This window comes from Hyla sarda, chromosome 3, assembly GCF_029499605.1.
Source record: "Hyla sarda isolate aHylSar1 chromosome 3, aHylSar1.hap1, whole genome shotgun sequence".
Lineage (NCBI taxonomy): Eukaryota > Metazoa > Chordata > Amphibia > Anura > Hylidae > Hyla > Hyla sarda.
Window position 1 is genome coordinate 208,689,930 of NC_079191.1, and position 72,089 is coordinate 208,762,018.

General features: G+C 42.2%; 1 protein-coding gene and 2 long non-coding RNA genes across 3 annotated transcripts; 1 reads left to right on the forward strand and 2 right to left on the reverse strand.

Moving 5' to 3' along the window:
• Positions 1-7,385: 7,385 nt before the first annotated feature.
• LOC130360695 (protein spinster homolog 1-like) lies at positions 7,386-10,806 on the reverse strand. Its single transcript, XM_056563249.1, has 2 exons — positions 10,672-10,806; positions 7,386-8,976 (listed from the first exon to the last, which is right to left on the reverse strand). Exon 2 carries the CDS (start codon positions 8,949-8,951, stop codon positions 7,437-7,439), a length of 1,515 nt encoding a protein of 504 aa, XP_056419224.1. The 5' UTR covers positions 8,952-8,976; positions 10,672-10,806; the 3' UTR covers positions 7,386-7,436.
• A 15,794-nt stretch (positions 10,807-26,600) lies between these two features.
• LOC130360696 (uncharacterized) lies at positions 26,601-47,775 on the reverse strand. The gene is made up of 6 exons (XR_008890764.1): positions 47,673-47,775; positions 46,791-46,848; positions 45,747-45,839; positions 43,470-43,616; positions 39,730-39,809; positions 26,601-26,853 (listed from the first exon to the last, which is right to left on the reverse strand). It is a non-coding gene; the product is annotated as an uncharacterized LOC130360696 (long non-coding RNA).
• On the forward strand, positions 26,934-28,779 carry LOC130360697 (uncharacterized). The gene is made up of 3 exons (XR_008890765.1): positions 26,934-27,051; positions 27,681-27,788; positions 28,461-28,779. It is a non-coding gene; the product is annotated as an uncharacterized LOC130360697 (long non-coding RNA).
• Positions 47,776-72,089: the final 24,314 nt, after the last annotated feature.

Here is a 72,089-nt window from a genome sequence, read left to right on the forward strand (position 1 = left end):
TTAAGTAGTGTTTAATAGTTTACATTTGTAGGGTTGTTATTGTAGTGTGTGCTTGGTGCCAGGGCTAATGTTAATCCAAAGAAAAGGAAACCAGAAATTCAGGCACAAATAAAAAGACTTATGGCTTAAATCCATGCCTTGGAGGAGAGGAAAGAAGAGTTAAGGGAGATGAGTGGACCATTTAAAGAGAAAATGGAAAATGAAGACCGCTTCAGGGAAATGGCTGACAACAAAGAGAGAAGGTTGATGGGGCTGCAACCTGAGAGCCAGGTGGATGATGCGGAGGAGATGGATGGAGACCAACAGCCAGATCCATCTGGTAGCCTGCAGAAAGACCAGCAGGCCCTGAACAGTGGGTCCCCTGCACAGCAGCCAGCAGTGTCACCTGCCGACTCAGGGGAGGACAGTGGCAGCAGTGGCCAGGGAGGATCGCTGATGGCCCAGATCGGAATGCTGGAATCCCCAGTGTGTCCTCAGAACCTGGTATTCAGAGATGAGCTTCCAGACGAGGCACCTGGGGGTAAGAAGAAAAAGAAGAAGACCAAGCCAAAGCAGCAAGAAGTGGTGAGTTACATCTACACCACCCTTCCTGTAAATCCTGAGCCGGCCGCAGGGTCAGCTCATTGTGCGAGCCCCGTTACCCAGCCCAGCCCATGTTCTGTGGTGGACTTGGTGCAAAGGTGCGGGGAGAGTACAGTTACAAAAAGGGTGCAGAGCTCCATGCCTGTTTGCAGTAGCAGGGATGGAGCAGAGAAGGCATCGGCCGAAAGGCCGGACAGTGAGGGAAAAATATTGACAGGACTGGAGAAATTGCTGATGAGGTGGAGGGCACTAATAATAACAGGGCTGGGGCCTCCTCTAGACTGGGTAAGTATGCTGCCCCGTCCCTTAAAGGGCCAGCGGAGGTTGTCCCAGCCCTAGTGGCCCATGATGCCGAGGCAAAACTGACTGAAACTTCATCATCTGCTGCTGCCGGTTTATCTGTTTCTGGTCCAGCCTGTGTGAATGAGAAGGTAAATGGGGGTGCGGGGTGTATGACTGGGGAGAGGATGGAAGTTGATGTTACCAGGGAAAGTGTTATTGGGGAGGTGGGGGTGATGGGGCTAGGAAAAATGTCTTTAGGGACCATATTATTGGGGTTGGTGCTGATGTTGTTGTTGGGGGTGGTGGGGATGTAAATAGTGGTGCACGGTCTTGTCTGGTTGCCCCCCCCCCCCAGTGGTGACAGACCCTAGGAGTTATGCAAATGTCACTGCTGGGGGTAGTAGGATACTTTCCACTTCTCCTGATTGATCAATGTAGAAGGGAGAGCAGTTGATCTGTCATTCTGGGTAGAGAGGCATGGTCTCTCTGCCTTCCGAGAGGAAAGAGGGGGGGATACTGTGTGGTCCCTCCCAACAGCCGGGCCAGGTAGTAACCGTAGGAATGGGGTTCGTCTTTGGTGGCAGGGCAAAGATATGTGTCCATCAAGGACCAAAGTGGTTGAGCTCTTGCTAAAGATGGGCTTCAAGGCAGTTGATATCCATGCCTTGATACATCCCTATGGTTCTCATGAATTCGATATAAGTTTTGTTCGGCCGGAGGGGCTTGAGCTTTTCTGGTCGAACAATGAATTAGTAAAGAATGAGCCCGGCTGACGAGACTTTGCTGAGCAGGCATTGTCTCGTCAAAACGAAATCAAGAGAGTGACCGCTATGACCCATAACAAATCACTCCGTTGTGTAGACATCATCACCTGGTTAGGACGGTATGGCGAGGTCATGGGAGATCCCCAGAAGAACAGGGACGAGTTTGGCATCTGGTCAGGAGCCTGGATGTTTTTGGTAAAACTTAAGCGCTTAGGTAATACAGTTACCAATATTCCATCCTCTGCCTTTCTCAGTAGGGATCGTATCCAGATTTTCTACCAGGGTCAGCCGAAGCTTTGTCACAGGTGTGGTGCCCCACACACTTCAGTGCAAACTGTATGGTACAGAAATGTGCCTTGTGTGGGGGTGTAGGCCATCTTGCCACATCTTGTGCAGAGATTTGGTTTCACCTGTGTGGGGACTTAAGTCACCCATTCAGTCGTTGTCCTCGTTCTTTCGCTAATGCGGTCTTGGCCCCAGCGGATGAAGATCACGCGCCAGAATCTGTTGGGGAGGGGACTAGCAGAGGTGAGGGAACCGAGGGGTCAGTGAGGAACAGCAAGAAAAAGACACCAGCCCAACTAAGACGTCTTGATAAATGCCAAAGGGATAGGGTGATGGGGAAAGCCCGGGTTATCGGGACAACCTCTAATCCTGTCCCAGAGGCTATCCTTGCTGCTGAGACCCTGAGGAATGACGAGCTGGATAAGGAGGTCAGGAGGATCCAGAATGACGAAGGTGCCATCTCCTCAGATATGGTGGAGGAGGATGATGAGGGATGGCAGAAAGAGACACAAAAGCGGGGTACAAGTAGAAAAAGGGGAGATTTAAGATCTTCTCCCACCCTGGTTCAGGTCCCAAAGGAAGGCAAAACTGATTCCCCTCTAATTGGCCTTTCCAATCGATTCCGACTCCTCAAGGACATCTCTTCCTCTTCTTCGGAAGGGGAGGCTGAGGGTGAGGTTCTGAAGGTGACGGTGGGGCTTCCAGGGGTCGCCAAGTCCTCTTCTCCTGGGGAGGTTATGTCCTCAAGGAAAGGGACGGGCCTGAAATCCGGAGATGAGGAAAGCAAAAATTTGTTTGGTGTGATGGATACTTCAGTATTTCTTAAGAGGGTGAAGAGTTCTTCTGATGTGGAGGGTGAGAAGGGAAGTGGGAAAAAGAAAGCTGTCTAAGTCAATCACCCTCAATGGCGGCACCCATTTAAAGCGGCAGCCCCAGCACTTAAGGTGGCAGCCTCGGGCTGCAGCTCCACAGTATATAAGATAGGCAGGGGGACAGAGCGGCCCTCGAATGGCCTGGCCCAATGGGAAAATGCCCAGTATGCCCGATGGCCAGTCCGGCCCTGGCACTTGTATCACAGAGCTTAAAGGGGTACTCCGGCGTTTAGACATCATATCCTCTATCCAAAGCATAGCGGATAAGATGCCTGATCGCTGGGGTCCCGCCGCTGGGGACCCCCGTGATCTTGCATGCCGCCCTCGTTAAAATCAGTCCCCGGAGCGTGTGACGTCACGCACCGCCCCCTCAATGCAAGCCTATGGGAGGGGGTGTGACAGATGTCATGCCCTCTCCCGTAGACTTGCATTGAGGGGTAGGGCGTGAATTCACACGGGGGCGGAGTCGTGACGTCTCAATCTCACGTCACCGTGGTCGGGAGCCGAAGCTTCCAGCGTTTCCAGAAGCCACAACAGGTGGGTCCTGCAGCTGAGATCCCGGGGGTCCCCAGCGGCGGGACCCCCGCGATCTGACATCTTATCCCCTATCCTTTGGATAGGGGATAAGATGTCTAGGGGCGGAGTACCCCTTTAACTATAGATGATGGCTTCATGCATATTGGATGAAAGCTGAAGGTTTATGGTAGACTGAATTGTGTATACATTTGAATTGTATTGTTTTGATGTATATCAGGGGTCTCAAACTGGTGGCCCTCCAGATGTTGGAAAGGCAGCATTCCTGACAGCCATTAGCTGCAGCAAATGGCTATCTGGGCATGTCCAGGCATGCTGGGAGTTAAAGTTTTGCAACATCTGGAGGACCGCCAGTTTGAGACCCCTGATGTATATGGTCTTGTCCAGAAAATGCATCTAAGAATGTAAGTAGTTAAAAGTAAGCAACATCTTTAATATAAGAAGACGACAAACCTAACACAGCTTTAAATTAGTGCACCTGTAACCGCATGATGGCGTCTTCTCAATGGAACACAGTCAGTCTGTGGTGCTCTACCCCATACCTAGTCAGTAAATTCACATCAGGTATAAAGAAAAAATGTGGCATTCACCAAAGTGTTAGTAGTTCAATTCTTGTTATTCCATAGTGCATTACCAGACAGCAGGGACGTGCACAGACATTTTGGAGGGCAGGGGCTCAAATAAAAAAAGGGCACTATAAAAAAATAGTGTATTTTTTATACCGTAACATTTTTTTTATAAAAAGCGATCAAAACAAAAATGGTACCAATAAAAACTTCAGATCACGGTGCAAAAAATTAGCTCTCATACCGCCCTGTATGCAGAAAAATAAAAAAGTTATAGGGGTCAGAAGATGACAATTTTAAACACAAATTTTGGTGCATATAGATATAATTTTTTCAAAGTAGAAAAATAAAATAAAACCTATATAAATTAGGTATCATTGTAACCATATGGACCTAGAGAATAAAGATGAGGTGTCATTTTTACTGAAAAGTGCACTGTGTAGAATCAGAAGCCCCCCAAAAGTTACAGAATTGCTGTTTTGTTGTTTCAATTTTCCCCCACAAATATTTTTCTGGTTTTGCCATAGAGTTTGTGGTGAAATGATTGAAGTCATTACAAAGTACGATTTCTGATGCAAAAAACAAGCCCTTATATGGGTATATAGGTAGAAAATTGAAAACGTTATGATTTTTAGAATGTGAGGAGGAAAACACGAACGTGAAAAAAACAACTTCTGTAGTTCTATTCTTCTTTTATTTTCTTCTGGGAATGTTTGATTCAGAGTTTCCCAACCAGGGTGCCTTCAGCTGTTGCAAAACTCCCAGCATGCCCAAACAGCCAATGGTTGTCTGGGCATGCTGGGAGTTGTAGTTTTGCAACAGCTGGAGACACCCTGGTTGGGAAACACTGGTTTGGTTATTGGCAATTATATGCTTGATCTCCTCAAAATCAACCCCCTCCCTCCCCGGCTCCACCCAAAAGTAGCTCAACTACAACCACCAGTATGTAAAGGAACATAGCACTACTACAACCACCAGTATGTAAAGGAACATAGCTCTATTACAACCACCAGTATGTAAAGGAACATAGCTCTACTACAACCACCAGTATGTAAAGTAACATAGCACTACTACAACCACCAGTATGTAAAGGAACATAGCTCTACTACAATCACCAGTATGTAAAGGAACATAGCTCTACTACAACCACCAGTATGCAAAGGAACATAGCTCTACTACAACCACCAGTATGTAAAGGAACATAGCTCTACTACAACCACCAGTATGTAAAGGAACATAGCACGACTACAACCACCAGTATGTAAAGGAACATAGCACTACTACAACCACCAGTATGTAAAGGAAGATAGCTCTATTACAACCACCAGTATGTAAAGGAACATCGCTCTACTACAACCACCAGTATGTAAAGAAACATAGCACTACTACAACCACCAGTATGTAAAGGAACATAGCACTACTACAACCACCAGTATGTAAAGGAACATAGCTCTACTACAACCACCAGTATGTAAAGAAACATAGCTCTACTACAACCACCAGTATGTAAAGGAACATAGCACTACTACAACCACCAGTATGTAAAGGAACATAGCTCTACTACAACCACCAGTATGTAAAGGAACATAGCTCTACTACAACCACCAGTATGTAAAGGAACATAGCACTACTACAACCACCAGTATGTAAAGGAACATAGCACTACTACAACCACCAGTATGTAAAGGAACATAGCTCTACTACAACCACCAGTATGTAAAGGAACATAGCACTACTACAACCACCAGAATGTAAAGGAACATAGCACAACTACAACCACCAGTATGTAAAGGAACATAGCTCTACTACAACCACCAGTATGTAAAGAAACATAGCACTACTACAACCACCAGTATGTAAAGGAACATAGCTCTACTACAACCACCAATATGTAAAGGAACATAGCACTACTACAACCACCAGTATGTAAAGGAACATAGCTCTACTACAACCACCAGTATGTAAAGGAACATAGCACGACTACAACCACCAGTATGTAAAGGAACATAGCTCTACTACAACCACCAATATGTAAAGGAACATAGCACTACTACAACCACCAGTATGTAAAGGAACATAGCACTACTACAACCACCAGTATGTAAAGGAACATAGCACGACTACAACCACCAGTATGTAAAGGAACATAGCTCTACTACAACCACCAATATGTAAAGGAACATAGCACGACTACAACCACCAGTATGTAATGGAACATAGCTCTACTACAACCACCAGTATGTAAAGGAACATAGCTCTACTACAACCACCAGTATGTAAAGGAACATAGCACGACTACAACCACCAGTATGTAAAGGAACATAGCTCTACTACAACCACCAGTATGTAAAGGAACATAGCACTACTACAACCACCAGTATGTAAAGGAACATAGAACTACTTCAACCACCAGTATGTAAAGGAACATAGAACTACTACAACCACCAGGATGTAAAGGAACATAGCACTACTACAACCACCAGTATGTAAAGGAAAATAGCACTACTACAACCACCAGTATGTAAAGGAACATAGCTCTACTACAACCACCAGTATGTAAAGGAACATAGCACTACTACAACCACCAGTATGTAAAGGAACATAGCACGACTACAACCACCAGTATGTAAAGGAACATAGAACTACTACAACCACCAGTATGTAAAGGAACATAGAACTACTACAATCACCAGGATGTAAAGGAACATAGCTCTACTATAACCACCAGTAGTATGTCCCGGGTGTCGGGTGATAGGAGTCCCACATCCCTGAATATAAATATATATGTGTATGTGTGTGTGTTTCCCGACCAGAGTGCTTTCAGCAGTTGCAACAGCTGGAGGCACTCTGGTTGTGAGACAATGATAAATACACATACATGCATAAATCAGTGTTTCACAACCAGGGTGACTCTAGCTGTTGCAAAACTACAACTCCCAGCATGCCCGGACAGCCTAAACAGCTTGCCGCACCCTGATTGGGAAACACTGATTACAGACAAATATAAAAACGTATATACAAACATAAGTGTACTTCAGGGGCGCCATGCGATTTGCCATCACCACTGCGATAAGTGCTGTATCAATCCTGAATATCAATTCCTATAGATCCAAAAAAAAAAAAAAAAAATTCCCATATGTCCCAAAGCTTTATTATTAATTATTAACATTATGTGTGTTAATAATTAATAATAAAGCTTTGGGATATATGGGAAATTGTTTTTTTTTTTTGGATCACCCAGGTGATCTATAGGAATTGATATTGAGCATTAACCCGCCATATATTGGTCTTTGTATGGCTGTATCACTCCTGGGCCTTGTTGGCCTAGTGACAGATACAGCACTGCATATAACATACATAAAATACTATACATATACACACTTACATACACATACTCACACATATACCATACATGTGTATATACATGCAGTACATACACACCACACTATAGAGAATAAGGGGTAAAGTGGAACATAGAACAAATGCAGTTATTATTTTCTTAATTTTTTTTTAATGAAGTAAACGAGATAAAGGTAAGCAATGACTTTTCCTCAGTCTGAAGCGCGGTCCTCATCGGCAGGAAGCAGTGAGGAGGAGGAGGATGACGGAGGTTCTGATTCCATCTCTGCTTCTTTTTCGTCCCTCTCTATATATAGGGCCGTGGCCATGAAGAAGGCCCCTCCGATGACTGCCATTATGGTGCAGGTCATGAGGGCATACTCCAGGCTGCGGTATTTCAGAAGAGGGGATTTGGCGTATCCTCGTTCGTAGGTGTCAGATATCAGGCCGATGAGGTACGGGCTGCCGGCGTCACCTAGGAGGTGATAGATTGTCATCTGCACGGCCAGGGCTGAAGATCTCCTCCACGGAGTTACTACTTTTAGTATAATGTCAGATATGAGGGTGAAATTTACTGACAGAAGCGTCTCTCCGATGAAGATGAAGATGTTTGTGGCAACGAGGCTGATGTTGCCAAAAGTCAATGCCAACAGAAGAAAAGGGGCGGAGAGCATCATCGCGCATCCACACACAAGCGGGTCCGCCCGTGGGTTGGATTTGCGATATCTTTTACTTATCTCCGTCCCTGCTACAACTCCCAGAATTCCGGAAACAACTGTAACCACACCAAATATTAGGATGTCGTGATAGTCACACGGTTCAGCACGGCAAGGGTCCTTCTCTTGTAGGAGTGTTCGTGCGTGGGTCAGGTATGACGGACCCCATACACCTATGGCTCCCACTATGAAGGATACCGCCGTCGATCCCATGGTGGTTAACATGAAGCTTCGATTTTTAAATAGTTTTTTCAGATCTGTCGCCCATTTGGCAAACTTCTGGGATTTGTTGTTCTTCTTCCCGTTTGTAGTCGTTCTTGGAAGCTCCTTTGTGACCAAAATCATCAAAGCCACAGCTATGAGGCCCAGGCCAGGGGTGACCCGAAATGCCCAGTGCCAATCGCCGCTTGCTGCATCAGTCACTTTGGGCCCGATGATGTATCCTAGTCCGCAGCCCACAGGTATGACGGAGTAAAACACGTTCAGCATGCGGGTCCGCTGGTCACTTGTAAAAAGGTCTGCAATGATGGAGGGGGCGATGGTGCAGAAAGTCGCCTCTCCGGCTCCAACCAGTCCACTCGTCAGCAGGAAGAGCAGGAAGTACCCGTCAGGGATGAATGACAGGGTAAGTGTCATGCTCAGCCAAACGATGACTCCTGCGCAAACAGTATATTTCTTATTACAGTGGTCGCCCAAATATCCGGCAATTGGTGCGACCAGCACGTAGCTTCCAATGAACAATGTATTCAATAAGCCGGACAGACTAGCATTGGTGTCATATGCTTTCTGTATATAAGGCAGCACCCCCGCCACGCTGGAGCGATTTGCATAGATGAGCAAATTAACAAAGGCGAGGATCACTACGGTGATGATGGAACGTGCGGTGGACATCACGCTTAGAGATGGCAGGTTCTGCCTCTCAGGGATATCGCCCTTTTCTACATCCATATCACTATGGTCCTCCATTGCTTCTTCCTCCTCCTTCAGCAATGGGTCTTGTGGAGAGGCCATGGTCACAGGTCAGAGCCTGAGAACACTAGAGAGAGAGAGAGAGAGATAAGTGAACACATTAGACAACATGTCATCATTCCTGTCATTATACAATAGATCCTTCATACAGAGCAGAAATGTCCAGCACAGAACCACAAGATAACACTAAGACCATCGCAGCCTCAGAAGAAGATGCTTCTCTATAAGTGTTTTATATGGAGACGTCTTCCCTGAGGTTACCAATGTCTGATAACCCTGAACCTGTCCGGTCCTAGTAATATCTTATAACTCTGAACCTGTCCGGTCCTAGTAATATCTGATAACCCTAAACCTGTCCGGTCCTAGTAATATTTGATAATCCTGAACCTGTCCAGTCCTTGTAATATCTGATAACCCTGAACCTGTCTGGTCCTAGTAATATCTGATAACCCTGAACCTGTCCGGTCCTAGTAATATCTGATAACCCTGAAGCTGTCCGGTCCTAGTAATATCTGATAACCCTGAACCTGTCCGGTCCTAGTAATATCTGACAACCCTGATTCTGTCCGGTCCTAGTAATATCTGATAACCCTGAACCTGTCCGGTCCTAGTAATATCTGATAACCCTGAACCTGTCCGGTCCTAGTAATATCTGATAACCCTGAACCTGTCCGGTCCTAGTAATATCTTATAACTCTGAACCTGTCCGGTCCTAGTAATATCTGATAACCCTAAACCTGTCCGGTCCTAGTAATATTTGATAATCCTGAACCTGTCCAGTCCTTGTAATATCTGATAACCCTGAACCTGTCTGGTCCTAGTAATATCTGATAACCCTGAACCTGTCCGGTCCTAGTAATATCTGATAACCCTGAAGCTGTCCGGTCCTAGTAATATCTGATAACCCTGAACCTGTCCGGTCCTAGTAATATCTGACAACCCTGATTCTGTCCGGTCCTAGTAATATCTGATAACCCTGAACCTGTCCGGTCCTAGTAATATCTGATAACCCTGAACCTGTCCGGTCCTAGTAATATCTGATAACCCTGAACCTGTCCGGTCCTAGTAATATCTGATAACCCTGAACCTGTCCGGTCCTAATAATATCTGATAAACCTGAACCTCTCCGGTCATAGTAATATCTGATAACCCTGAATCTGTCCCAGTAATGGTGGATTATAAGGGCTTGGCTGTATGGTCACTGGGCCATGTGAACTTCATACTGTAGATACAATTGGGCTATCCTGCTATATACATTTACTAATAATGAACCTACCCCACCTCATTGGGATCTTTCCGTCCCCTATATGACTTTCTGCCACTAGTTGATTTGAAAATTTTCCCTTTCGGAGTACCCGGAGTATTTCTATTGTTAGTACACACAGAATTCTATTATATAATATTATATTTCTGCCCTAATCTTTATGTTATTCTTTTACTACACCACCAAATCTTTCTCATAGACTTATATCTTTTAGAACTTCATGAATTAGGACTCTTTTTCTTGGGGGCTGTTTTGGGCATAATTGCATTTTAGCAGTTTTGCAAGAAAAAGCTCTGGTCATGATACTATCTGTGCGTTTTATTATGTTTAATGCCTAAGCCAAGTATTGTCACAATGCTATGAGAAATATAACTTTTGTTATTTCTTTTGGAAATTAATGTCTTGTTTTTTTTGCTAAAAAAAAAAGCAACAACAATAAAAAAAAACTGTCAAACAAAAAGCCCTGTGTATGTATGAATAGAAGAGGCTGAGACTTACCTTGTGGTTCTCTCTTCAGACAAGGAACGGTCAAAATCTTGAATTCTCTATCGCAAATAGAAACTCTCTAACAAACACTTTGCACCACAGGTTGTGAATGCAAAACACACTGAAGAGACTGCAGCCGGCGCGCACCTCCTTGTACAGCTTACGGTGACATCATCACAAGCATGTGTGACATCACAGGGTTCTAAACCATCTTCAGGTATGTGTATATCTGTATAGTAAATGTGAGTAGCCATATTAGTCCAGTGATGCAGATTGTAATACCTTTTTTATTGGACTAACAGAATTTTGTAGAGACAAACTTTTGGGATTCCTCCCTGATAATTTATAAAGTCCTTTGATCATTAGTCCTTGACTATTGGACTTCATAAAGGGAGGAATCCTGAAAGCTTGTCTCTACAAAATTCTGTTAGTCCAATAAAAAAGGTATTACAAGAGACTGCAACATATTTTTTGATTTGTGTATATGTATATATATATATATATATATATATATATATATATATTTATATATAGTTCCAAGCGTGAGTAGGTGCCTCCAGCTAGGGTCCGTGTGCCACTTGATAATGATGGTGTGAGACCATTGAAACGTTGCTCTTTGCACATTTGGGATGAATAAATAGTTTTCATTTTTTCACCATACCTTGAGTGCCACAGCATTTTCCTTGGAACTACGTATGCAGGATCCTGGACCCGGATCCTAGCTGGAGGCACCTACTCACGCTTTAGGAGTGCTGCTTTCTTCTTTGACATATATATATATATATATATATATATATATATATATATAAATATATATATATATATATATATATATATTAATATACACCTAGAAATACATCAAGTACATAAAAACATCTTTTCGAAAAATATTTCTCCAGGCCTGCCGAGTATATCCCCGTACTTCACAGTGTCTTCTTAGTTTATATATTTTAATCTTTTGACCTTTTAACCCCACTAGGACCAAGGGCATCCTGGGACTTAAAGGGGTATTCCAGGCCAAACCTTTTTTTTATATATCAACTGGCTCCAGAAATTTAAACAGATTTGTAAATTACTTCTCTTAAAAAATATTAATCCTTTCAGTACTTATGACCTTCTGAAGTTAAGGTTGTTTTTTTCTGTCTAAGTCCTCTCTGATGACACCTGTCTCGGGCAACGCCCAGTTTAGAAGCAAATCCCCATAGCAAACCTCTTCTAAACTGGGCGTTTCCCGAGACACATGTAATCAGAGAGCACTTAGACAGAAAATAACAACCTTAACTTCAGAAGCTCATAAGTACTGAAAGGGTTAAGATTTTTTAATAGAAGTAATTTACAAATCTGTTTAACTTTCTGGAGCCAGTTGATATATATAAAAAAGTTTTTGCCTGGAATACTCCTTTAACCCCTTAAGGACCGGGTTTTTTTCCTTTTTTGCATTTCCGTTTTTAGCTCCTTGCCTTTAAAAAAATCATAACTCTTTCAATTTTGCACCTAAAAATCCATATAATGGCTTATTTTTTGCGCCACCAATTCTACTTTGTAATGACGTCAGTCATTTTGCCCAAAAATCTACGGTGAAACAGAAAAAAAAATCATTGTGCGACAAAATTGAAAAAGAAACGCAGTTTTGTAACTTTTGGGGGCTTCCGTTTCTACGTAGTACATTTTTCGGTAAAAATGACACCTTATCTTTATTCTGTAGGTCCATACAATTAAAATGATACCCTACTTATATAGGTTTGATTTTGTGGGACATCTGGAAAAAATCATAACTACATGCAGGAAAATTAATACGTTTAAAATTGTCATCTTCTGACCCCTATAACTTTTTTATTGGGGGCGGTATGAGGGCTCATTTTTGCGCCGTGATCTGAAGTTTTTAACGGTACCATTTTTGCATTGATAGGACTTATTGATCGCTTTTTATTCATTTTTAAATTATATAAAAAGTTACCAAAAATGAACTATTTTGTACTTTGGAATTTTTTTGCGCGCACGCCATTGAACGAGCGGTTTAATTAATGATATATTTTTATAATTCGGACATTTCCAGTGATACCATATATGTTTATTTTTATTTACACGGTGTTTTTTTTTTTATTGGAAAAGTGGGGTGATTCAAACTTTTAATAGGGGAGGAGTTAAATGATCTTTATTCACTTATTTTTTTTCACTTTTTTTTGCAGTGTTATAGGTCCCATAGGGACCTATAACACTGCACACACTGATCTTCATCATTGATCACTGGTTTCTCATAAGAAACCAGTGATCAATGATTCTGCCGCATGACTGCTCATGCCTCTGGTATGGCTCTTACCGTTTGTTTGGAATGGCATGAATTCGCCCTTTCGGATGGTATTGCCTGATATCTTTTTTCTGTAAGGATCAACCTCAATTTTATTTGTATCAGAGTTGCCACGTAATATGACATCCAAAAAGGGGGTTTCCCTTTTACACCATGTGTGGGTAAACGTAAGATTGAACCGATTATTATTGATATATGTCATGAATGCATCAACGGTCAGATGGTCAGACGACCAAATGATGAACACATTGGATACATACCTCCCATACCATGCGAGGCAAGTGGAAAATGGATTGGTGTCAGAAAAAATTAACTGCTCCTCCCACCAAAAAACAAAAAGCTTAGCCCGAGCTGGTGATGACTTTGCTCCCATTGAAGCACCCGTGCGCTGCAAATAAAAATTGTTACCAAACATAAAATAATTGTGTTTTAACACAAAATCTACCACCTCAATAATGTAATGTCTCAAATCCACAGAATATTTAGAAAATCTCATCAGTATATCCGAGATAGCTGATAATGCCAGGTTTTTCGGAATACTGGAATAGAGCGATTCAATGTCGCAAGTAAGCCACGACAGAGAATCGCTCCATGTGAATTTAATTCTTCTGACCAGGAGTTTACTGAAAATTCAGATTGTTCAGATACCACGGACACTAGCGGGGACTCAGAACCGCAATATGTGGACACTCACAAGAATCGCAATGCGAGAAGACAGTCAAAAAACGAAGAAGGCGCGGTGGCAGAAAACATAGGAAGAAGAGCTTCGGAGCGTAACAAGGACAAATGGAAAAAGTAATAAAAGAGGATTTTCAAGTCATTAACTGCACAAATCATTACAGATGAAGAAACCTCGGTCCTGTGGAAAGGACTGGGTTTCTCTCCTACACAAAATTTTGATGTTTATCGGACAATTTTGGATAGAAATAAATTTGTGAGAACTTTAACAGTTAAGAAACATTTTTTTGTGGAAAATGCTGATTAACCATCGGACCCACCTCAACTTTCTATAAACCCTGATTTACCACTAATGCATACATTAGCAGAACAAATTGCTTTTAGAGATCTCTGTCTCCTTGAAAATAATGGGATATCAATTTGTGATGAAGTGAATACTGCACATACCTTCTCCACTAAAAACCAAAATTTTTACCCCATACAGACCACACCAGCAATTTTTGATTGGTTCCAGGACCTTATCATGAAAGATTTGGTTAATCTACAATCAAAAGTAATGTCCAATACAACTCGTCCTAATTTGAATAAAAAGGAGGCTGCTGCCATAAAGAAATGAAAGAAAAACAAAAATTTGACGATCCGATCCGCCGATAAAGGCGGCTCGGTAGTATGTATGGACACGGGACTGTATATCAATTTAAATGAAAATCTACTATCTGATGATAAAACTTACCTTAAACTTTGTGGGGATCCCACTGAACCTTTTAAAAAAGAACTGTTGACTCTGTTGGAAGAGGGGAAAGCCAGATCTATTTTGACCCAAAAAGAAGTGGGTTATATTTTCGTGCCTGCTCCAATTATTCCTATCTTCCACTCGCTACCCAAGCTGCATAAGGACCGATTCCCGCCGCCGATGCGTCCGATCGTGGCGGGGATCGGATCCCTTAACGAGCACCTATGCGAGTGGTTGGACTCAGTACTGCAACCTCTGGTTATGCAATGCCCAAGTTATATCAAGGACACTAAGCACTTGCTAAAAATCATGGATGAATTCACATGGAGCGATTCTCTGTCGTGGCTTACTTGCGACATTGAATCGCTCTATTCCAGTATTCCGAAAAACCTGGCATTATCAGCTATCTCGGATATACTGATGAGATTTTCTAAATATTCTGTGGATTTGAGACATTACATTATTGAGGTGGTAGATTTTGTGTTAAAACACAATTATTTTATGTTTGGTAACAATTTTTATTTGCAGCGCACGGGTGCTTCAATGGGAGCAAAGTCATCACCAGCTCGGGCTAAGCTTTTTGTTTTTTGGTGGGAGGAGCAGTTAATTTTTTCTGACACCAATCCATTTTCCACATGCCTCGCATGGTATGGGAGGTATGTATCCAATGTGTTCATCATTTGGTCGTCTGACCATCTGACCGTTGATGCATTCATGACATATATCAATAATAATCGGTTCAATCTTACGTTTACCCACACATGGTGTAAAAGGGAAACCCCCTTTTTGGATGTCATATTACGTGGCAACCCTGATACAAATAAAATTGAGGTTGATCCTTACAGAAAAAAGATATCAGGCAATACCATCCGAAGGGCGAATTCATGCCATTCCAAACAAACGGTAAGAGCCATACCAGTAGGTGAACTTATACGAATTAAGCGGAACAGTTCTTCCGCCGAGGTGTACCGCAAGGAAGCTGATGCAGCATGCACACGCCTGGCGGCTCGAGGTTACCCTGGATGGCTCTTGAAAAAAGCTCGGTCGAGAGTGGATCCTATGGATCGAAAATCCCTTTTTACAAGTGAGCAACCAACTGAATCACAAGATTGTCCTACATTTGTCACCATGTACAGTCCAGAATTTAATGACATCAAACACATTGTAATTAAACACTTACCTTTGCTATCAACAGATCCCACGGTAGGGGAGATTATAAAGTCAGGTGTGAGATTTGCAGCGAGGCGGGCACCTATTCTATCCAATCTCCTTGTTCCCAGTATGGTGGACACGGCTAGTGTTACCACCCAGTGGATTAGCACAAAGGGCTTCCACAAGTGCGGTAAATCGCGGTGTGTGGTATGTCCCTTTGCCGAAAAATGCCAGAAAATAGAAGGTACGGTGGATGGCAAATGCCATGTCATTCACAACTTTATAGACTGTGATAGCACTTTTGTTTTATATAAAATCATGTGCACACAATGTCACTTAACATATGCGGGTTCCACCAAAAGGCCCCTTAAAAAACGCATGCAAGAGCACATTAGACATGCTGCTGGCCCTTTAAGCTCGAACATTTCTAACATATCTAAACATTTTCTAATATGTCATAATTCAGACACCACTTCCCTCAGGTTCTCAGGCATTGAGAAGGTGAACCTAAATAAAAGGGGAGGTGACCATATTCGATCCCTCCACAATAGGGAAATCATGTGGATTTATCTTTTGAATTGCATTCAACCCCATGGTCTAAATAGCAAAACAGATTTAATATTACATTACTGATATGTCTCCGAATAATTTATCTGTGTTTGGTCCCATGTTTTTGTTTTAATCACGTGCACATGTGATGTGGACCTGTCCCTCCCCTTCCTGTGGGAATGGGGAATATGCCCTGGAGTATATGAGGGTGCCTCATTTGAGGATCTACAGGCTATGAGTAAGGATCGATAGATCAGAAACGCGTCAGCCATGCTTGGGACCCCCCTCTGTTTGTGCAATATTTCATATTTTTGACATGTTCACGGTTTGTCTGCCACCGTGAAGGCTTTTAAGGAAGAACCCTGAATAAAGACGGACGTTTTACTTCTACTTGCTGGCTTTTTTAGTATTTTATTTTATTTTTATCCACTGTGCCAGGGATGAAAATTATTCCAAAAGAAACTAACTCAACTGTCTATGCACCCCCGTTGCTCCAATATTGGTGTCCCGTTCTCTGTTCGCCGCCTTCTGCTTTTCCTGCAGGTCAGTGAATCACGGTGCGCTCAGTGTCATCATTGTTTCAGCAACAGTTTTACAAATCAGTGTGCCTCCAGTGTTACACCAGTGTTTACAAATCAGTGTGCCTCCAGCTGTTGCAAAACTATAACTTCCAGCATGCCTTGACAGCTAGAGACTGTCCGGGAATGCTGGGAGTTGTAGTTTTGGACCACCTGGAGAGACACTGTTTTGAAAACACTGCCTTAGTCAGTATTTTCCAACCTGGAGACTTCCAGCTGTTGCAATACTACAACTCCCAGCATTCCCCTGACAGTCTTTAGCTGTCCAGGCATGCTGGGAGTTATAGTTCTGCAACAGCTGGAGACACTCAGGTTTGGTAGATAGGTCCTTAGTCCATTGTTTTCCAACCTGGGTGCCTCCAGCTGTTGAAAACTCCCAGCTTAAGACTGTCCGGGCATGCTGGCAGTTGTAGTTTTTCAACAGCTGGAGGCCCCCAGGTTGGGAAACAATAACTACGGCAGTGTTTTCGAAACATTGTCTCTCCATCTGTTGCAAAACTACAACTCCCAGCATGCTCAGACAGTCTTAAGCTGGAAGTTAGAGTTTTGCAGCAGAAGGTGGCATTTTGGTGGGTAGTTGGGCCCTTAATCCAGTGTTTCCCAACCTGAGTGCCTCCAGCTGTTGCAAAACTACAACTCCCAGCATGCCCAAACATCCAAAGCCTGTTTGGAAAACACTGGACTAAGGGCCTACCTACCAACCAAACATATTACCTACCTAGCAAATGCTTTTCCTGCCTACCTAACAAACGTATACCTTATATACTCGAGTGTAAGCCGAGTTTTTCAGCACGATTTTTCGTGCTGAAAACACCCCCCTAGGCTTATACTCGAGTGAACTCTCCGCCCTCAGTGGTCTTCAACCTGCGGACCTCCAGAGGTTTCAAAACTACAACTCCCAGCAAGCCCGGGCAGCCATCGGATGATATCGAAGGCCGCAGTGGTCTTCAACCTGCGGACCTCCAGAGGTTTCAAAACTACAACTCCCAGCAAGCCCAGACAGCCGATGGCTGCCCAGGCTTGCTGGGAGTTGTAGTTTTGAAACATCTGGAGGTCCGCAGGTTGAAGACCACTGTATCAGACATTGACAAGCGGTGATGATGATGACATGTGGTGATGATGACAAGGGGATGATGAAGGGGGGGTGTGTGGGATTATGACAAGGGGATGATGAAGGGGTGTGTGTGGGATGATGACAGGGGGATGATGAAGGGGGGGTGTCGGATGATGACAAGAGGATGATGATAAGGGAATGATGAAGGGGGGTGGGGATGATGACAAGGGGATGATGAAGGGTGTGTGTGGGATGATGACAAGGGGATGATGAAGGGGGGTGGGGATGATGACAAGGGGATGATGAAGGGGGGGTGTGGGATGATGACAAGGGGATGATGACAAGGGGATGATGAAGGGGGGGTGTGGGATGATGAAGGGGGGGTGATGACAGGCGGTGATGATGAAGGGGGGATGATGACAGGGTGATGATGATGAGGGTGTTAATGACGGGGGTTATACTCGAGTCAATAACTTTTCCTGGGATTTTGGGGTGAAATTAGGGGCCTCGGCTTATATTCGGGTCGGCTTATACTCGAGTATATACGGTAACCTACCTACCTAGCGGCAAACCTTTTACTTGCCTTCCTACCAACTGAACTCACTACCTGCCTAAATAACTTGCAAACTTACTACTTGCCTACCTACTTAGAGAATGTTCTACTTACCTAATTTACTACTTGCAAACGTACTACCTGCTTACATAGCAAACATATTACCTGGGTGGGGGGGCAGGCATATTCTATGCACAGGGGCCCTCTGTTGTCTGTGTCCGCCCCTGCACAAAGGCTAGTAAGTAACAGACATTACACAGACATGTTCACACAGTACATCTGCATACACATTACACAGACATGTTCACACAATACATCTGCATACACATTACACACACACATGTTCACACAATACATCTGCATACACATTACACACACATGTTCACACAATACATCTGCATACACATTACACACACATGTTCACACAATACATCTGCATACACATTACACAGACATGTTCACACAATACATCTGCATACACATTACACACACATGTTCACACAATACATCTGCATACACATTACACACACATGTTCACACAATACATCTGCATACACATTACACACACATGTTCACACAATACATCTGCATACACATTACACAGACATGTTCACACAATACATCTGCATACACATTACACACACATGTTCACACAATACATCTGCATACACATTACACACACATGTTCACACAATACATCTGCATACACATTACACACACATGTTCACACCATACATCTGCATACACATTACACACACATGTTCACACAATACATCTGCATACACATTACACACAATACATCTGCATACACATTACACAGACATGTTCACACAATACATCTGCATACACATTACACACACATGTTCACACAATACATCTGCATACACATTACACACACATGTTCACACAATACATCTGCATACACATTACACACACATGTTCACACAATACATCTGCATACACATTACACACACATGTTCGCACAATACATCTGCATACACATTACACACACATGTTCACACAATACATCTGCATACACATTACACACACATGTTCACACAATACATCTGCATACACATTACACACATGTTCACACAATACATCTGCATACACATTACACAGACATGTTCACACAATACTTCTGCATACACATTACACACTCATGTTCACACAATACATCTGCATACACATTACACACACATGATCACACAATACATCTGCATACACATTACACACACATGTTCACACAATACATCTGCATACACATTACACACACATGTTCGCACAATACATCTGCATACACATTACACACACATGTTCACACAATACATCTGCATACACATTACACACACATGTTCACACAATACATCTGCATACACATTACACAGACATGTTCACACAATACATCTGCATACACATTACACACACATGTTCACACCATACATCTGCATACACATTACACACACATGTTCACACAATACATCTGCATACACATTACACACACATGTTCACACAATACATCTGCATACACATTACACACACATGTTCACACAATACATCTGCATACACATTACACACACATGTTCGCACAATACATCTGCATACACATTACACACACATGTTCACACAATACATCTGCATACACATTACACACACATGTTCACACAATACATCTGCATACACATTACACACACATGTTCACACAATACATCTGCATACACATTACACACACATGATCACACAATACATCTGCATACACATTACACACACATGTTCACACAATACATCTGCATACACATTACACACACATGTTCACACAATACATCTGCATACACATTACACACACATGTTCACACAATACATCTGCATACACATTACACACACATGTTCACACAATACATCTGCATACACATTACACACACATGTTCACACAATACATCTGCATACACATTACACACACACATGTTCACACCATACATCTGCATACACATTACACACACATGTTCGCACAATACATCTGCATACACATTACACACACATGTTCACACAATACATCTGCATACACATTACACACACATGTTCACACAATACATCTGCATACACATTACACACACATGTTCACACAATACATCTGCATACACATTACACACACATGTTCACACAATACATCTGCATACACATTACACACACATGTTCACACAATACATCTGCATACACATTACACACACATGTTCACACAATACATTTGCATACACATTACACACACATGTTCACACAATACATCTGCATACACATTACACACACATGTTCACACAATACATCTGCATACACATTACACACACATGTTCACACAATACATTTGCATACACATTACACACACATGTTCACACAATACATCTGCATACACATTACACACACATGTTCACACAATACATTTGCATACACATTACACACAAGAGTGCCAGCGCTATACCAGTGATCCCTGCAGAGAGGCTCACTTCTAAATGAAGGGCAGGGAGATGCTCGGCTAAAGGGCAGGGTCAGGGCAGGGTCAGGGCAGGGGCTGGGCAGGGCAGGGGCTGAAGCCCCCTTTGAACCCTATGTGTGCACGTCCCTGCCAGACAGCACGAGTAGGTAACAGACAAAACTGAACAGTTAATCATGATGCGAACTATGAACTGTTGGTGCAAAACAACCAATGTACAATTTCTTGACCTCAACCAATGCTGCGCTCTTGTCTCAGTCCTTTATTAACTTGCATGAAGGGACCTCTGTATTCTGAAAGATGGAAAATATAATTTTTACGTAAGTTATGTTTACATGTGGAAGATTTGTTTCACGTATGACACAGACTTTAACCCCTTAAGGACCGGGGTTTTTTCCGTTTTTGCATTTTCGTTTTTTGCTCCTTGCCTTTAAAAAATCATAACTCTTTGAAATTTGCACCTAAAAATCCATATGATGGCTTATTTTTTGCGCCACCAATTCTACTTTGTAATGACGTCAGTCATTTTGCCCAAAAATCTACGGTGAAGCGGGAAAAAAAATCATTGTGCGACAAAATTGAAAAAAAACGCTGTTTTGTAACTTTTGGGGGCTTCCGTTTCTACGTAGTACATTTTTCGGTAAAAATGACACCTGATATTTATTCTGTAGGTCCATACGATTAAAATTATACCCTACTTATATAGGTTTGATTTTGTCGGACTTCTGGAAAAAATCATAACTACATGCAGGAAAATTAATACGTTTAAAATTGGCATCTTCTGACCCCTATAACTTTTTTATTTTTCCGTGTATGGGGCGGTATGAGGGCTAATTTTTTGCGCCGTGATCTGAAGTTTTTAACGGTACCATTTTTGCATTGATAGGACTTATTGTCATTTTTAAATGATATAAAAAGTGAGCAAAAATGCACTATTTTGGACTTTGGAATTTTTTTGCGCGCACGCCATTGACCGAGCGGTTTAATTAATGATATATTTTTATAATTCGGACATTTCCGCACGCGGTGATACCATATATATTTATTTTTATTTTTATTTACACTGTGGTTTTTTTTTTATTGGAAAAGGGGGGTGATTCAAACTTTTAATAGGGGAGGAGTTAAATGATCTTTATTCACTTTTTTTTTCACTTTTTTTTTCCAGTGTTATAGGTCCCATAGGGACCTATAACACTGCACACACTGATCTTCTATGTTGATCACTGGTTTCTCATAAGAAACCAGTGATCAACGATTCTGCCGCATGACTGCTCATGCCTGGATCTCAGGCACTGAGCAGTCATTCGGCGATCGGACAGTGAGGAGGCAGGTAGGGGCCCTCCCGCTGTCCTGTCAGCTGTTCGGAATGCTGCGATTAGCCGCGGCTATCCCGAACAGCCCGACTGAGCTAGCCGGGAACTTTCACTTTCACTTTTAGCCGCACGGCTCAGCTCTCCGCGCTATTAGAGGCGGGTCCCGGCTTCACTATGACGCCGGGCCCGCCGTGATATGACGCGGGGTTACTGTGTAACCCCGCGTTATATCAGAAGAGCAGGACCAAGGACGTACCGGTACGTCCTTGGTCCTTAAGGGGTTAAGATATTCTTCAAATTTTTGTTACATCTTAGTTTAGTCTTACAATTGACACAAAGGGCTCCGAGACACCCCCCTCCAAACCTCGGCGCCCATCTCTCCCTGTCACTAGGTGATCTTTATGTGCTTCTGATCTGTTTGATAACTGTGACCCAGGAAGCCTCTTTTCAGAATGGTATTCTTTCAGATCACTTAGACTGGGTTCACATATTTCCGGCCTCCGGCATAGGTAAACTCAGCCTACATCTCGATGCAACTAATGCCGCAACTGGTGACAACGTGCATCAGTTGTAATCAGTTGCATGGCATCCGACATCCATTGTTTCTGGAGCAAGCAGCAAGCTGTGTATCCCTGTCTGGTGCTGTCCAGCGTGTCCAACCATCCGGCATCAGAATTGGGATGCTGGATGACTGAACTGTCCCATTGAAATGAATGGGATGAGTTCTAGCATCAGTTTCTCAGAGGTGTTTTTTAGGGAGATTTCAATCACTACAAATTAACATAACTTTATAAACCATAGCTACTGTAAACAAGCCTGCTTTATTTTCTGCTAAGATTTAATACAATAACAATTTAAAATCAATGAAAGCTCAGTTAATTTACTGCAAATTGCTAAATAAATCTTTTAACACACACAAAAAAGCATCCCATTGACAGTTTCTTGTAGTGATAATTTTTAAGTCAATAGCCTGCTAAGTAGGCTTTTATTGTTGGGTATTTATTTTAAATCACATTATTGCTGCCAGTGCTTTTACTTGCCTGCAGAAGGCTTTTACTTGCCTTTCTAAAAGTAAGGAAAAAAATTATATAAAAAAACCTGCTATTAATAATTAAATAAATAATTAAATAAATAAATAAATAAATAAATAATTTGCCTGTATGCTTAGGCATTTGAGCATATTGTTACGCCTAGCGCTCCAGGTCCCCGCTCCTCCCCGGAGCGCTTACGGCGTCTCTCTCTCCGCAGCGCCCCGGTCGGTCCCGCTGACCGGGAGCGCTGCACTGTCATGGCCGTCGGGGATGCGATTCGCACAGCGGGACGCGCCCGCTCGCGAATCGCATCCCAGGTCACTTACCCGTCCCGGTCCCCTGCTGTCATGTGCTGGCGCGCGCGGCTCCGCTCTCTAGGGCGCGCGCGCCAGCTCCCTGAGACTTAAAGGGCCAGTGCACCAATGATTGGTGCCTGGCCCAATTAGCTTAATTGGCTCCCACCTGCTCCCAGACTATATCTGATCACTGCCCCTGCACTCCCCTGCCGGATCTTGTTGCCTTAGAGCCTAGTGAAAGCGTTACTGTGTTTGTCCATACTGTGTACTTGACCTCCTGCTATTGCCTTATTGACTACGATTCTTGCTGCCTGCCCCGACCTTCTGCTACGTCCGACCTTGCTTCTGTCTACTCCCTTGTACCGCGCCTATCTTCAGCAGTCAGAGAGGTTGAGCCGTTGCTAGTGGATACGACCTGGTCACTACCGCCGCAGCAAGACCATCCCGCTTTGCGGCGGGCTCTGGTGAACACCAGTAGTGACTTAGAACCGGTCCACTAGCACGGTCCACGCCAATCCCTCTCTGGCACAGAGGATCCACCTCCTGCCAGCCGGCATCGTGACAGTAGATCCGGCCATGGATCCCGCTGAAGTTCCTCTGCCAGTTGTCGCCGACCTCACTACACTGGTCGCCCAGCAAGCCCGACAGATCGCCCAACAAGATCACCAGCTGTCGTACTTGACCACCATGACACAGCAACTCCAGTCGCAGCTACAGCAGCTTCAGTCACAGCTACAGCAATTTCAGTCTCAGCTACAGCAGCAACAACCATCTCCTCCGCCAGCTCCTGCACCTCTTCCGCAGCGAGTGGCCACTCCTAGCCTCCGCTTGTCCCTGCCGGACAAATTTGATGGGGACTCTAAGTTTTGCCGTGGCTTTCTTTCACAATGTTCCCTGCACTTGGAGATGATGTCGGACCAGTTTCCTACTGAAAGGTCTAAGGTGGCTTTCGTAGTCAGCCTTCTGTCTGGGAAAGCTCTGTCTTGGGCCACACCGCTCTGGGACCGCAATGACCCCGTCACTGCCTCTGTACACTCCTTCTTCTCGGAAATTCGAAGTGTCTTTGAGGAACCTGCCCGAGCCTCTTCTGCTGAGACTGCCCTGCTGAACCTGGTCCAGGGTAATTCTTCCGTTGGCGAGTACGCCATACAATTCCGTACTCTTGCTTCTGAACTATCCTGGAATAATGAGGCCCTCTGCGCGACCTTTAAAAAAAGGCCTATCCAGCAACATTAAAGATGTTCTGGCCGCACGAGAAACTCCTTCTAACCTGCATGAACTCATTCATCTAGCCACTCGCATTGACATGTGTTTTTCTGAGAGACATCAAGAGCTCCGCCAGGAAAAAGACTTAGATCTCTGGACACCTCTCCCACAGTCTCCATTGCAATCTACGCCTAGGCCTCCCGCCGAGGAGGCCATGCAAGTGGATCGGTCTCGCCTGACCCAGGAAGAGAGGAATCGATGTAGGGAAGAGAATCTTTGTCTGTACTGTGCCAGTACCGAACATTTCTTGGTGGATTGCCCTATCCGTCCTCCAACGTCTGGGAAACGCACGCTCGCACCCAGCTCTCGTGGGTGTGGCGTCTCGTGATGCTAAGTCGGCTTCTCCACGTCTCACGGTGCCCGTACGGATTTCTCCTTCAGCCAACTCCTCCCTCTCAGCCGTGGCCTGCTTGGACTCCGGTGCCTCTGGGAATTTTATTCTGGATTCCTTGGTGAATAAATTCCGCATCCCGGTGACCCGTCTCGTCAAGCCACTCTACATTTCCGCGGTCAACGGAGTCAGGTTGGATTGCACCGTGCGTTACCGCACGGAGCCCCTCCTAATGTGCATCGGACCTCATCACGAAAAAATTTAGTTTTTGGTCCTCTCCAATTGCACTTCCGAAATTCTCCTTGGACTACCCTGGCTTCAACACCGTTCCCCAACCCTGGATTGGTCCACAGGGGAGATCAAGAGCTGGGGTACCTCTTGTTTCAAGGACTGCCTTAAACCGGTTCCCAGTACTCCCTGCCGTGCCCCTGTGGTTCCTCCTGTAACCGCTCTCCCTAAGGTCTTTACGGACTCTGCCTGCCATAAGAAGTGCCTCTCCCCCCCTCCCAGTCCAGTCAGGCAAGCCTCGGTGCCTCCTCATGGCCCCCGTCCTGGTGTCACACTGCCCCGTGCCAGGCCTCGCCCTCTGCCCTCCCTCCCCATTCCCACTCCTGCTGTACTGCCTGCCGTTGAGGAAACCCTCCATTCTTTCCCGGTGTCCTCATCCCAGGGGAGGCAGTTACCGGACAAAGAGAAGGGGAGACCTAAGGGGGGTACTGTTACGCCTAGCGCTCCGGGTCCCCGCTCCTCCCCGGAGCGCTTACGGCGTCTCTCTCTCCGCAGCGCCCCGGTCGGTCCCGCTGACCGGGAGCGCTGCACTGTCATGGCCGTCGGGGATGCGATTCGCACAGCGGGACGCGCCCGCTCGCGAATCGCATCCCAGGTCACTTACCCGTCCCGGTCCCCTGCTGTCATGTGCTGGCGCGCGCGGCTCCGCTCTCTAGGGCGCGCGCGCGCCAGCTCCCTGAGACTTAAAGGGCCAGTGCACCAATGATTGGTGCCTGGCCCAATTAGCTTAATTGGCTCCCACCTGCTCCCAGACTATATCTGATCACTGCCCCTGCACTCCCCTGCCGGATCTTGTTGCCTTAGAGCCTAGTGAAAGCGTTACTGTGTTTGTCCATACTGTGTACTTGACCTCCTGCTATTGCCTTATTGACTACGATTCTTGCTGCCTGCCCCGACCTTCTGCTACGTCCGACCTTGCTTCTGTCTACTCCCTTGTACCGCGCCTATCTTCAGCAGTCAGAGAGGTTGAGCCGTTGCTAGTGGATACGACCTGGTCACTACCGCCGCAGCAAGACCATCCCGCTTTGCGGCGGGCTCTGGTGAACACCAGTAGTGACTTAGAACCGGTCCACTAGCACGGTCCACGCCAATCCCTCTCTGGCACAGAGGATCCACCTCCTGCCAGCCGGCATCGTGACACATATACTGCTAGACATAATAATGATTTGCTAGTGGGAATTTCTACTAAGGACACAAATTTTAGAAGTTAAGTCGGCCTAAGAGCTACATTCACAAATGTTTTGTATGGAATAATTTATATAGAAGTTCCCTTATATAATTAATTTGATATCACTTCAGTCACCTCAGTGTGATGTATACTGTGGGATCTTCAATCCCAGATATTAAGTCGTAGAGGGCACACCATACTGTCACTTGCTGAGTCTCCCACATCTTTATTTTTCTTTTTGTATGCTATTTTTGATTCTCTCTTGGTTCAGCGATAGTCTATCTTCTAAAGTCTGGATCCTGCATTATTCATGCATAAAAACCACCACAAAGAAAACATTGAAAGTTTTTCATGCTGTACAGTACCACAACACGGCCTAGCATTTTACAGTTTTATGTTGTTTTTATGGATCTGGAAAAAAAAAATAGAGAGAGAGAAAAGTGAAGAAACTTCCCAGATAATCTGTTCAGCAATTTTGTTTCTACAGGTTTTATGCAGATCTATGAGTCTTGATTACAAACTACAAAAAAAAACTTTCGTGGTCAGATGGCATTAAGAAAGGGCAACAGAATTTTAGCATGGTGCCCTGGATAATAACTGGGATGTCAGGTAGGTAAGGGTATGGACCTGTCTAAGTCCTAAACTTGCTAATCTTCCACCACATAAGTTTTTCTTCTTTTTCCCTCTTTTTGCACCACTCATAGGATTAGAATGTGTCCGAGACTGACTTCTTAGAAGGAGCTCTTCATCCACGTGCTGTCCTGGACTTCACAGTACACTTGCTCTCTGTAGATAGGCTGTGGATTGGCACTCTGGTTGGACAGAGAGCAAAGTCTAAAAGAAAAGTGGACAGGCAGTATCTCCATTGAGGCACTGCACTCTATAGCAACAAAAATTTATACAAAAACATAGCCTTTATTTTTTTCTCTTTTCTTAATGATTTTACAGGTAAGGGCCAGCACGAGGACATAATGTACCATTACAGCTCTATCCTCTTGTCTCCTATTGCCTTCTTCCATCTTTGTCTTCCCCAGTATTGTATTTTTTTATTGAACTACTCTGCCAGAGGGTCGTTTCCCCTGTGGGCACTGGTGTAGTACACTGATGACCTGTTAGTTTAATAAATGTTGCTGAGAAGCATTAGATCAAGGTGCATGTTGTGGATGTGCGACCATGTCTGTTTTCTCTATTTTAATTCACATTGTGTTTACTATCCCCCTCTTCTTTTTTTTATTTAGTCAGCACTCTGCCCCTCCCCCTCAGCCCAGGCCTATATAAATTGGCAGGAAGCTGCAAAGGGCCCTATTCTTTCTGGCATTCTCCTTGTCTTTGACTGGGAGCACATGGTAAGTGAGCTTTTACACCTGTTCACACTGGTGTGGTGCTGTGCGGCATCCATTGCTGCCGCGGAGCTGTGTCTGTCAGTAGGTGCGCCCCAAGGACTGGTTTCAGTGGCACTGGGGCAGCTCTGCCAGTCATTCCCACTGTGGGTCATTCCCACTGTGGGCACTGGTGTTGTGACGGTGGTGGTCACCGCTCAGTGCTGCACCATTTTATGCTAGGGATGTTAGGGACCCGCTACTTACAGGTGGCTGTGACGTGGCTAGCGGGCTTGCACTTCATGATCATAAAGTACACTAACGACCTGTTTAATAAATGTTTCTGAGAAGCCTTAGATCATTGTGCATGTTGTGGATGTGCGACCATGTCTGTTTTCTCTATTTGAATTCTCATCTTATTATTGAACTGATTCACTAAATCTATCTCTATAATTGTGCGGAAGAGACTTCTGTTGTTAATCTGGATTTAGAGTCAGTTAATGTGGGCCAACATCAAAGCACGGGGTAAATGTTTATATAGATTAATAAAAACTCATGTCATAGTTAAACAATTTTGAATAAACTTTTCTGAGAACAGAAAACTGGGCCCATATTAGATGTTAAAGACATAGTTATCTCCAAATACGTTTAAGCACATGTTAAAATTTTTACTTTCTCTTTTTTCTTGGCTACAAATAGGATTACCACAGATTGAAGGGCTGAGTATAACGTATGTAAGTCTCAGCAACCACATCAATTACAGGATCAAGATCACAGATCTAGGGCATCTGCAGAGTAATTCCATAGAAGACCAGGTTATGGCACCAGATTGTACCATCTAATTACATACTAGTTGTTATTTCATGTTGTATTATTGTAGTACCACTGTGCTTTTGTTTCCACTCCACTCCAAGGCTGTCATTTTTACTGCAATTTGGTGCATTTTCTGGTAGTGAGGTATATGTGAAGGGATTATACAGATTGCATACACTATTTCAAAGCCAAATTTCCTTTTCAAAGAAAGGGAGCAAAATAATAATTACACAATTAGATCATTTATGCTCTAAAAAATAAAATACAAAAGAATATGTAAAAGCCAAATATTCTTTGCTACAAGAACTCAGCATCAGCTAAGTATTCATTTTATTACACAATATCTTTCTTAGTGGGTTGTTTCTTGCATGGTCTTTCATTCCAGTTAAGATATTTTATAGAGGTTATTCTGTGAAAAATGTTTTTGAGATCATGCAAAAAAAAAAAAAAATAGAAATAAAAGAATGAAAATATTTTGTATTGACACATTTAAAAATAGATATTCATCATTTAAGTTTTGTATACCACCACTTTTTGTTTCTATTAAAATCCCTTTTACGACACCCATGTTAGCATGTTGAGGTGAAAAGGCACCTGTTGTTGCGATGCTTTCTCCACTCAACTGGGTCTTATTGGCATTTTGAATGGATTCCTTGGTTGGTGAACATGCTTCTTCTGGAGTTTCACTTGAGCAGTTTGTGAGAGACACAAATATCAGTACATGAGGCATCTTATGGCCAGGATTGGTGTGACTGCTCCAGGATTATCTTGTCTTTTCTCAGAGTGAGCTGGTGGTTTTTTCAGTCCTCGCTTCCATTTTCCAACACCTCTGCAGTAGGTACACTATATCTCCCTCTCCTGGCCAGAGAATGACCCACTCACCCATGTTCTTGGTAAGCGTGTCATTCATTCCCTCTGCAACTTCTCCTCCAGACTGTAGAGCAATATAGAAACAAGAGGAGCTGCCATTTATAGTCCAATGTATTTCAGGAAATTAAGAATAAGGCCATGTTCACATGACAGAAAGTCTGAGTGGAAATCCTACAGAATTATCAGCAGCCAGGGACCCGCCGGTAATGGCGGACATCCGCGATCGCGCGGATGTCCGCCATTAACCCCTCAGATGCCATGATCAATACAGATCACGGCATCTGCGGCAGTGCAGTACTTTGCATGGATGATCGGATCTCATGCAGCACTGCCGTGGGGATCCGATAATGAAGCATGGCGGCCGGAGGTTCCATCACCTGCCTCCAGCTGTCTCCAGGGGTCTTCTGCTCTGGTCTCAGATCGAGCAGACCAGAGCAGAATATCGCCGATAATACGGATCAGTGCTATGCCCTATGCATAGCAGTGAACAGTATTCACAATCAAATGATTGCTATAAATAGTCCCCATAGGGACTATTAAAGTGTAAAAAAAAGTAAAAAAAATTAGAAAAATTCCCTCCCCCAATAAAAATGTCAATAATCAGTTTTCCCATTTCACCTCCAAAAAAGTGTAAAAAAAAATGTAATAAACATATTTGGTATCGACGCATGCGCAAAAGTCTGAACTATCAAAATATATTGGTAATTATCCCATACGGTAAACGGCGTAAATGAAAAAAAATGAAAAAGTCCAAAATTTCTGCTTTTTTTGTCACATTTTATTAAAAAATTAATAATAAAAAAAAATGTATATAAAAAGTTAAACCGAAGCAAAAGTGGTAACGATAAAAACTACAGATCATGGCACAAAAAATTAGCCCCATACTGCCCCGTATACAGAAAAATTTGGAAGTTATAGGTGGTCAAAATAGGGCAATTTCAAACATACTAATATTGTTAAAATAGTTTGAGATTTTTTTTTTAAGCGGTACAATTATAGAAAAGCATATAACATGGGTATCATTTTAATTATATTGACACACAGAATCAAGAAAACATGTAATTTTTACCCTTAAGTGTACAGTGTGAAAACAAAACCTTCCAAAATATGCGAAATTGCGTTTTTCTTTTCAATTTCCCCACATAAATAATATTTTGTTGGTTGTGACGTACATTTTATGGTAAAAAATAAGTAATGTCTTTACAAAGTAAAATTGGTGATGCAAAAAACAAGCCCTCATATGGGTCTGTGGATGGAAATGCAAAAGAGTTATGATTTCTAGAAGGCGAGGAGGAAAAACAAACATGCAAAAATAAAATTGGCCTGGTCCTTAAGGCCAAAATGGGCCGAGTCCTTAAGGGGTTAATGAGTGGGGACTAGTTAGTTAGCATTGCAGCCTTAGACTAGACTCACATTGTCAAATTAAAAGCCAAATTTGTCTGTACAATCGGAACAAATATTGAAAAAAAAATTGTTGGAATTATGGCTGTTTTTTAAATAGTGTTTGCACGGACGGTCACTTTTCCATAAACTTTCATAGTGCACATTATTAGATTGGAAATACAGTAATTTTTTTTTTTTTTATACCCATTTTACGGCTGCATTTTCCTTTTTAGATTTTATGGTGTGTGAACCCAGCCTTACAGTACTAGGGCCGTGTTTTCCTTGGTTACAATTGTTTCCTCGCACACTCTGAAAAACAGAGACTCAGGTTAACTGTATCAGATAAATATGTCACATAAGATAGAGATCTTAGCTGTAAAGCCAAACTGATGGCAGGAAGCAATGTACACCATGTCTTCTCTATATTGTACTATGGGCATGTTGGTGCTTTAGCGATAATTTAAGTATTACATCTGACATTTGGGGTCACATTCTGGGTTGTCTGTATCTGAAACTTCTGACAAACTCTATTTTGTTAGAAAATGAAGGCCTTGCTGACTTGTGTCATCTATTCTATAGGAAAAAAAGATGTTAATGTTCCTTTTATCTCCTTTGTGGTGTGACAGACAACAATGGAACACTCAGACTACTCACAATTCCTGCTAATGGCATCCACAGATCTGAATAAAAGCTGAAGCTACCAATTACAGTGTAGAGAATGTGCTTATAATTACACATACAATGTACAAATGACTTGTGCTGGCTTGTTATATGTACCGTATATATCCTCATCTTTTCAGAACCTTAAATAATGGTTTTCCTGAGCAAAAATATGTTACTGTTATGGCAAAATTTACAGACATGCATTATTGTAAGCATAGAGAAAATGTTGTATAGGCTTTGTATAGTACAAAACATATAAAATGTGTTCCAATGCCAATATCACAGCTTATAGCAATGAGATTGTCATTAGTCACATCAACCTCTGTCCCCAATGTCCGTATCTAAGGTACTATGGTCAATTTCAAAGTGTTAGTCAAAGCAGTGTTATATTTTTGGAGTGTAGGAGAAAACCCAAGTATAGATGGGGGAGCAATAAAACCTAGAACAGATGTGGCCTTTGGACACTAGTATTGCAAGGCAAACATGTTGTGTACCCTATATACTCGAGTATAAGCCGACCCGAATATAAGCCGAGGCCCCTAATTTCACCCCAAAAACTCAGGAAAAGTTATTGACTCGACTATAAGCCTAGGGTGGGAAATACATCCTCCCCAATGTCATCATCCAGACCCCTGTCATCATCCAGACCCCCTTCATCATCACTGTCTGTCAATCCCTTCAGCCTCCCTGCGCATGAACGTCCCTGTGCGTCGTCATCAAGGCAATGTCACTAGTCCAGGGCAGGCCCGGAGCGCGGAGAAGAGTGCCCCCCCGGTGAAAATGGACAGCCCTCAACGACTAACCTTCCCCACCGGACGGTCCCTGCAGCATAGATGGCCCGGACCAGCTCACCCTTCCTTCCAACCGAGGGGAGGTGAGTAGAAAACTAAAGGGGGGGTCTGGATGATGACGAAGGCCGCAGTGGTCTTCAACCTTCGGACCTCCAGAGGTTTCAAAACTACTGAGAAGGGATTGACAGGCGGAGAGTTCACTCAAGTATAAACCGAGGGGGGCGTTTTCAGCACAAAAAAATCATGCTTATACTCGAGTATATACGGTAAATTACAATCTGTGGTGCTGTGAAGTAGATTGTACTGTGTACAGGGATGATGGCAATTTCTTACCTAGAGGTAATAGGGTGTATTGAGGGCAGGAATCTGGCATTGATCGGGGGGGGTGGGGGGGGGGGGGGGGGGAGGTTAGAATGTTGACTTATGTGATTTAGATGTATGGTTAGTTGCAGACTTAGGCCCTGATTTACAATTGTAAACCCAACATGTTTTGTCATGTTGTGCGCCCGAAATTTTGTCTGTGCCAGAATGTGTGCCAAAATTTGCGCCAGCATTGAGAAAAAGAAAACTTACTAAGCAGATATTTTAGTGAGAAAACCCAAAACGGGTGGCGTGGTCATCGGGGAACGGGGGCGTGGTCACTGAAAAGGGTGTGTGTCCCTGACATTTTCACACACAAAAAAAAAAAACATATTTACTAAGGTTTCCACAGAAAATGTGGTGGATTTGATCTGAGGAACCCCCCCCCCCCCCCCCCCCACAGATCAGAGCATGTGTAAAAAAAAAAAAAAAAAAAAAAATGCAAAATGTAGGGAAACATTAGTAAATACAGTGGCAAAAAATTGTAGGGAATTAAAACCCACAAGGAAGACTACAAAACACTCTTAGTAAATCAGGGCCATAGTCTCTAGTGTCATAGTATGGTAGTTCTACCGCTCCAGCCTGCATCCACTAGTGTTGCTCACAGTACCCCTAATTCTTTGCATGTTTCCTGTCCACAGCAAAGGCTGACCTACGCACCGTTGCCCTCAAACACTTCATCAGCAATAAGGTTTATACACACGACCCTCCTGTTCTATCTATCTAGTACACATGGGAAGACTTCAGTGATGTCATTGTGTAGAAGGGGATAGTGGGACTGACTTAGCACCCGCTAGAAATGTCAGGAGCTTCCAGTGAAGATGCCTGGCTCCGCCGAAGAGTTGGGTAATCTGCATGTTAGGCTGGTGGCAATAAAATCTATTTAAACTGTAAATTATTTATTTTTTATTTGATATGTTTATATTTTTTTTCATAGCTATTGTTTGTTAAATTTAAAAAGAAGAATTAGTGATGTGTTCTCTTTAAATATCAAGATCCTGAAGGCACAAAGCTCTAATGGGGTAGATTTATTATTGCAAATGCATCAGAATTCTGGCACAATTTGGGCAAAAAACAAACAAACAAAAAAAAAACCCTGGTTTACATGACTTGTACTACATTTACATGTTGTAGACACTTTTGGGCTTCAGCTGACTAAGAAGCGTGGCTTCAATAAAAGGGGGTGTGATTTATGTAAAGGGGGTGTGGTTAAGTTGTCATGGGTTGATAGATGCATTTATTATTTGCAGCATAGTAAAGTTACCAAATTAAACATCTATCACATAAAAATATAATACATTTGATGCATTTTTATTTTTGATATATATAGTGAAAAGAAAAAGGATCAAATGATTAATTCCCCATCAGTACCTATCTCCAAACCACACTTTTTATATTAATATATATTGAAAAAGCAACATAGCAAGTTAGCCCCTACATTACAGCACATTTTGGAGTGCAGTACAAAGAAGTATTTTTCTATTAACCCCTTCCCGCTATTGGACGTATGCATACGTCCAGGCGAATTACACGTTTGCGCAAATGGACGTATGCATACGTCCAAGCGATCTCCTGCTCTGCCGTGGGCAGCGCAGGAGATCGCGGGTGGGACTCAGCTGTCAATCACAGCCGGAGTCCCACCGCAGCTGCCGGGGCCGCGATCGCGCCGGTCCCGGCAGCATTAACCCCATAGATGCCGTGATCAGTTCTGATCACGGCATCTACGGTGTTTGCAGGGGGAGCGCTCTCCCCCTGCCCATCAATCGCGGCGCCGCGATAAAATAAGGGGGATCGGGGGTGTCCAAGACACCCTCGATCCCCCTTGAAGAGATAGGAGTGAGGTGGCAGGGTTGCCACCCCTCCTATCCCTGCTATTGATCGGCGGAGCGGCCGACCAATAGCAGACTGGGGGCGGGGGGGTTGAAGGTCGGTTCCCCCCGCTATGCCCACCCATCGGTGTCCGGGCACAGCGGGGGGAACCGTGTAATAGCGGCGGCGGCGGCAGCGGCGGTCACTTACCCGGCGGCAGCTGTGATTACGGCGGCGGTGGAGGTAAGTATGACGCCGCGTGTGCAGAGTCTGTTGCCTAGCAACATCTGCAGGGCGACAGTTTAGAGAGTGGTCTCTAAACTGTCGCCCTCCAGATGTTGCAAAACTACAACTCCCACCATGCCTTGACAGCTGTTTGCTGTGTTGGCATGCTGGGAGTTGTAGTTTTGCAAGATTTAGAGGGGTTCAGGCTGGAGATCACTGACAGTGGTCTCTAAACTGTAGCCCTCCAGATATTACCAAACTACAACTGCCAGCATGCCCAGACAGCAGTTTTCTGTCTTAGCATGCTGAGATTTGTAGTTTTGCAACATCTGGAGGGCCACAGTTTAGAGACCACTGTCAGTGGTCAGTGGTACCCCTCTAAATCTTGCAAAACTACATCTCCCAGCATTCAGGAACAGCAAATGGCTGTCTCGGCATGCTGGGAGTTGTACTTGCGTGCCTCCAGCTGTTGCATAACTACATCTCCCGGCATTCCCTTTGGCAATCAGTACATGCTGAGAGTTGTAGTTCTGCAACAGCTGGAGGCACACTGGTTGGGAAATACCGAGTTAGGTAATAGGTTCTATTACCTAACTCAGTATTTTCCAACCAGTGTGCCTCCAGCTGTTGCAAAACTACAACTCCCAGCATGCACGTTCTGTCAGTGCATGCTGGGAGTTGTAGTTCCCCCCCCCTCCCATGTGAATGTACAGGTTACATTCACACTGGCGACGGATTACAGTGAGTTCCCTGCTTCAAGTTTGAGCTGCAGCCGCAGCTCAAACTCCTAGCGGGAGACTCAGTGTAATCCGCCGTCAGTGTGAATGTAACCTAAAAACACTACACTACACTAACATAAAATAAAGAGTAAAATACTACATATACACACGTACACTGCCCCCCCCACCACCACCCCTTCCCCCCCAATAAAAATGAAAAACGTATCCTACAGCAGTGTTTCCAAAACGGAGCCTCCAGCTGTTGCAAAACAAAAACTCCCAGCATTTCCGGACAGCCATTGACTGTCCAAGCATGCTGGGAGTTTAGCAACAGCTGGAGACACCCTGTTTGGGAATCACTGGTGTAGAATACCCCTATGTCCACCCCTATGCAAATCCCTAATTTAGGCCTCAAATGCACATGGCGCTCTCTCACTTCAGAGCCCTGGCGTATTTCAAGGCAACAGTTTAGGGCCACATATGGGGTATTTCCGTACTCGGGAAAAAATTGCCTAACAAATTTTGGGGGGCTTTTTCTCCTTTTACCCCTTATGAAAAGGTAAAGTTGGGGTCTACACCAGCATGTTAGTGTAAAAAAAAACATTTTTGTACACTAACATACTGGTGTTGCCCCATACTTTCAAATTTCACAAGCGGTAAAAGAAAAAAAGCCTCCAAAATTTGTAACGCAATTTCTCCTGAGGACGGAGATACCCCATATGTGGGCGCAAAGTGTTCTGGGGGCGCACAACAAGGCCCAGAAGGGAGAGTGCACCATGTAAATTTGAGGTCTAAATTGGTGATTTGCACAGGGGTGGCTGATTTTACAGCTGTTCTGACATAAGTGCAAAACAATAAATACCCACATGTGACCCCATTTTGGAAACTACACCCCTCACGGAATGTAACAAGGGGTACAGTGAGCATTTACACCCCACAGGTGTCTGACAGATCTTTGAAACAGGGGTCTGTGAAAATGAAAAATAAAATTTTTAATTTGCACAGCCCACTGTTCCAAAGATCCGTCAAATGCCAGTGGGGTTTAAATTGTCCCTGCACCCCTTATTACCTTCCGTGAGGGGTGTAGTTTTAAAAATGGGGTCACATGTGGGGGGGTCCACTGTTCTGGCACCACGGGGGGGCTTTGGAAATGCACATGGCCAAATTCTCTCTCCAAAAGCTCAATGATGCTCCTTCTCTTCTGAGCATTGTAGTTCGCCCCTAGTGCACTTCACGTCCACTTATTGGGTATTTCCATACTCAGAAGAGATGGGGTTACAAATTTTGGGGGGTATTTTCTGCTATTATCCCTTGTAAAAATGTAAAATTTGGGGGAAAACAAGCATTTTAGTGTAAAAAAATTTTTTTTTTTTACATATGCAAAAGTCGTGAAACACCTGTGGGGTATTAAGGTTCACTTTACCCCTTGTTACGTTCCCCAAGGGGTCTAGTTTCCAAAATGGTATGCCATGTGGGTTTTTTTTTCTGTCCTGGCACCATAGGTGCTTCCTAAATGCGGCATGCCCCCAGAGCAAAATTTGCTTCCAAAAAGCCAAATGTGACTCCTTCTCTTCTGAGACCTGTAGTGTGCCAGCAGAGCACTTTTCATCCCCATATTGGGTGTTTTCTGAATCGGGAGAAATTGGGCTTCAAATTTTGGGGGGTATTTTCTGCTATTACCTTTTTTAAAAATGTAAAATTTTTGCTAAACCAAGCATTTTTGGTAAAAAATTTTTTTTTGTTTTTTACATATGCAAAAGTCGTGAAACACCTGTGGGGTATTAAGGTTCACTTTATCCCTTGTTACGTTCCTCAAGGAGTCTAGTTTCCAAAATGGTATGCCATGTCGTTTTTTTTGCTGTCCTGGCACCATAGGGGCTTCCTAAATGCGACATGCCCCCCCGAGCAAAATTTGCTCTCAAAAAGCCAAATATGACTCCTTCTCTTCTGAGCATTGTAGTTCACCCGTAATGCACTTCAGGTCAACTTATGGGGTACCTCCATACTCAGAAGAGATGGGGTTACAAATTTTGGGGGGTATTTTCTGCTATTAACCCTTGCAAAAATGTGAAATTTGGGGGGAAACACACATTTTAGTGAAATTTTTTTTTTTTTTTTACATATGCAAAAGTCATGAAACACCTGTGGGGTATTAAGGCTCACTTAATTCCTTGTTACGTTCCTCAAGGGGTCTAGTTTCCAAAATGGTATGCCATAATTTTTTTTTTTTTGCTGTTTTGGCACCATAGGGGCTTCCTAAATGCAACATGCCCCCAAAAAACCATTTCAGAAAAACGTACTCTCCAAAATCCCCTTGTCGCTCCTTCGCTTCTGAGCCCTCTACTGCGCCCGCCGAACAATTTACATAGACATATGAGGTATGTGCTTACTCGAGAGAAATTGGGCTACAAATTCAAGTATAAATTTTATCCTTTTACCCCTTGTAAAAATTCAAAAATTGGGTCTACAAGAACATGCAAGTGTAAAAAATGAAGATTTTGAATTTTCTTCTTCACTTTGCTGCTTTTCCTGTGAAACACCTAAAGGGTTAAAACGCTTACTGAATGTCATTTTGAATACTTTGGGGGGGGGGGGGGGGTGTAGTTTTTATAATGGGGTCTTTTATGGGGTATTTCTAATATGAAGACCCTTCAAATCCACTTCAAACCTGAACTGGTCCATGAAAAATAGCGAGTTTGAAAATTTTGTGAAAAATTGTAAAATTGCTGCTGAACTTTGAAGCCCTCTGGTGTCTTCCAAAAGTAAAAACTCATAAATTTTACGATGAAAATATAAAGTAGACATATTGTATATGTGAATCCAAAAAAAATATATTTGGAATATCCATTTTCCTTACAAACAGAGAGCTTCAAAGTTAGAAAAATGCTAAATTTTCAATTTTTTCATCAAATTTTGGGATTTTTCACCAAGAAAGGATGCAAGTTACCACAAAAATTTACCACTATGTTAAAGTAGAATATGTGACGAAAAAACAATCTCGGAATCAGATTGATAAGTAAAAGCATTCCAGAGTTATTAATGTTTAAAGTGACAGTGGTCAGATGTGCAAAAAAGGGCTGCGTCCTAGAGGTGAAAATGGGCTGTGTCCTTAAGGGGTTAATATATACAGCATAGATGTACAGTATAAGTTAATAAGTGTTGAATAGAGCCTAGTGGCAGGCCGAGGGGTAAAAGTGCATTTTCTTCCAAAGCTACTCATCTTAGACTCCATGTACATGCAAACCAAGCCATTGGCTGCCAGGATAAGGGGTGGCCAGCAGGTGGTAGGATTGCGGCCTGTGAGGTGCATAGATCTGACAGCAGTGCCTTCCTTTGTGACAAGATTACTGTAATAAACTACTTTTTCATGAATAATAGTTCACAAGGCGTTCTTTACTATTATGCCTAATGAATCTTGCAATCCTAATTTTCTGGGCACTTACCGCTCCTATAATTCACATTCCTCTTTGTTAATTTCTGGAGCTGAGCAAGTGATACTTTGACAGCCAGCAAACCATAGGCCCTACCTTCCTGCAATGCCTCCTGTGTCAGTTTTAAACTTCAAGCATGGGAGCTGATGTGCATGGTAAAAGGAAGTTCTGTTTAAAGGGGTACTCCACTGCCCCATCGTTCGGAACATTTTGTTCCGAGCGCTGGGTACGGGCTGCAGGGGTCGTGACATCACAGCCACACCCCTCGTGTTGTCAAGCCACGCCCCCCTCAATGCAAGTCTATGGGAGAGGGCATGGCAGCTGACACGCCCCCTCCCATAGAAGTTCATGGAAGGGGCATGGCATGACATCACGAGGGGCATTGCAGTGACATCACGACCCCTGCAGCCCACACCCAGTGTTTAGAACAAAATGTTCCGAACGCTGGGGCAGTGGAGTACCCCTTTAAGGCTGGAATCACACCAGTGTCATTTATATAATGGTATTGGAGAATAACTGAAATAGAAACTTCCCTAGATCCCCTGCATGCCTGCAACAAAAATACTGCTTTAATGGGATCTGTTGAGTGTCCATCTTGGTGTCCAGATTTTTACTGAACAAAATAAAGCTCCTTGCTGCACTATTTTGTGTGGACTATAACAGAGGGTTTGAATGGAACCTCCAATGCAGATATAAATGAAGTCTAAGAAGGTCGTTGTCTAGCACATGCCAGTTTCTTGTTCCAAAGATACATAGTATGCAATTACTTTTATGCAAGTGGATAACATCCTTCTAGACTACAGTAGGTAGAACAGGAAGAAAAGAAATAATAGCTAATTCTATGGAATTTTTGGTTCTTTGTGTCTTGCCAACACTGTCTGGCCTGCTCTTTGTACCATCTTACTTTTCACTGCTGTGAATCTTGCTTGGCAGCAGATAATTCATTCCCAGCACCTTTGAGTTTATTCCAAGCAGTGCCTATTCCTGGAGAGACAAAAGGCTTTCACATCATTCCAGATACTTACAACAGAATTCTGTTAAACTTACATCTTATTATTTCCTTTTGCAGGTTCTTTTATTTTAGCTACTGCCTTAGAGCTTTGGTGTCTGTAATAATTAATAGGTAAAAGCCCAAAAGAACAATTATATGGACCTGAAAGAAATCTTCCATTCTGACCAGCATCATCAGGGAACATCAACCATGCTAACAAACTTTTTTGTAATACCCCAAATTGAATTCACTTACATTTGCTCTTAAATTATGTTATGAGCAAAATGACAATAGCTATTAGAAAAAGAACAATGTATATCCTTGCTGAATGCCATTAGAACTGGAAGATATAATAACTCTCAAGCTAAATACAATAATGTTAAATATAAAAGATCCAAGAGCTTGGAATGCATCTAAGTGAACACTTGCCTGTAATAAGTGAGTACTATGTTTGAATGATGTTGGATTAACATAACAAAGAAGAATATTTTATGGAGTGTTGGAATTCATTCGGTTTCCTCCAAAATCTATCAGAGACCTCATCTTATGGTTTACTTTCCAGCCAATCCTTGTAATTTTATAATCGGTCAACTTTGGTGTGATTATACCTGAGCTCTGATGATCATTCAGAAAAGGCAAAAGAAGCTTGGGACCAGGCCACTGGAGACCATGATCAGGAATCCTGCAATGCTAGGTACATTTTTAACCCCCCAAAATTCTACATTTTTAACAAAAATGTTTTTAATAAAATTTACATCACTAAATGAAACTTTTTTTTAACAAAAATATTACCCCTTGAATGTGTTGAAAGGGAGGGAAGAGCAGTAAGTCAACATGGTGTAAAAAGGGGTGTCTGATAACAATGGATGTGATCAAGACATGGCTGGTTCTTGTAATTTTAAGAAAAGTGATTTTGAGGATACTAATGGGTGATGTGAGGTGTATCGAGAAGGAAGATACTAATGAAGGAATTAAGGGCCCTACTGTGATTAAACTAGTCCCTTTCCCCTTATAGGACATTGAGGGCCCCTCTTAAAATGGAAGTGAAATGTAACGCAGTGTACTGGATTGCACTTGGCCACTAAGTACAGGTACTGGGCCACTCAGCAGCAGGGGCAAGATATTTAAATCCCCGCTCTGTATCCCAGTCTTGCTTGTGATTAGTGTCAATTTCTGTGTCTCTAGCTTTAGTCTGCTGTGTCTCATATGTCTCTCTGACTTCTGCCTGTTTAATGACCTTTCTGTGGCCTGCCATGGTCTCTAGTTCGTGCTTTGGTTAACCAATTGTGTCCTGACCTGATCCCTGACTTCCATTTAGTGTTTGTTATTTGTTTTGGACTCTTTTGACCACCTCCACTTAGTCCAACACAGGGACTAGACAGATTGTCACGTATGGAGGAACAGAGGTTGTGAGCGTAATAAGTTTCTTTGCCACATTTCAAACCAACTTTTTTTTTAAGGTTTTCTTTATCCCATGTCTAAATTATTGACTGTTCAATGAGTAGCAAACTTCTTGATAATATTTTAAAATAGTCAGGAAACAACGGTCTTTGGTGAAAGTATTACACCCTAGTGAGCTTGGTGATAATAGACAGCTCTTTTGTCTTTGCCCTTGTGAACAAGAAGAAAAAGGAAAAAAGGCTTCACTCACTCAGGAGCATGGGATCCTCAGCACTTCTGGACACCAGCATGTGTAATATACAAAAATTTTATTTCTTTCTTCAATATAAAAAAATGATAGGGGTACAAATTGTGGTAAAAACAGACCGATGCGTTTCGGCAAACAAAAGCCATTTTCAAGGTCCTTCAAGGTCAGAAGGACCTTGGAAAAGGCTTTTGTTTGCCGAAACGCGTCAGTCTGTTTTTAACACAATTTGTACCCCTATCATGTTTTTATATTGAAGAAAGAAATAAAGCTTTTGTAATTTACACATGCTGGTGTCCAGAAGTGCTGAGGATCCCATGCTCCTGAAGGAGTGAAGCATTTTTCTCTGTCTACCTTGTTTGCGGCAGCAACGCCCTGACAGCACCTGGACCAGCGGGGGATCGTGATTTTGTTCATGGGAGTAGGTGAGCGAACTATTTTCTTCATTTTTGTCTTTGAACAAGAAAAAAAAAAGAATCAAACTGGCCTTGATAAACATGAAAGCCACCATTCATAGGCCAAAGTCTCGTGAGCACAGACAAGGTATGAGCAGGTGATTCTGATTTATTAATTACAGGTTGATCTGATTTTGTACTTTATTTCAAACTGAAAAAAGAGGACATCCAATTTTTTTATCTATTTTTTGCTGCCGCAAACAAGATTATTTTTTATATTTGTGTATTGTGCTTCTTTGTATCAAACAGTTTACATCTATCCATCAGTTTCATTAAACATTTTATTGCAGGATATATTTTATATGGTGTGCTTAATATTCAGAAGTTTCAATAATATTAACCATTACTATACCTGCCTCTAGTAGATATAGTAATTCCGATTTTTTTTCATGAGATTTTATTTTTAATTTAGATACAGCAAGGTTGAGAACTGCAGTATTATTGTTTTTGTGTCATTGATGCCTGATTTTCCACACCAAAATACTATTATTCAAGCAAATCAGCATTGGCAGCAACAGGACACATTTTGCTGAAATGTAATATAATTTTTTAGAGTTCTCTCACCTTCCGGTTTTAGAGTATACCAATACTAAGACAAAAAAGTAATTTGATTTTAGTTTAAAGAGATGCTTAAATTTAGGCACACACATCATTTTAGAAACTATTCCTGCATTTTCTAATCAAAATAAAGTTACGCTCCAAGCTCTAAAGCTACAGGAATTTATGCCTTAATTGTATACTTGTATTCACAACTTTAATAAAATAGCACTAACAGAGATTGCTGCCACAAATCAAATGTCTGATCAAACTGAAGGAACAAACTTGTATCTAAGTATTAAAACACCAGTGCTAAGCTAAGACTTAAAATATTTTGCATTAATATCAGATTTAGTAAAGATTTTTTTAATGTAGATGATGTACACAGTTATTTTTCATGACTTAAATTACCAACGTCTACCTCTCTTTTTCCAAAAACAGTAGCACACCTATAGTCTGGTTTGATGGGGTACTGCAGCTCAATCCTATTTACTGTAATGTTGTTGAGCTACAGTACCAGGTTGCTTTTTATATATATTTTAACAGCATGAAAGCTATGTTTATCTAATATATAATTATAATCTTTATAATTATAACCTGTTATATAATTGTGGGGGCTAGTGAGGTGGGAATTGACTCCATGCCTGGTCATATTGTAATACCGTAATACTGTCTGTACAAAACTCTGTTATTGCCATTTTGTTTGTCAAGGTTATGCTTATTATTCTTTATTATAAAATTCCATTAATTCCAGGTCAATACAATAAACATGAAAGTAATATATGACAGATTGCTAATGACTCTGCCCACAAATGCTTACAATCTAAAAAAAATAAAAGGGATGGAGACAGCAGGTAAGTGGAACAGATATTCATAATGCAGTGCATTGACAATAGAGTTATTTTAGGCTGTAGGGTTTGGTGGATTTTTAAGTTGCTTTGGAAGATTTTGATGGGGGATGAGAGTTTGGTAGGTGTAAAATTTAAGCAGGAGATATGAAAGAATTAAGTACTCACCAGGTCTTTTTTTGGGAATCGCAAGCTTCTTTATTGCATGTCAGCCAGCAGCGTTCCCACATGAATGGGAGAGCGAACAGGTGGAGCAAGGTGGGGGAGTGGGTTGGGCGACGGTCCGTATAGAGCACTAAGCGCTTCGTCAGGCCCCTAAAGGATCACATGTCCAGGTGTGTAGATATAGGTAAGGGGAAAACTATCACCATGGTTACATAAACAAAAAAAATGTTTAAGTGATGAACCTATAAAAACAAGACACTAACATGTGAAACAAAAAATGCAGGTACTCAATATAAATTATTTTCGTTTCTTTCATTCAATCCCAGGCGTCCAGTCGCATCTAATCTGGATATCCACCTGGATTCTTTACTAAGTAGCAATTGGTGCCTGTTACATTTAGAGTTAGTTGGCTCAATTCTTTCCAGCGCAGCAAATTTCAGAGTCTTGGTGGAACCATTGTGTGCTTCTGTAACATGGGCAATAAATCTTGTAGCTCCAACACCGGTTCTAAGGGATCTGAAATGTTCCCTTGTTTTTTTTTTAGGGCGGGATTTAAGCAGCTCTTTTCAATCTATTTTTCTGCTTTATATCTAGCATCCCTAAGCACCCTTTTTGGATACCATCTATCTCGGAGCCTGCTTTCCAGTTCGTTCACCTGTTTACAGTAAGTATCTTCTTTATTAATGATCCTTTTAAAATCTTGGCGACAGTTGTGTGAGGAGCACAAAAGGAGGTCTTGTCAGGATAAGAGATTATGTGAAGGGAGGTGTCAGGAGATCAGGTCAGACATGCATGGAGGGGACAGACTGTGGACAGCCTTGTATTTCTTTGTTACCAGTTTAATGAATTATCTGGGCAATTGGTAGACAGTGTAGAGATTGGCAAAAGCAACAGGCAGAGGAGGATCAAAGAACAAGGTAGAGGGGTGGAGGGAAGCAAGTAAAGCTGCTGCAGTACTTTAGGAAGGAGATGTTAAGGGCATGCATTAAAGGGGTATTCCAAGAAAAAAATATGTTTTATATCAACTGGCTCCAGAAAGTTAAACAGATTTTTAAATTACTTCCATTAAAAATCTTAATCCTTCCAATAATTATCAGCTGCTGAATTTGAGTTGCTCTTTTCTGTCTGACAACAGTGCTCTCTGCTGACACCTCTGTCTGTCTCGGAAACTGCACAGAGTAGGAGATGTTTGCTATGGGGATTTGCTTCTACTTTGGACAGTTCCCGAGACAGGTGTCATCAGAGAACAGAAAAGAACAACTCAACTTCAGCAGCTCATAAGTACTGAAAGGATTAAGATTTTTTTAATAGAAGTAATTTACAAATCTGTTTAACTTTCTGGAGCCCGTTGATATATAAAAAAGGTTTTTCCTGGATAACCCCTTTAACATTTTTGTTAAGTCAAAGTTGGAAACAAGGGGAACTTGAGAAATGTTGAGGTGGAGGTGGCAGGAAGTGGTAAGGGCTTGGATGTCCAGTTGGAAAGACAGGGCACAATGAAAGGTTATCCCAAATACAGCAGACTTGTGGGACTGGAGAGAGAGAGAGTGTGGAACCATTGATGATAATTGATAGATTGAGTGGTGGGGTTGAGCAAGATGGGGGAAAGATAATGAATCCTATTTTCAACATATGGAGTTTTAGAATACAGGAGAAGAAAAGGGACGTTATAGCTGATACTTTGGGATTCTGCATAGCTAAGAGGTGACATATGGACTGGAGAGGTAGATGTGAGTGTTATCAGCAGAAAAATGTCACTTGGAGCCACAGAGAATTCTATGATATGTCAAAGGGCAAAGGTATAGATGAAGAAGTGTAGGGGTCCTAGTACTGAACCTTGGGACCCCCCAACAAAGAAAGGAGGAGAAGTGAGGAAGTGTGTGAATTGAAGACTGCATGAGAATGTGTGTTGGGGGGGGAGGGCCCTGGTATTAGTGGCGATGGTCTCTTCCCTTGGGCACACCCTGTTTAGCCTGCCTGGTAGCAGGAAAGTGGGGTTTCCTTAATTGTCATGGTGCAGAGATTCAACCAGCCACAGAGGTGAAGAGAAACATGAAAGTCTTTTACTAAATTCATTTTAAAGATATTTTCTACAGATGTTTGGAGATACAGTCTCCTGTGATAAAAAATACAGCAGTGCAATAGCAGAAATTCAAATATATCCCTTTAGTAAAGGTGCAGCAGACTATGTGTGGTGTCTTAGAGAGCCTATACTGAGATGTAGGTACTAGTCCTAAACATTTTCTCTGAGGCAAGTGAAAAGTAGTAAAAAGTACTCACAGTAGTTGAGCTGAAATGTCCACTGTAGGATGCTTTCTTTTATCCACATGCATAACATGTAAGCCACAATATCTAAAGGCCCGGCCTGAAGCCCTGAAAGGTCCTAGATTGCAATAAGGTACCTGTGTAACTTAATCGTAAAGTCTCATAAAATCCTCTTAAAATTTTCCTGTATTGCCTCAGATAGGACTAGGTATAATTCAGGATGTTGAGGATTATCTTCCCAGTCGTCTTTGTAATACTTCAAGTAGTCCCGGGTGGAGAGACCTAGCCAATGGAGGGAGAGGAGACCAAATACTTTTCTTACCTCCTTACTCTCTCCTGAACTCTATCCAACTAACTAACTTCCTTCCTGTAAGTGAAGTGAGGCTGGGTTATGGAGGTTCCTTCACACATTGGGGTCATTCTGTAATGTACTGTAATGTAGTAGTGCATTATGTTAGGTACCTCTCTCAAAACCAGCTTTACAAAGGTTACCAGCAGGTGGCAGCATAATGTATATGGCAAAAAGGAATATGAATACCCAATGCAATGCCAATGACTCATAATAATTACACTGCAGGTATCCTACAGCTAACTTGTTCCATGCAACAGTACCCTGTACTTGCAGGGGTGTAACTATAGGGGGTGCAGAAGTAGCAGTTGCACCGGGCCCTGGTGCCTAAGGAAGCCTCAAGGCACATCTGCCCAGTAAAAGACCAGTATGTTAATTGGCACATGGAGCCCTGTTGCAGATTTTGCATCAGGGACCAGAAGCTACAAGTTACGCCTCTGTGTACTGGGACACTATGCTGCTGAGATTGTAGATAGTTTCTTGTAGAATGTGTAGGCTGTGTGAGACTTCAGCCTTATTAGTAGGCAACTCCTAGAAACTGTATGGTCTGTATGAAGCTACAACCCTGTGATGATCCATAGCTGAGGTGGTATGGGTTGTGTGACAATTCAGTCCTGTGAAGAGAAGTGACTGGGCTAATGTGGGCTGTGTGAGACTTCATCCTTGAGTGGGTGAATAAGTGACCAGCAGAAAAGGAAAGATTGACTGACCTGTAGCCTGTTATCCCAGTGACTGCATGACTGCTCAGTGCTCTGTCCTACGCCTGTCCTGTTGTGCAGAGAATTTGGCAAAGTAAATTAATGCTTGTAAATTTGACAGTAAATTTGATTTAAGGCTTTGCGGTCATGTGGACTCAATAAAAGGCAGGGCAGATCTGTATAAAGTGGCTTATATGACTTACTGAGAAACACCTAGGTAGAATATAGCCTTCCAGAGACCCACAGGGACACTTAAATGAAAGCCAGCAGTCAGTTCCCCTAACCCAGTGCTTCTCAATTATTTTCTTTCATGCCCCCCCTAGGAAGAAGAAAACATTTCACGCCCCCCCCACGAATGTAAATAGTATCATTTGTCTATAAAATTGTTATAAGTACACCTCTGCAGAACACTGTATCCTTATTAACGTATATGAGGCTCTGTACACTGACAACAAGCCGGGCTCTGTACACTGACAACAAGCAGGGCTCTGTACACTGACAACAAGCAGGGCTCTGTACACTGACAACAAGCGGGGCTCTGGACACTGACAACAAGCGGGACTCTGTACACTGACAACAAGCAGGGTTTTGTACACTGACAACAAGCGAGGCTCTGTACACTGACAACAAGCAGGGTTTTGTACACTGACAACAAGCGAGGCTCTGTACACTGACAACAAGCAGGGCTCTGTACACTGAAAACAAGCGGGACTCTGTACACTGACAACAAGCAGGGATCTGTACACTGACAACAAGCGGGGCTCTGTACACTGACAACAAGCAGGGCTCTGTACACTGTCAACAAGCGAGGCTCTGTACACTGACAACAAGCAGGGCTCTGTACACTGAAAACAAGCAGGGCTCTTTACATGGAGGACAAGCAGGGATCTGTACCTGAGGACAAGCAAGGCCTGTAGGAGAGAGAGCAGGGCGGCGGGCACACTGCTCGGTGGCACAGTGAACTCCGACATGCTGAGCTGCTGTGCTTAGACGTGAGGTCACGTCACCCCGGTGACGTGACCTCATGTCTGAACGTAGCAGTGCGCCACGCCGGAGTTCAAAGCGCCTCTCCTAGGCAGCCACACTGACAACCCAGGGCCGTAAGACAACACTGACAGCCACACTGACAACCCAGGGCCGTAAGACAACACTGACAGCCACACTGACAACCCAGGGCCGAAAGTAAGATCCAGCCATAGAGCTGCTAGGCAACCGACGCCGTGTGGGACGCAGCTTGCGAGTGAGTTGGATAATCCGATCTAGACATCCAATATGACAGTATTTGCCAAGGTCAAATGAGCCCCCCTTTAAGCCCCACTATTTGCGAAGCACTGCCCTAACCTGATAGGGTTGCTCAAAAGTAAACAAACAAATTCTGTAACTTTGAAGTGTTCTACAATATATCACAGAGTGTTCCGCAACCACTGAGCTTATTTTGCCTCTCCATTTATTTGTAACCATCAAACATCTGTGCTACTCTTGTGAAAGGAAACAAAATCTTCTGTGCACATTTTACATTCTACAATAATGTTTAAAGCGGAACCCACAACCCACGCAGACTAATTTTGTCCAAGAAATTGTACCCCTTCTTTTTGATAGATTTTATACGATTGTCTTTACTGTGTGCACAGATATCTATAGCTATCTCGTAGCTTCAGGAAACCAGTTTTTAAATATTGACAGATAAGTATCGCCAAGCTTTTCAGAAAGAAAACATTGTAACTAACTAAAATACAGAATCAATTTACTTTGTGTGATAAGCTCGTCTATCCCCAGCCAGTCCATTGATAAACAGTGATCATGTGCCAAAGGACTCTTTTTTATTATTAGAATTTGGTTTGAAGCATTTGCATATTATTTTTAGATTTTAAATAGACTGGCTATAGTTTCCTGTACTGTATTAGCAATGCTATCAAGCTGTCCTGCTCTTGACATTTTCAAGCTCACGTCCATATTTGAAAACTATACAGATATATAGTGCTGACTTTCAAAAATGTGTTCCTGCTTTTCACAGATGATTATTATCATTTTAGCTGGCGTCTAAACCTTGGACGAGGTTTTTAGTAAATTTGTGGTCCTGTCACTTACATATCCAAACCTTAGAGAAAAAGTCCTTGTGTGGTCTGGAATCTGAATTCTCAGAGTTTTATTAATGTCTCTACAATGCTGGACATGCGTAGTGAAATAGTCCTAAAATGTTAAAACTGAAAGATACAGATCACTACATTTACACCAAGATTTAGGAGCTGCATTCTCTAAATGAAACTCTGAAATCTTCACTGTCAAGATCATGAAAAGCTACAAATAATAGGACACCATATGTCTAGAAATGATAAAGTTGTCTTGTTTATTCCACCGTTTCGTGATTTTCCATAAATAGGCTTTTTAGATAAAACATTTTGCCTTGGAACTCAATCTGCAGGAAAAGCAACATTAGAATCTGCAGAATGCTCTATTAATTCATCATATTTTCCATCTGCTTTTTCTGCTCCTGAATGTGTTGAAATGATTGCAGATCTTCCAAGTTGTAGAATTTCATGTATCAACAAACCAAAGCCACTGTTAGATTTCCACCAGCCCACGTCTTCAAAACTTCCCTTAAACCACCAGAGCCAACGCACTAAAATAGCGGAAATATTTTATAAAGACCAAAGCGTACTTCTCAGTCAGTTCTTTATTTTTCTATTTTAAGAGAATTAGTGTAAACAGGAATAAGACGTGCTAACCTAAAAAATAGGATTAATGTGCTTAAAGCATTGCAATATTTTCAATAAAATAGTGAATGACTACGTGATTGTTATAGTGCATGCAGCAAAATTACAGTAATTTAGGCAACTTTTTATTTCCTTTTAATTATTTAGATCTGATTATATTTAGTCTGATAAGACACAATATTTTAGTACTTACCAAGTTCCATATTTATAATATACTAATACACGGCATTGCCCGGTTTTTCCTTCCTAATCCTTGTTGGAGAGGAAAATAAACAAAGGAGGAAGAGGAAGCTTTTGACTTCATATCCAGTCCTCATATGCCGTCATCATATCCCGACCTCTTATCCCGTCATCATATCCCGACCTCCTATCCTGTCCTCCTATCCCGTCCTCCTTTCCCGACCTCCTATCTCGTCCTCCTTTCCCGTCCTCCTATCCCGTCCTCCTATCCCGTCCATCTATCCCGTCCATCTATCCCGTCCTCCTATCCCGTCCTCCTTTCCTGTCCTCCTATTCCGTCCTCCTATCCCGTCCTCCTATCCCGTCCTCCTTTCCCGTCCTCCTATCCCGTCCTCCTATCCCGTCCTCCTTTCCCGTCCTCCTTTCCCGTCCTCCTTTCCCGTCCTCCTATCCCGTCCTCCTTTCCCGTCCTCCTATCCCGTCCTCCTATCCCGTCCTCCTATCCAGTCCATCAATCCCATCCTCCTATCCCATCCTTCTATCCCGACCTCCTATCCTGACCTCCTATCCCGACTTCCTATCCCGTCCTCCTATTCCGACCTCCTATCCCATCCTCCTATCTCGTCCTCCTTTCCCGTCCTCCTATTCCGTCCTCCTATTCCGTCCTCCTATCCCGTCCTCCTTTCCCGTCCTCCTATCCCGTCCTCCTATCCCGTCCTCCTATCCCATCCTCCTATCTCGACCTCCTATCCCGTCCTCCTATCCCGACCTCCTATCCCGACCTCCTATCCCGACCTCCTATCCCGTCCTCCTATCCCGTCCTCCTATCTCGACCTCCTATCCCGACCTCCTATCTCGACCTCCTATCCCGACCTCCTATCCCGTCCTCCTATCCCGTCCTCCTATCGTGACTTCCTATCCCGACCTCCTATCCCGACCTAATATGTGTACCAGGTATTGAAATATCTCCAGCCGTACGGAAGTTATGTGGGAACATACATTTCCCATTAATTTGCATGGGAATTTAAACAAAAAACCCGACCCTCACAAATGGGGGTAGTTAAGGGTTAAATTAACTATCCTATATTTTAAGTGGACATATAATTAACATGCGACCAAGTATTATCGAAATATCTCAAGCCGTTTGGAAGTTATGCAGTAACATATATTTCCCATTGACTTGTATGGGACTTTAAACATAAAACCCGCCCCTGGCAAATGGGGGTGAGTAAGGGTTAAATCACCTATCCTATGTTTGTTGCTGACATATAAGTAACATGTGTTCCAAGTTTCATGTTAATATCTTCAGCCGTTTGGACGTGATGCTGAAACATACACACATACATACATACATACATACACACACACACACACACACACGTTGAGTTTTATATATATAGATTGCTAAATATGGGGCTTATGTCTTCCCACATATTAAAAACATTTGCAAGAATGCTATAAAAGTGTCTTGTGAAGATATTGTTTATGCTTCTTCTGTAGAAGTGCATCTGTGCCTGTTTCTCAATGCCATTGATTTTACCCTGTGCTTTGTTGACATGGAATCATAGCATAAATAGGGTAGATTTTAATCAGTGTCCACAGTGTTGAACAGTGCTGAATAACTGCAGTTACACCATGGACATTAACAGGCATTCTGTATTTAATACAATGGATACACTATATTGGATACACTATAAAGATAAATATGCAAGAACACATAGGTGGAATTTTTTTCTTGTGGGGGGTGGCGGCGGGGTTTCTTGGCAATTGACTCCATGGATAAGCTGATGGGTTGCTTCATATTGGACAAATAGGTAAGAGGGTATTTTTGGGGTATCTAAGGTAGAAATGCCTCTTTAACCCACTTAGTTACTCTGGCACTGTCCTAAGAAACCATAAATACAATGGTATAATATCACAATAAGGTCAAATGGCAATATCAAACCTGCTGATATAGCCTTGATCACAAATGTCAAAATAAAGAATTCCATCTCCAAAGGCGATGGAAGCTAAATCCAACCAAAAGAAATATAACCTTGGGTTGATCATGTTGTACCCAACATTCATAGTTGCAAGTTGTCTAACTTTTGGCTGAGTTGTTTAATTTACATAAGATGTACACTGTATGCAAAACATATTCATATTCCTTACAGTATATACAGATTTTATGTAAGATTGTGACAAGCATGATCTCTTCTGTGACATGTGTCACATTAGTCTGCCATCAAATTTTGTACTTCTTCATAAGAATAAGAAAAACACAAATTTGAAATGAATAAAAACATAGAATTGGGTTATAACAGATTTTAAATGGGACATCCAGGAACAAAAACTTATATGTATGTATATATATATATATATATATATATATATATATATATGGGAATATGCAAATCAACTCATTACATCACCTTTTCAGGCGATGTTCCCTGGTATCAGCTTAGCTCCAGTTACGGAATATAAAAAGCTAATCGGGATTACTGCCAAACCAGAACTCTCTCTCCAGAAGGAAAGAGGGACCCATCTGCAGACAGCTGTTTCGGGGTTCTTGCCCCTCGTCAGTACAGAGTAGGGTGATCTGGCTTGGCTGAGATGAGGGGCCTTAGACCAACTATAATTCCGTAACTGGAGCTAAGCTGATACCAGGGAACATCGCCTGAAAAGGTGATGTAATGAGCTGATTTGCATATTCCCCTACCCAGAATGCCTGCGGAGTGCTTAGTGGCCCTTGAAAGCTCCGTCACACCAGGAGTGGTGAACTCGCCCTGAGTTAAATACTCATCCCGTTTAGTTATATATATATATATATATATATATATATATATATATATATATATCAACTGGCTTGAGAAAGTTAAACAGATTTGTAAATTACTATTAAAAAAATCTTAATCCTTCCAATAATTATCAGCAGCTGAAGTTGAGTTGTTCTTTTCTGTCAAAGTGCTCTCTGATTACACCTGTCTCGGGAACTGTCCAGAGTAGAAGCTAATCCCCATAGCAAACCTCTTCTACTCTCTGCAGTTCCCAAGACAAGCAGAGATGTCAGCAGAGAAAAGAACAGAAAAGAACAACTCATCTTCAACAGCTGATAATTATTGGAAGGATTACGATTTTGTAATAGAAGTAATTTACAAATCTGTTTAACTTTCTGGAACCAGTTGATATAAAACTAAAGTTTTTTCATGGACTACCCCTTTAATTCAAGTCTTTACGCAGAAAATTACAGATTAAGATTTTTTTTTTATTGTACCTCATCCAAAGCAGGACTAAAGAGAACATAAACATTGAGCTGCAATTGTTACTATAATACTTGAGACAGATTTCTACAATAACAAAGGTACCGATTTAGAAGCATGTAAAGTTATAGTAGCATATAATAATAGGTAATTGCAGCATTCCCTCAAGACCGTCTGGCTTACTAAGACAACATAAACAGGATATACATCATAACTACTAGGGGGACTTTGAACACTATAGTAATCAAAGTAATTATGAAACAATGCATGCTTTATATAGAACTTAAAGGGAATCTGTCAACTCCATATGAGATATATTGCTACAGTGATCGGTAGATGGTTTATGTGAATATAAAACATATCTTAGTCTGATTCCTGTAAAGCGGGCATGAATCAGTGAGGTCTCTATCACATTTAAGCTTTAAAGGGAGACAGTGGCCCTCATTTCCTAAGAGTGGAGTGTAGGTTTCTTTGTGGGTTTTAATTCCCTACAATTTATTTTCCACGGTATTTACAAAGGTTTCCCTACATTTTCCCCTTTCCCTACATTTTGCTTTTTTTTACACCTGCTTTGATCTGTCTGGTTTTTCTCAGCTCAAATCCACATTTTATGTGGAAACCTTAGTAAATATGTTATTTTTTTTGTGAAAATGCTGGGAACAAGCCCCTTTTCGGTGACCACGCCATGCCCCTTTTTTGCGTTTTCTTAGCAAAATGGAGAATTAGTTGGGGGTTTTTCAATTCTGGCGCAAAATCTGGCACAGAAAGAATCTGGCACACAGCGCGACAAAACATGTTGGATTTGCAACAGTAAATGAGGGCCAATGGTTTTATCATTTTACAAACTGCAGCAGAGCAGATACAGGTATAGCTTTCCCTCCACATAACTTATCTATCTGTGTCTACAACTTCCCTCATACAGAACTGGCAGATTTCCTTTAAATAATAAAAAACTGACAATAGAGTCTTGAAAATTCTGAATTAAGGGGTTATACAGAGATTAATTAACGAATGTGCCCAGGCTATGTTTTAAAATAGGCTATGTTTTAAAAATAAAAAAGCCTCTACTTTCCTCCCTCAATCCAACTGCAGTCCCTGATACCGACTCCCAGTCTCCACCACACTTCACTTCCTGGAGCTACAGATAGCATGTCACAGCGCTGCTTTGCCAATCTTTTCTGCGGACACCACTGTGATCAGTGATTGACTGAGAGGCAATGGGACGTGACTTCTGTAGCAAGATAAGTGTGGCAGAGATCGGTTGTGGATTTCCCGGACTGCATGGAGGAGATGGGGGGGAGGTAGTAGAAGGCTTTTTTTTATTTTAAAACACAGCCTGGACACATTAGTTAATTTTTTTTCTGATGAATAACCCCATTAAAGGAGTACTCTAGTGCAGAGTATTCCTGCTCCGTCCTGCCCGGGCTGCAAAATAAATGAAAATGAACCATCACTTACCTCCCTGGGTTCCTGCGGAGCGCCACTACAGCTGATCGGTCCTCCGGTCCATTTCCTTCATACTTCCGGGTGTAACGAAGCGTCACATGGCGCTCAGCCTATCGCCGGCCGCCGTGATGTTCTGCCTCGGACGGCGATAGGCTGAGTGCCATGTGACGCTTCGTTACACCCGGAAGTATGAAGGAGATGGACCGGAGGACCGATCAGCTGTAGTGACGCTCCGCGGGAACCCAGGGAGGTGAGTGATGGTTCATTTTCATTTATTTTGCAGCCCGGGCTGGACGGAGCTGGAATACTCTGCACTAGAGTACTCCTTTAACAAAAGTATTCTCTGGTGGAAATAATGAATGCTGATTGCATTATATGTTCAAATTGATCCAGGATCTATAAGTGCAGTTATTTACATTTACATTGATAAACATTGCATTTTGATCTCTGTTTGACTGTTTATTATTACATTAAGTTTAATTTTGCTATCTATATATATATATATATATATATATATATATATATATATATAAACAGCTGTCTGCAGATGGGTCCTCTTTCCTTCTGGAGAGAGTTCTGGCTTGGCATAAATACCAATCAGTTCTGAGACTTCTTAACTGGAGCCTGAGCTGCTTGCAGGAAACACTACCTGTGAAGGTGGTGTGATGAGCTGATTTGCATATATATATATATATATATATATATATATATATATATATATATATATATTTATATTTATAACCATGTTATTGCATATGTAAAACAGTATTATTATTAATTTTCTTTTAATGATTTATGTCATTGGGAAACTGATTCTGTTGTATGGCAGCATCCATTATTAAGTCCTGTTAACATATACATTTTTACTTTCAAGTATATTAAACATATGTTGAATGGAAAAAAACACAGTTTGAATCCAGCCTAACATAGTATAGTTAAAAAAATAAAAATAAAAAAGCAGAATGGAGTTAAACTTTTAATTATAAATTAAATACGGTATCCTAATCCCACACTATCTTTTGCCACCAGCTTTCAGGCACTGGCCCCCTCATGTTTCCATGGAAGCTGGGTTGTTCATACGATATCATGCCTGGCAGTAGATTTAAAGGGAGATCCAGCTGTTTCTTCATTGCCTGTGAACTTGCGATTATTCTGTATTGTGATCTTGTTTTCACTGGTACTTTTAGTTTGACCACCTGGTTTAAAATCTTGGTTTGTTTCCTGGTTATGTATGTCACTTTTCCTGTCTTTTTCTCTTTTAACCTCTGAATATGCTTCTGCATCCACTCCAGACTTTTCTATAGTTCATCTGCTGCCAATTGGCGACTATGCTAAGGGGACTGCAACCTGTAAATCTGACTATGAAAAATGATGTGGGTATTTAAAGGGGTACTCCGGTGGAATTTTTTTTTTTTTAAATCAATTGATGCCAAAAAGTTTAAACAGATTTGTAAATTACTTCTATAAAAAAATCTTAATCCTTCCAGTACTTATTAGTGGCTCTATACTATAGAGGAAATTATTTTCTTTTTGGATTGCTTTGCTGTCACGACCACAATGCTCTCTGCTGACACCTCTGTCCATGTTAGGAACTGTCCAGAGCAGGAGAAAATCCCCATAGCAAACATATCCTGCGTCGGACAGTTCCTAAAATGGACAGAGGTGTCAGCAGAGAGCACTGTGGTTGTGACAGAAAAGAAATTCAAAAAGAAAATAATTTCCTCTGTAGTATACAGCCGCGAATAAGTACTGGAAGAATTAAGAATTTTTAATAGAGGTAATTTACAAAGCTGTTTAACTTTCTGGCACCAGTTGATTTTAACCACTTGGGGATGGAGGGTTTTTCTGTTTTTGCACTTTCATTTTTTCCTCCTTACCTTTTAAAAATCATAATCCTTCCAATTTTGCACCTAAAAATTCATATGATGGCTTATTTTTTATGCCACCAATTCTACTTTGTAATGACATCAGTCATTTTATCCAAAAATCTACGGCGAAACTGAAAAAAAAAATCATTGTGCGACAAAATTGACGAAAAAATGCCATTTTGTAATTTTTGGGGGCTTCTGTTTCTATGCAGTACATTTTTCAGTAAAAAAGACACCTTCTCTTTATTCTGTAGGTTCATACAATTAAAATGAGACCCTACTTATATAGGTTTGATTTTGTCCTACTTCTGGAAAAAATCATAACTACATGCAGGAAAATTTATACGTTTAAAATCGTCATATTCTGACCCCTATAACATTTTTTTTTCTGCGTTCCGGGATCTGAAGTTCTTTGCGGTACCATTTTTGTATTGATCAGACTTTTTGATCGCTTTTTATTCATTTTTTCGTGATCTAAAAAGTGACGAAAAATACACTATTTTGGACATTGGCATTTTTTTGCGCGTACACCATTGACCGTGCAGTTTAATTAACAATATATTTTTATAATTTTTACATTTCCGCATGCGGCGATACCACATATGTATATTTTTATTTACACTGTTTTTTTTTTGTATGGGAAAAGGGGGGTGATTCAACGTTTTATAAGGGAAGGGGTTAAATGATCTTTATTCACTTTTTTTTTCCACTTTTTTTTTTTTGCAATGTTATAGGTGAAAAACAATATATTTTTTCTAATTAACCGGTGCCAATACATTAAACAGATTTGTAAATGACTTCTATTTAAAAATCTTAATCCTTCCAGTACTTATCAGCTGCTGTATGCGCCATAGGAAGTTCTTTTTTTTTTTATTATTATTTTTTTTTGTCTGACCACAGTGCTCTCTGCTGCAGGATAGGTTTGCTATGGGGATTTTTTCCTGCTCTTGACAGTTCCTGAGACAGACAGAGGTGTCAGCAGAGAGCACTGTGGTCAAACAGAAAATAAATGTAAAAAGAAAATAACTTCCTGTAGAGCATACAGCAACTGATAAGTACTGGAAGGATTAAGATTTTTAAATAGAAGTACTTTACAAATATGTTTTACGTTCTTAATGTTTTTGCATTGTTCAATGGTAGTAGTAGTAGTAGTGCTGCTGGATGTGGATCCTCCAACCTGTGTGGCAGATGACATGGGCCGTATCGGGGAGCGGAGTCTAAGGTGCCGCTAGTCTTCACTATCTGCGGCAGGCGACAACCAGGTCGCTACCCCCGATACGACTCGACCACACAGGTAACTGGGCAAGACGAGGTACAGAAGGATGAGGCACAGGCATAGTCAGACTTAGCAGAAGGTCAGGGCAGGCGGTGGGTAGTCAAATAACGTAGCTGAAGGGTCAAAATACACGGGCAAGGCAAACAGGCTTAATCTCAGGCTAGGGGCACTGAAAATCCGTCAGGGAAGTGTAGGAGGTGGAGGAACTTATAGCTAAGGCACAGGTGATTACTTAATTATTGGGCATACTGTCCCTTTAATTTTCCGAGCTCCACCGCGCGCGCTCTAGGGAACGGTGACACACACGCCAGAGCAGAGAAGCAGAGGAGGAGGCAGAAGGAGCATGTGGTGAGTGACAGGTTGGGATTCGCATGTGGGCACGTCCCATGATGAGAATCCCAGCCCCCGCCGGCTGCAGCAGGGGATGGGGCCATAGCGGAGGCAGGCAAGAAGCTTGGAGGAGAGCGCTCATGGTCGGAGCGCCGGACCGGAGCGCTCACCGCAACAGTTTTTCACCGAAGTATCCCTTTAAGTATCAACTTCTCTGGTAATCTATGTAATAGTAATGTTAATACTTTTAACAAAGGCTCCCAAACCCTTTTCAAATGATTTCAATGACTTCCATAGCCTCATTGATCTTACAATACAGTAAAAATACCCACTCTTGACAGGCCCCCTAGGTCCCCCTAGGTCTTGACAATTGGCGTTTATACTCTGGCTGTGCTGCCTTCTTTCAGGCTACTTGTAAGCATGCCTTTTCACTCCACCACTGTCACTTTTCCCCACGTGAGCTGCTCCTCCAACAACATATATTGCTCATGACCCATACACAGATGTTCTCCTAGAAGATCATGGTTCGCACACTTGCCTAGGGCAGCTTTGGACGCCACAGCTATTAAGACAGTGACCGGTATGGTCCCTGGGGATCATTATATTTCCTCAACGTACCTGTTGTATGTGGATACCAGATTTCAGAAAGCGCATACTAGATGAGGTATTTAGAAAGCCAGAAATAATAATATTTTATAATAATACTTATTTATATAGCGCAACCAAATTATGCAGCAATTTACAAATTTGGACGGTACAAATACAGACAAATATGAGACATTACATTATTACACAATATTACATTGAATAGAGACGAAATATAAAGTGCTTCATTTATACATTGGTCCAGCCATGTTTAATAAATAGGGTACAGTACAAATGGTGGGTAAACTGGCCATCAGCCAATTGCTTAAGGTCTAAAGTGCATAGAGTGTAGGGGGACACTGCCTAGTAATGTGAAGGGACATAGTGATACAAGGGAGACCACATTTAGGTGGGTCATACACCTGCTTGAAAATATTTGTTTTCAGGGCACGTTCGAAACTGGGAGGGTGGGGTATAAGCCTAATAGTTCAGGGTATTGCACCTGTGGTATCTGGCGCCAAGATATTAGCAGTAAATTTTTAAGTCATGTAAATTACAATACGGGGCCAAGGGAACACCTTGATAACTTGTAATGTTCCTAGAAAGAGCTGGGAGAAGTGCATGCAAAGCATGATCCCTCCCGGCTACAGCCGATTTTGTGGAATGTATATTCTGTACCCTGAAGTGTCAATTTTTATCAGTCTACACATGAAATCAAGTTCTAAAGTGTCTGTTAGTATCCAGGTCTTGACACAAAGCCCTGTTGATCTACTTCTAGAGGAAAGTATAAAATATCCAAAATATCATTTAACATAAAGCTTTACAGTTCCATACAAGGGTATTGTGGGTCATAAATAAGCTGTTACAGCTGTTTTTATCCTTACCTAAGGATTACTAGACAGGAGCATCTTCTTAAAGGACAGTCTGTTTGATTTCCACCAGGGACTGTTATAGTGTAGTAGGGGGACTTCATATATTTAAGGCATTTGGAAAGAGTTAAAGGGAAACTGACAGCAGGGTCACCCGCATTTACCTGAATGTACAGTTAGTGCAGGTGATGTTGATTCAAATGAGATATTTGTTGCTAATATGGTATTTTTTTCTTAAACACACTAGGAGGCAAATGCTGTTTTATGTGCAAAGTTGTTCCCGCCTTTTCCCTCTGATAACCCCGCCCAGTTTTTCCAATGACTTAATAAATAATTATCCACTCTTCCTCAGTATGTGCATGAAGGTGACAGAGTTATCGGACTCATAAATGGCGCAGCAGAAATGGTTTTGTATCTTTCCTCATATTTGTGCCTCCACACAATCCTGTTTCTGAGCTCTACAGGCAGTTCTTACACCTCATGACTGGTTTTTGCTGTGATTTACATTGTCAGCTGTAAGACCTTATATAGAGGGGTGTGTCTTTCCAAATCCTGTCCAATCAATTGAATTTACCACAGGTGACCCCAGTCAAGGTGTAGAAACATCTGAGAGATAATCAAGAGAAATGGGAGGCCCCAGGGCTGCTACCTATGTCCATGCAAAATGTAAGTTTTTTGTTTTTAAAATATTTGGAAACATTTCTAAAATTCAGTTTTTACATTCTCATTATTAGTGTTGCTCGCAAATATTCCCAATGCGAATTTTATTCGTGAATATCGCATATTCGTGAATATTTGCGAATATAGCACTATATATATATTCATAATTACGAATCTTTTTTTTTTTTTTCCACAGTACACATGACAGTGATCACCCCTCTCTGCTTCCAGCTTGTGTGGTGTAAAGAAGGCTCTAATACTACTGTGTGAGACTGGCGTGCGAATTTTCGCATATGCGAAAATTTGCATATGCTAGTTTTTGTATATGCTAATTTTCGCATACGCGAATTTTCTCAAATGAATAAAACGAGAATATTACGAATATGCGAATTTAGCGAATATATGACGAATATTCAACCATATATTCGCGAATATTCGCGAATTCGAATATGGCCTATGCCACTCAACACTACTCATTATGGGGTATTGATGAGGAAGCCAGAGTCCTGTCACAGGCAGCACTATGACATCACGGCATCATGCTCCCTACACCAGTCTGCTGACTTCACAGGCTACAAGAGGCTTCAGTTCCTCCACTCGTGCCAATATTTTCTTAGGATAAAAGGGGAGCACTTTTGGTTATTAGGAGGCATTATTGGCTATTTTCTACACTCTTGACTAATGAAGGCATTGTTTCCTATTAGAAATTTCCTATTACCTATAAATGGTGCACAAAGGAGGCAAAGTGGGTTGTTTTTACAGTTTTTGGAAAGAAAGTTTTTTTTTTTTAATTATTAAAAAGGCTCCTTTTCTGCTCCACAGCAGTGAAAATTCCACTTTTCTGCCCCCACATATTAAAAATGCCATCCATTATTCTTTTCTATGGGCAAAAAGGGACATTCTTACTTTGTAGAGGGGACATAAGGTTGAACATTTTAAAGGGGTACTCCGGCCCTAAGGCAGCCACCACGCCCCCTCCCATAGGCTTGCATTGAGATGGTGGAGCGTGATGTCACACAGGGGTGGAGCCATGACGTCACAATACTCCGGCCCGTGATCGTGATTCATAAGACCCAGAGCGAACATCAAGGCTGATGATAGGCGGGGTGCTGCACGAAAGATTGCGGGGGTCCCCAGTGGCGGGACCCCAGCAATCAGGCATCTTATCCCCTATCCTTTGGAGAGGGGATAAGATGTGTTAGGGCCGGAGTACCCCTTTAACTGTTTATTGGGCATTATAACTGTGTTGAGGCAGAACAGGAGCATCATGGCTGTTAACACTGTAATATTACTGTCTAGGGGCATAAATGGGGCATTGTTACTGAATATTTAGGACAAAGGTGACCAGTGTTGGTCATTATAGTTATTATATAGGAGCATAAAAGGGTAATTACTGCAATGCAAGCCATTAAGACAACTATCACTCTTTGGGGCCACTGAGGAGATCCATACTACTGTGTGTGGGCACTATTACTGTTTAGGGTACAAAAGATGGCTGAGGGCAATTATTACTGTGTGATGTACAGTACTATTACATTATAAGGCACAATTTGGGGCACTATTTGACAGTTGGGGGAAGACCAATTTGGCACTATTATTTGCAGGGTTTGCACTTCTTTTTGGATGGCCAAATATAAAAAACAAATATTAGCCACTTTATCTAAGATTTTGTTTATAAGGGTGGGGTGGGAATTGGGATTTAAGCGGTTGGCTAGAGATCTACACTTCTCCCTAATCTTCGGTATCTTGGGGGTCTGGAAATTGCTATGCCATCCCCCCCCCAACCGTGCAATCTTTGGTATAGGGACAGGCTATTATTATTAAGCATTTAGTCACAAGAGCATTAGTAAGTTTGATGGACAGGACCTGTGTTGCAGCTATCATTTATGGACCCTGCTTTCTGTATGAAGGCATTTGTCACAAAAAATACTTGTTACTGTTCAAAACAAAAAAAAATCTCTAGATGTTCCAATTAAAAGCCCAAAGAATGATAAATATCGCCAGGTCAGACCATTTGTATTTTCACTGCAGACACAATTACTTTAGCCATAAGAAGACATGTCACGATCCCCGCCACCCGCTCCAAGCATTCGTAACAAAATGTTCTGAACACTGGGCAGCAGAGTACCCCTTTAAATATGACTGTGGTGGTTCATCAGCTGATCATCTTGAGTTTTACTCCAGGAACCGCAGGAAAACCTCTCATTCTGCTGGGGGAATCCATGGTAAGCCATGTTGTATAACACCTCCCGGCCACTATAATGTCTATATGGACCCCTTTAATCGTTCTCTTCACTCATTTTCTGTGCAGCCCAACAGTTTCTTTCAAAAGTAGCACATGGAGACAGCACTCCAGCCAGGGGCGGACTGACAATACTCAAGGCCCCTGGACCAAATAAAGCAAGGGCCCCCTGCAGTACTCCGCCCCTGGCCACACCTCTACCACGCCCCTATCCGACCCAAATCCCTCCTCATGCCCCACCCCTACACACAAAATAAAATAAAATATTATATATATATATATATATATATATATATATATATATGTATATATTGTGTGTGTAAAAACATGTCAATGTAGGTAAGATAATTTTCCATGACCAATAATACCGGCATAAAAGGAAATATAAACCATCCCGCAATGACTGGATAATGCCACCATACTGTACTGAGTAAAACCACTATGCACAGACTAGTATTCATCATACAGTGCCCATACAGCGGTAGATACCAGCTATACACAGATATGTATACCATATAAGTGATTATATACAGGACCAGGGCTGCCATCAGAAATGTTGCGACCCCTCACACAGCTCAACGAGCTACGTTGGATCCATGAATTGGGCTCACTATGCCCTCATGGACTCAACGTGGATTTCACAGTCACAGCGGGTATTTACAAGCTATCCAGATTATATGGCCTGTTGATCGCACAATTGCGTATATGATATGTGACACACTGTAACTCTTTTTTATTGCATTGAATATATTCGAATACATCAGTAATTATGTTTATTTCTTTTTCATGCAGATGTACAGGGGGCGCCACGATCAAGCACCACCATCCACCTTCAGCACGACCGTTTTCTACACTGTCCTGCTTATCACCACTGGTGTACAGCCAACCAGGACTGAGTTTATTTCTTTTGTTCTATTCGTTAAAAAATATGTGACACCTCATAACCAGTAGTGTTCCTTGTTCACGTAATTTCACACCTTTTTGCTAGATCTTACTTAGATAATGTTACACTTAGGCACTTTCTCACACACACTTCAATAGCCCATTAGCCATAGATCTCATCCATTATATATACTATATATTCTGCACCACGCTGCTGACCCAGGCGTCCTGCGCTATGGAAATTTTAAACTGCACTTGAATAAAAGACAAAGTCTGCACCTTTAAAGAGACTCCAACTCGTAAGTGCCCCCCACTCTTCTTTTCTTTTCTATGCTTGTATATACGATATATATATATATATATATATATATATATATATATATATATATATAGCCTTTCACATGGTTTACTTATTTACATTTGGTGTTGTTTAATACATTCATCCTTACAAGTTCCTTGGCGATCACAGATTCTTAACACATTCATTCTTCTTGTTCCATCTATTACACACAGTCTGGGACACTGCTCGGCTTCAACATGGCCTCCGCGACTTCATTTACTATATACACGCATGCGCAAGCTATGCGCATCGCTTGCCCTTTAGTGTCATGGCGCGCGCAAGATCCTAAAGCACAGTGAGTGTGCGCGGACCGTGATATGTAGCTCTGTTGCCTAGCAACGAGCCATACTGTCCTGTGATTGGCTGCACTCCAGCTGGTCTGCGGAATCCCTTACAGCCGTGTACACACATGGCGTTAGGGAATGGCCGCCATTGCAACGGACTGGTGAGTGCTTGATCACATGGAGTGTTCCCCCTGATTGCTTTTAATGTTTTAGCACCTGTACACTGTTTATGTTATTAACACTGCATACTGTATCGGTCAAAATGTATATACTGCGCACTGTATACCACCTGTTGTTTTGTTCATTTCATATGTAACTGCATCAGCATTCCAATTATTACACGATTTTATTCATTGAGCACTATATTGTTTTTTGATTGTACCCCCTATAAATATGGGAGGAGTGTGTCACTTTGTATGCTTGAAAATGACCATGGTGACGGTCAAAACGCTGTATCCTACAATGAGGCAATAAACCTTGTTTGTTCACTGCTTTGGAGTGCTGCGGGATGCTTTACTTTGCTGTGTATCTCTACTGCTGCCAGTGACCCGGGCTGCAATTGGGCCTGCTTGCACCCGCTACACCCCTACATCCTATGGTGTGCTGCTCCTTTCTTCAGTTGTAGATAGATAGATAGATATGGGATAGATAGATAGATAGATAAACAGACGGATAGATATATAGATAGATAGATATGGGATAGATAGATATGAGATAGATTGATCAGTGTTTCCCAACCAGGGTGCCTCCAGCTGTTGCAAAACTACAACTCCCAGCATGCAGGGACAGCCAAAGGCATGCTGGGAGTTGTAGTTTTACAACAGCTGGAGGCGCCTGGTCTGGAAAAATTGAGATATAACATAGATATGAGAGATAGATAGATAGATAGATAGACAGACATGAGATATAGATAGATAGATTAGGGTTTCCCAACCAAGGTGCCTCCAGCTGTAGCAAAAGTACAACCCGCCTACTCTACCAATGGGGCTGCAGCTTGTACACAGAGGAGTGTGGGGGAGGAGCGTCCCTCTCTGCTCTCCTCCCAGAAAGGCATTGTGGCTGCGGTCCCAGCACTGACTGAGGAGGCTGAACATTTAAAGAAGTAAAACTGTGCTGCAGAGATAGGCCCCCTCGCAGGCTCGAGTGCCCCACCATCAACCTGGCCCTTTTGTGCTGCAGCTGCTGCAGGGGGGTAGAGTGGGGCCCGGGCCCTTTACTGGGGTCCTGGCTGTACCCCCCTGATGGCGGCCCTGAGCTGCGGCAGCAGGCCCCTAAACTGACCGGGCCCTCGGACAACGTCTAAATGGACCGTCCGGTCAGTCCGCCCCTTATTCCAGCTACACTACACTACAGAAGAGCTGCAGCCCAGAGAGATGCATGATGGCACCAGTAAACATGAAATTTGGAAGATCCAGCTTGGCAAATAGTTGTTTTAAATATTTGGACTTTATTCCCAAAACAAAGACATCTACAAGAGAACAGGTAGGACAGAAGTGACGTCTTATTCGTACTTTAGTCTCTTTCAAATGTATTCATAAGCCTGCCTCAATAGAGATGGAATTATTGTTTCAGCAAAGAAAGCAATCAAAAAGGCAATCCTACTTTATTAATATGGTATTTATACATTAGTCATTTGGTTTGAATACATTTGGTATAACTGTAATTTTAAGAGGTTCTGCACCTAAATGTATTTTATAGCAAATATGAATAGTCATGTAATGACTTGGCTGCTGTCAAACTGCTTTCCTATTTTCCTCTGCCAATTTAACCTTGAGTTGAAGATACAAGTAATATAGGACAGAATGGTTTCTATGAACACATTGTCTAACAGTTTCAGCCTTTATATGAAACTAGCTGAGTACCCGGCGTTGCCCGCTTTTTCCTTCCTAATTCTTGTTATGGAGGAAAATCAACAAAGGAGGAAGCTTTTGACTTCATATCCCATCCTCATATATTGTTGTCATATCCCAAACCCATATCCCGTCCTCATATCCCATCCTCATATCTCAACTTCATATCCTGTCCTCATATTACGACCTTATATCTCGACCTCATATCCCGAACTCCTGTCCCGACCTCCTATCCTGTCCTCATATCCCGTCCTCATATCTTGACCTCATATCTCGTCCTCATATCCCGTCCTCATAGCCCGACCTCCTATCTCGACCTCACATCCCTTCCTCATATCCTGTCCTTATAGCCCGACCTCCAATCTCGACCTCATATCCCGTCCTCATATCCCGATCTCACATCCCAACCTCATATTCCGACCTCATATCCTGTCCTCACATCCCTTATGATATATATCATTTATTTGACATATAAGTAATATGTGTACCAGGTATTATTGAAATATCTCCAGCCATAAGGAATTTATGTAGGAATATACATTTCCCATAGATTTGCATGGGACTTTAAACAAAAACCCCGACCCTTACAAATGGGGGTAGTTAAATGGTAACTCTCATTAAAACACATTTTTGCTATTGCACTCCTTATGGTAAACAAAAAATATTTCTAATATACTTTGTTTAAAAAAAAATGAAGTTTTCTATGTTTTATGTGCGCATAAAAAAAGCTCAAGAGCACATTTTCCCATCTTTGGACCAAAGCCCGAACACAGAAAGTGCAGCCTGGAGTGCTGAGGGTTGTGTGTCCAACCAACAACATATGGCAGTTAAGTGTATGAGTCCAAAGTCTGTGTATAAGATGGGGGAAAATGTGCTATTAAACTTTTTTAAGCACAAATAAGACATTGAAAACTTAGAACAAAGTATATTAGAAATAATTTTTTATTTACCATAAGGAATGCAATAGCAAAAATTTGTTTTAATGAGAGTGACCATTTAAGGGTTAAATTAACTATCCTATATTTTAAGTGGACATTTAAGTAACATGTGACCAAGTATTATCGAAATATCTCCAGCCGCTTGGAAGTTATGCAGTAATATATTTCCCATAGACTTGTATGGGACTTTTAACAAAAACCCGGACCCTGGCAAATGAGGTGAGTGAGGGTTAAATCACCTATCCTATGTTTGTTGTTGACATAAAAGTAACATGTGTACCAAGTTTCATGTTAATGTCTTTAGCTGTTTGGATGTGATGCTTGAACATACACACATACGTACATACACACACACACACACACACACACATTGAGTTTTATATATATATAGACTAGCTGAGTATGCGGCGCTGCCCGGTTTTTCCTACCTTATCCATGTGTGGGAGAAAAAGCCACAGAGGAAGATTTTGTCTTCATATCCTGTCCCTAAATCTTGACTCCATATCCCCTCCTCATATCCCGACCCCATATCCCCTCCTCATATTCCGACCTCATATCCTGTCCTCATGTTTTGTTCTCATTTCTCCCGTCCATATATCCTGTCCTCATATCCTGTCCCTATATCCCGACCTCTTGTCCCGTCATCATATCCCGTCCTCATATCCCATCCTCATATGCCGACCTCATATCCTGTCCTCATATGACTGCATTGTAGTAAAGATATTGTAAGCTGAAAATAAAAGGGGTGTGGTTTAAAGTGTGGGCGTGTCTTTGTGAGATGGGGCATGGAATGCAGAGAGGGTGTGGCTTGCCAGCCAGACTAATGCATTCACCTGGAGATGCAGAGCAGAGCTTGTGGAGTAAGGCACCAGAAGTCCTATTTACTTGCATGGGACTTGAAACAAAAACCCTATCCTTCACATATGGGGGCAGGTTAGAGGTTAAAATGTAAGTAACATGTTACCAAGTATTATCGAAATATCTCCAGCCGTACGGAAGTTATGCAGTAACAAATATTTCCCATAGACTTGTATGGGACTTTAAATAAAAACCCAAACTCTCGCAAATAGGGGTGGGTAATGGTTAAATTAGCTATCCTATGTTTGTTGTTTATGTGTACCAAGTTTCATGTTAATATCTTTAGCGGTTTGGAAGTGATGCTGGAACATACGCACACACACACATACATAAACACACGTTGAGTTTTATATATTTTTATATATACTAGCTGAGTACCCTGCGTTGCCCGGTTTTTCTATCCTAATCCTTGTTGTAGAGGAAAATCAACAGAGAAAGCTTTTGACTTCATATTCGGTCCTCATATATTGTTGTCATATCCCAACCCCATATCCCGTCCTCATATCCTGACCTCATATCCCGACCTCCTATCTCCTATCCCACCCTTCTGCTAGAACTCACCAGCCTCACGCATTGCCACACGCATTGACCTGGTCTCTAATCTGAGCTGCTGATAACCTGCGATTTCTGAGGCTAGTGACTCGGATGAACTTATCCTCCGCAGCAGAGGTGACTCTTGGTCTTCCTTTCCTGGGCGGTCCGCATGTGAGCCAGTTTCTTTGTAGCTCTTGATGGTATTTGTGACTGCACTTGGGGACACTTTCCACCTAGAATATGACATATTTTCAGTTGTTTCACACTTTTTTGTTATGTCTATAATTCCACGTGTTAATTCATAGTTTTGATGTCTTCAGTGTGAATCTACAATTTTCATAGTCATGAAAATAAATAAAAAAAACTCTTTGAATGAGAAGGTGTGTCCAAACTTTTGGTCTGTACCAATATTCAACCGCTCTCTCTTAATTGTAAGATACCCCATGACAGACAATTTGGGCAGTTGTGTATGGCCCCCATCTCCAAGTTGACCACGGAACAGTATATTTTTAGATTTTTGGGAAAGTGTCACTTTAAACTGTGTTTGCATCCTTGGCACACCTGATAAAGTGAGAACCCAGGGCTGAGCACAGAGCAGAATTACACACATGAAGCTAGAGTCCAGTCACAAACTATTGAAGGGAAGAAGAAAGCTGGCTACTAAGACATGGTGCACACCAAAATAGAGTAGCTACAAAAGTGTATTGTCAGTTTGATTGTCGGGCTAGGACAGATTTATATCATGCACAAAAACGTATCCCATATCTCCTATTTGTCTCTCTCCGAGAATAGGGCGTGTCGACCCCGGCACAAAGCAGCAGCTGATCCCCCCCTCCATATATCTCTGTGGGAGAGCCATTTGGCTATCTTCGGCTCTCCCTTAGAGATATGTGGAGGGGATGTGTTGGCCGCTGCTTTGTGGAGGGGTCGACCCGCTCCTTTCCCGGTGAGAGCCAGGGCCCCATACAGGAGATCGCCGGCGTCCCAGCGGTCATACCCCCGCGATCAAAAACTTAGGGGATACGTTTTTGTTCATGATACTTCTCCTTTAACATGTAGTCATAGTGGACTAACTAGATGTGTCTGACTGGTAACTCTACTACATTTGAATACTGGTGCCCTCAAAATGGTTTAAAATGGAACATGTTTTATGCTGTCTGAACTACAGGGTATTCTAAAGCTATCATAGTTATAACAATAGCCAGGAACTTGGCTCTGTATAAGGACAGTTCCTGATGGCTTCTTCATGACCTGTCTACCTTGATTGATAGATCTCTACCTGTATGTATTTACAGTAGGAGTTCTGTTTCTTGTGAATGTTCTACCTATAATTCTTCTGAAATACTGCAAGATAACCTGCCCCTTTGACAGGTACCAGATGACAGGTTCCCTTTAAATCTTATTCCTCAAAGTTTAAACATTTGATGCCGCTTAAAGGGAAATGTAACCACCAAGCTTCTGGGCTTTATATGAGATTTGTTGTCTTTAAGCAATATGTTCTGGACCTTATACTAACCAATAGGTCAGACAAAGTATCTGAGGTAGAGGTAGGGGTTCATCTTGCTAATAGTGACCGCAACATAATGAGTTTTAGTTTATCCTATAAGAAGATGTCTACTAGTGGGGCTACAAAAACATTGAATTTCGGTAAGGCCATTTTCAACAACTAAGAGAGGACCTCAGTGACATTGATTGGGACTGTGTAATAAAAGTACACCAGCTAAATGAGACACTTAAGAACATCCTAAATAGATATTGTGAACAACATGTACCCTATGAAAATAAAAGGGCTAGAAATAGGAGAAAACCAATTTGGCTAACCAAAACTGTTCAGTAAGTGATAAACGATAAGAGGAAAACGTTTAGACTACTAAAACAAGAAATTTGTGGGGAAACATTAAATTCTAAGCAGAGAAATAAAATCTGTAAAAAAAGAAATAAAACTAGCAAAAATTGCAGCAGAGAGAAGAACTACCATAGAAAGTAAAAAGAACGCCAAAATATTCTTCACCTACATAAATAATTAGAAATTTAAAACTGAAAATGTTGGCCCCTTAAGAAATAATATGGGGGGTAATGGTGGAGGAAGATGAGGAAAAAGCCAATCTTCTAAAGGACTTCTCTATTGTATTTACAAAGGAAAATCCAATGTCAGATAACAGGGGAAGGAACAAAGTAAATTATCCGGAAAATCTCACCTGTTTAAACCAAGAAAAGGTGGGGTGTCGCCTTAGTAACATAAAAACACACAAATCACCGGGCCCAGAATGCATCCATCCCAAGGTTTTGCAAGAATTAAATACCATGCTAGACAGACTCTTATTCCTTATATTTGAAAATTCTATATTTGAAAATTCAGATTGGCGCTTAGCAAATGTGGTACCAATATTCAAAAAGGGGTCACAAAGGGATACTAGGAACTATAGGACTTTGCGTTTAACATCTGTAGTGGGCAAGATTTTTGAGGGTTTTCTGAGAGATGCTATTCTGGAATATCTGAATGAAAATAACCTTCTGACACAGCGCTAACATGGGTTTATGCGGGATCGGTCCTGTCAGACTAATCTGACCAGCTTCTATGAGGAGGTCAGTTATAGATTGGACCTCGGTGAAGCTGTGGATGTTAAATATCTGGCCTTTTCAAAGGTGTTTTATACTGTGCCCCACAAAAGGTTTATACATAAACCAACATCAACTGGTTGACATATGGAGAATATTACACCCAAAAGAAAGAGATTATTCTTATTTTTCCCCGATCCACTAAATACATAGTTGTATAGATATGTTCTTGACATCACATTCGGTCCTGATGCAGAATCCTAAGGCTAATATTGGTATTGCTATATGGTCAGATTGTCAAGGACGGGTGCGGATGAGGCTTAAAATGTGAGTGACTGCTGCTATATACCGCTGAGTGCCGGCGCAAGGAATACACACCAAACAGAATGTTGATATAATATCTCCTTCTCAGCATACTGGCTGAGGAGCTGCCCCAAGGAGTTCTGTTTATTACACAGAAGTACATTGTTTTTACATTTGACAAAAAAAAGGGAGGTTAGTTATCACGTCAAATCATCATGTTATATTTTGATTGGTTATTTGAGCTTTGTGTCGGTATATATTCGCATATTTAAGCATTTATTTATTTCTTGGCCAAAGTTCACTTATGCGGCTCTTTTACTCTGAAACTGGGAAAACCCAGATCTTTGTCCTTCCATACAATCTGTATCTTTTTGTCTTCTGACATCTCATCTTGGGCCTCCTGGTGTCATTCCAAGGTCTTCATCTAAGTTGCAAGCAAATAGCAAATATCTTTTTTCAGCATTAGAAATGGCATATAAAGATATAAGTATTAATACATAATGATCAGCAGTCAGAATCATTTTAATCAACTTGTCAAGATCACTCCCCTATTTTCTGACAATTGAAATACCAGGGAGAAAGGGCAATATGTGGAATTGGCGCTTAATCTATTCCAAGTCCTTAAGGACCGAGGGAGTATCCATACGCCTGTGGGAAATTCGGTCCCCACCGCTAGCCGGTTGGGGACCAGAGCCGGATGCCTGCTGAAATCGTTCCGCAGGCATCGCGGCATATCACCCAGTCTCTGACGGCCCCGAACAGCCATAGCCAGCAGGGGTGAGGTGGCACGGTTTACCGGCCGACCAATCAGGGCACCTGCTGCGGGTGTCACTCCCGCAACCCGCTCCGCCTCTCTTCCGGAGGACGTGAGCGGGTGCGGGAAGTTGACCCCGGCAGCTGGGGACCCCAATCCCCGGCATCCCTGTTGGGATCGGGGCCCCAGGAGCGGCAGCGGCGACGAGGGACTGACCTGTGTGAGGCGGCGTGGAGCAGCAGTTGGAGGTGAATGACAGCCTTCTGCTGTTGCTTAGCAACAGCTCCCAGCATGCAAAAAGGGAATGCTGGGAGCTGTAGTTATGCAACAGCAGGAGGCAGACCACCACAACTCCCAGCATTCCCTTATGGGCATGCTGGGACTTATAGTTTTGCAACAGATGGAGGCACATTTTTTCTATGGAAAAGTGTACCTTCAGCTGTTGTATAACTACAACCCCCAGCTTGCACAAACAGCTAAAGTGCATGCTGGGAGTTGTAGTGGTGCATCTGCTGGTTGCATAACTACAACTCCCAGCATGCCGGTTGGCTGTCGGTGACTGCTGAGAGTTGTAGTTTTAAAACAGCTGAAGGCACACTG

Bases quoted from the DNA above. Each gene is read 5' to 3' on its own strand.
- LOC130360695 (XM_056563249.1), bottom strand. From the start codon at position 8,951: ATGGCCTCTCCACAAGACCCATTGCTGAAGGAGGAGGAAGAAGCAATG.